The sequence below is a fragment of the Vicia villosa genome, linkage group LG1 (assembly GCF_029867415.1).
Source record: "Vicia villosa cultivar HV-30 ecotype Madison, WI linkage group LG1, Vvil1.0, whole genome shotgun sequence".
In the NCBI taxonomy this organism is placed as follows: domain Eukaryota; kingdom Viridiplantae; phylum Streptophyta; class Magnoliopsida; order Fabales; family Fabaceae; genus Vicia; species Vicia villosa.
In genome coordinates, this window is record NC_081180.1 from 161,165,135 (window position 1) to 161,237,223 (window position 72,089).

Here is a 72,089-nt window from a genome sequence, read left to right on the forward strand (position 1 = left end):
ATATATATATTCATGATTCACGAAACCAAGAAATTCTTATCAAGAAAATTTGAAATGAAAGATCTTGGTGACGTCTCTTTTGTATTAGGAATTTAGATACACCGAGACTGATCTCGAGGTATTGTAGGATTATCACATAGAAGTTGTGTAGATAAGGTACTTAAAAGGTTTGGCATGCAGAAGTGTAAACTAGGGGATACTCCAATTTATAAGGGACGCATATTTACTCTCAATCAATGTCCTAAGGGAAACTTAGAAATTCAAGAAATGCAAGAGATTTCTTACGCACCAGCTGTAGGGAGTCTGATGTAAGCCTAAGTTTGTACGTGTTCGGATATTGCATTCATAGTTGTGTTAGGAAAATATTTAAGCAATTTAGGAATGGATCATTGGAAAGCACTCAAAAAGGTTATGAGGTATTTAAAGCGAACAAAAGAGTATATGCTCACATATAGGAGGTCAGACTAGTTAGAGATCACTAGATACTCTAACTCAGATTTTACTGGATGCCCAGATGGTAAAAGATCCACTTTATGCTATTTCTACATGTTGGCTAGTGGTGTAGTTCCAAGTAAACACTTACGGCTTCATCCACCATGGCAGTGGAAATTATAACATGTTATGAGGCATCCAACCATGGAATTTGGTTGAAGGACCACGTAAGTAATACAATGACAATAAACCAATTGTCCTATATTTCAACGATAATAGGAGCTCGACCAAGTCAAAACATATTGACATCAATTTCCTATTTGTTAAGGAAAAGGTACAAAGTAGACAGATTTCGCTAGAACACTTAGTGACAAACTTTGTGGTAGGTCTTATATCCAAGGTCTTTCATGAGCACATTTCTCACATGGGTGTTTTGCGGTTAGAGGAATATATAGATTAGTGGAAGTTGGTTATTCATAAATTTTGTGTTCTATGTTTGGTATTATGTATGCATACTATAATTTTGGATATTTTTTAATTAATAAAGTTTGAAATTCAACTATTTACACTTTGTACAATAAGGTTATTGAATAATATTACTAAAGTAAAGTAGGACCAGTTGAAAATCGACATGTACATACCAACTTAATGTAATTTTCATGCTACACATCTCATGATGAATCTATGTCATTTAGTTATGTCACTATTAGTGATCATTGATGGATTTAGTTATGATTGATATAACGAAAAATCACTTTGATTTTGTATACTAAGATGACTAATGGACGGGATAATTTGAATATGCTTAAAGAATATAATGACAAATTTTGGGCTAATAGAGTCTAGCACATGTGTAAAGTTACGTATGTCGTGGGAGATTGTTAAAATTTTGGGTCACAAATGTAATATTACATGTGTTAGGGCCATTATTTAATTAGCATAATTATAATGGTTTAATTAATATTAAGTTTGTGGCTAAAAGCATAAATATCATGAAATGTGAGGTTATTGTGTAGATACTATAAGTCAATAACTAATATGATGAGAGGTCAAATTAGAATATTGAAAACTAAGAAATAACCATAAGGTTACTTATATGGGTTATGATCCCCATTTGTAGAGTGGTTGAAATATATGGTTTATCAGAATTCTCTCTTCACTTCCATCAGAAGAGATTCAAGAAACCAAAAGGAATACAAATCAGAAGATCACATACTCACAAACCTTCAACGATTTCAATGACAAACTCGAATACGCTTTCACTTTCATTTTCTGATTAAATTCTAACATGTGTTGAAGGGATGTGAGTCGATGACATATTTAACACGTATAATTAGTTTAGAATTCTATTCTTAATTTCTATATCGATAGAAATCATATAATTATGAACAAATTCAAAAAAAAAAAAAAAAACTAAAATATTGTTCGAATCCAAATTCATTTGAACGAACACGTATGAAGATTGAATTTCTAATAAGATGCACGTACTAATGAAGAAAAATGGTTCTTAGAGATTATTCATAAACTTTGGAGATCTAAATTATGCCACTCCTAACGAAGAGTATTCTATGACACTATTTGATATTTTAATCTACTCGACTTTTAGTAACTAAATATTGAGTTTAGTGTATGGATACTAGAATATAACAAAATTTTAGTTGTTGAAGAAGATACTCCTAAAAATGGATTAGATCCCCCCGACTCACTTGAAATTTTTAATGGACCATTATGTTAATTGAACTAAGAAATGCAAGATTCATTTATTAAAGGGCAGTGAATTTGAATTCCATAATATTTTTGGTAAGTTTAAGCATGTCTATATTGATGATGTGGTAGTTAAATACAAGTCAAAGAAAGATAACCTAACTCACTTAAGAAGTACCAGAGGTAATTAAAAATTAAGTGTGATATGATAGTGTAACTTCAAAGAATTTTCTAACTTTAAACATCTCAATCGATGGAGCAAGGCTGCAACATTATTAGAAAAGGGGCAGGTAGGTCTCCAAGACCTACTCAAAAGAATCGTCCCCTAAGTAAAGGTGTAGTAGTGGTCCTATACAGTTGAATAATTAAAATGGCGAATGCTTAAATTTCCAGCATTTATGTATTCAAATGGATGTATAACTAACTATAATGTATTTGGTGGAAGTATTTGATCTATAGTGCTAAATTATATAAAGAGCTGCAAATGCTGGCTCTTTTCTTTGAGTGCAGTGCAAGCCAAATGAGATACATAATTTGTAATTATGCTTCTGTTATACATTCATGGAAACGTGGATTATTCTGCAACCATTTTCACGGTTTTGCATTGCATACATAAATCATTATTATTATTAGTATTGGGCCTACATTCTTGTTTGGTTAGTTGAACAAGTGCTCCCCTTTCATGTTTTTGAACATTCCTGTCAAAAGAAATTGTTTAAATCTGCGTAGCAGGTTTAGCTTTTTAAAATGGAATCTTAAAATTAAAGGAACATAAATTAAATAAATAAAATTTTGATAGACGAATAATTTTTTGAAACTCTTTTTTTTTTATGTTAAGCATGAAAAATTAAAAACAAAAGAATTAGGTTCTAACAAAAGACACTCTAACATTGTCGACTAGCAAAATTGAAGAATACCACGGTAGATGCTCCTGATATGTAACTAAATATCTGTTTGATTCAAATTGAGAGGAGGGAGGGAGGGAGGGAGGGAGGGAGGGAGGGAGGGAGGGAGGGAGGGAGGGAGGGAGGGAGGGAGGGAGGGAGAGAGAGAGAGAGAGAGAGAGAGAGAGAGAGAGAGAGAGAGAGAGAGAGAGAGAGAGAGAGAGAGAGAGAGAGAGAGAGAGAGAGAGAGAGAGAGAGAGAGAGAGTCAAATCTCAACCGTTAATAAAATTGATCAAACATTTAGATCAAATAAAATTAAAAAAATTAAAGTATAGACTATATTTTTTAAATAATGTTACACAAGCATCAACTAGTATGAGAGTGATATTTTACATCAAATTATCTAGAAAAATAATGTTACACAAGCATCAACTAGTATGAGAGTGATAATTCCAATTGGAGGCTCCATAAAGGACCAATACACCGCATCATTACCCGCCTCATGTTTTGTTAGATAGTCAGCACAATCATTCTCTCCATAAGAGTATGAAATAGTTGAACTCGTCATTCTCTAGATAGGAGGTCTTTAATGTTGTGAAGAATCACATCATAGTGAGGCCAAACATTAACATGCTTTGAGATAAGATTAATAGCAGAGTTGAAGTTAGAATGACACATCAAGTCTTTGATGCCAAGTTCTCAGGCCATCCGCAATCCATGACATAACGCCATTAATTCAACATGAAGGATTTTAGAATAACTAATATTACCCGCAAAATAGTGAACCCAAGTATCATTAGCGTTTTGAATCAATCCACAAAAACCCGAGACGATGGGTTTATCAAGGCTATTGCCATCAACATTAAAAATCATATTACTATATTTGTGTTCATTCCACATAATCATTCTTGTTGGATGAAACAAATTATGCTTGGAAAGTATAGGAAGATAACACTTCATTCATAAGAAACAGTTTGTTCCTAGCGCGCCATAACCACCAACAAGCTGCCAAAAAGATAGAGCAACCATTGATGCCATGCCTAATCCAGTTATATAAATGATCCTCTTGGAAGAATAAGGGGTCCAAGAATCCAAAAGATTTTCAAAAGCGAGTAGAAAATTCACAATTTCTCATAAAGTGTAGAGTTGTCTCAGCGTCCTGATTGCATCTAGGGCAGAGATTCATCTGTTGCATATCATAATGACACAACGTCGATCTCATAGAAACAGAGTTATGTAAAGTCGTCCAAAAGAATAACTTCACCTTTTTAGGAGCAGGAATATGCCACACCCACTTCCAAAAGTTATTGTCTATTGTATTCTTAACAAATTCAAGTTTGTTGAGCCAATCATAACCACCCCGAGCAATATACATGGCTTATAGTTTTCCTTTCAATGTTAATCAATCAAGCACCAGAGAAATCAAACAACTGGAAAATGATTTCAGGCGGTTACAAACAACCGAAAGAATATTAGTATATAATGAATTGAAGTTATAATTCTCATCCAAGTAAACATATTTCACTCGTATTTTTAGGTCATGGATATCCATATAGAGAACTTTATCTGCTTATTTCTCGACCCCAAACCAATTTGAAAACTAGAAATATGAGATCCCATCCCTTAATCTAATTTCAAAGTCATCTTAAGGGGTATAGAGCATTCATAATTACTTTCTATATAACTGATCTCGATTTTTTTTAATATTAAGGAATATTTCCTCATTGATATATTTATGCTTTAAAACTTGGACCTATTGGGAATAACAATCCCGGTGGAGATTCCAAAACCAACTTACCCAACAGAGAAGTACAAGCATCTCTTGCTTTCCGGATCACGAGACCACCTAACTTTTTTGGCTTAGTGATTTTATTCCAGCCAACGAGATGCACACTAGAGTTAAAATTACATGTACACAAAACATTCTAGCCATCATAACAATAAATTTACAATTTGACTAAGGTAGCCATGCCGCTTGCACATAATAATTTGGGATGGAGTTCAGGATAGACCATACTAGAGTTAAACGACCAATTTTGCTTAACAATTTATATTTCCAAGATTCTAATCAAATATTTGGGTTGAAGACGATCATGTAACATAGGAAAAACCAAGTATTTCTCTAGAGTAAGAGTTCACTTGATGCCTGTAATGGAGACAATTAAATCTATTTTACTCCTCTTAGTGGTAGCGAAGAAGAACACCTTTGATTTAACAACATTCACTTTTAGGCCAAAAAAACATGGCAAAATGATTCAAGATATCAAAAATTACCACTGTCTGGGAGTTAGAAACCTTCGCAAAAAAAAGAACATCATCAGAAAAAAATAAATGTGATAGAGGTGGTACATTACAAGATAACTTGTCTTGTTTCTAATGTCCTTCATCGATTGTCATGATGATTGTCTGCGAAAAGATTTTCATGCAAATAATGAAGAAATAAGATGAAATGGGGTCACCTTGAGTCATAATCAACATACAATAGCTAGTTAGACAGTGCATGATCAACTATATAGTAATGACAGGAAAACAGTTTCGCTTAAAAAATTCCAATAAATCCCAATTAACATGATCATAGGCCTTTTCAAGATCTAATTTGAACCCCATGCCAACTTTTTTGTTTTTAGATTCACACAAAGAATAAATTTCTTATTGGTGGATATTGACATTATCAGTTGTCATTTTACCGGGAAAAAAAATACTCTAGAAGGGTCCAACTATCTGATTTAGATAAAAACACAATTTGTTAACCATAATATTCATAATACGCTTGTAAATAGTGTTTCCCAAACTAATGAGCTTGAATTCTTTAAAATTTTGAGGGCAATCCATCTTAGAAATTAATGTGATAAGAGTCATAGAAAAGAGAGGAGTGAGAGCTACCCGTCACAAAAATATATGATATAAGTTGGACAACATCATCTCCAACTATATGTCAAAGTTGTTTAAAGAAAATACCCTAGAATCCATCAAGCCTAAGCGCCTTGAAAGGGTGAATTTTATTCAATGCATAAGTAAGTTATTCACTTGAAACCTGTTGAATCAAAAAATGTTGGACTTCTTTAGTAAGGATCGGAATCATAGTTGAGTCACCCATACTAGCGGGGAGTATAGAAGATGTAGGGCAAAAAAGTCCTTTAAAAAAAGTAAGTGCTTCTTCCTTGAGAACAATATCATCATTGCACCAAACACAATTGAGATGATGAAGGCTGTGAATTTTATTTCTCGTCTGCCTAATTACCGTCTTGGTAAGAAAAAATTTGGTGTTACGATCTCCCAATTTAATCCAATTATCTCTAAACTTTTGATACCAATGAATCTCCTCTTGCGCAATAATCTCATCATACTCCATTTGAAACTCCTGTTGAAGATAAACTAGTCTTGTTGAATATATTCTCTCCAAAGAGCATTAGATACCCCAGAGTCTCTTCTCAATATTGTGATTTCATTTGCTGATATTGGCAAAAAAAAATCTTATTAAAAGGATAGGATCGTGTTGTCCATTTTGGAGACAAGTTACACTGTCATATGGGGATTTCCTCCCAGTAGTCTGTACTATATTGTAGTATTCCAATTGAGTGATCCAAGATACCTCTAACCTAAAAGAACGTGACACGTAGGCTTGGAGGGGAAGGCCACACCTAAGGAAAATAGGGTTGTGATTAGAATGAAATTTACACAATACCTCGACATATGAATTACGAAAAGCCATGTGACCAGCAACGTCAAACAAGACGCTATCCAACTTGTGATAGACCATTCAATTACTAGTATAAGGCATATTCCAAGTGAATTTCGCATCAGTCATGTATATGTTAACTAAATTATATCTATCAATGATATTCAACAAAACAATAGTCTTAAATAATTAAAAATTAACATCTAAATTAAATATAATAAAATAATAACTAAAACAACCAAATAAAACACATAAAAAATAATCATTATAATAAAAATAATAAAGATTCAATGAAAAGATAAAAGTAAAAATGATGTCAATTTAGAAGAAAAAAAAGTAAGAAATAATATTTGTAACATATGAGATTGACTTAAGCGATGATCAAATTTTTAACTGCAAAAGAAAAGAAAAAACTCCAACATGAAAAAAGAAGAAGAGAAATTTGATAGAAAACCTAAACTCTTAATATTTTCTTAAGTTAATATAATAAATTATATTTTAGCATCTCTTCTCTTCCCTCCATTCCCCTCCTAAAATATTAAACCAAACACTTTTTATTTAAAATATTATCTTTTCTCTCCCCCTCCTCGTACCTGAGTCCATACCCGTGTGGGTTCCAATGTTAATGCCCTATGGGTATCTCAGTACCCATACTCTTATCCATTTACCCATGTTTGTAGTAAAATTGAATTGATCAATTACAAAATATCATAAGATTTTAACAATGTTAAAATTATGGATGATATTGTTTAGTTAAGAAATAAATCAACACTTTTATTAAAATGCGTAATAATTTAATAGCGATATATATTTTTTAAATTGATAAATGTGCATTTTTATATAATATTATAAATAACATTATATAAATATGTAGTGCGGGTATCATGTGGAGTGAGTAGTAAGATACATGTACTCGCACTCATACCTACTTATTTTAATGAGTAATTATTCGTGTTCGAATCTGTTTGGGAGTTGTTTTTTTAGAAGAATGTTTTTAAAGATTGCATCTATATTTTAAAATGTGTTTAATATTTTTTAAAAGTTAAAAAAAAATAATCTAATACGTCATCATATAAAATCATATTGTTTTTTTTAACTTTTTTTAAATTATCAAACACATAATAAAATATAAACACAACTTTTAAATATTTTTTTCAAAATCCTCCAAAAACCAACTCAAAAACATACCTTGTGAGATATTGGATCGAACTCTAGTATGGTCAAAGGGTAGTTTCTTTGTTCGACAGGATTAAGCATGAAGTCGAAGGTTGTTCACATGCTTGTGTCGAAGATGCTAGGGTTGTTAGCATGTTAAATTAGGTTTTAGTGTTTAAACCATAATTTGTTAAGTTAGCTTGTTTATTAAGTTGGCTTGTGTAATGGGCCTTGTGGAAAAAGCCCATTAGTTAGTATATTAGGTTTTATTATAAATAGCATACTAGTCTCTCATCATTGCTAAGCTACGAATCCTAATTTAGGGTGAGTAAGGTTATTTGTTATTCTTGTAAACTTGTAATCTTGTTTTAAGAGAAAGTAAAAGAATAGCAGTTATAACCAATTCTTGTGTTCTTCTTATCTTCCCTAATTCCTATTATATTTTGTTCTTGACATCGTTTTTCACAACAAATTGGTGCGGTGAGCGTGGAGAAGATGCCTTCAACAAAGTATGAGATTGAAAAGTTCACCGGAGTGAATGATTTCGGTGTGTCGCGCTTGAAGATGAAAGCCCTACTGGTTCAGCAAGGTTGCTTGGAAGCATTGAAGGGAGAGGCAGCCATGAATGCAGATTTGACGGCAACAGAGAAGACGAATATGATCGAGAAAGCACACAGCGCAATTTTGTTGAGTCTTGGTGATAAGGTTCTCCAGCATGTATCAAAGGAGACGAAGACATCAGGGTTATGGGTGAAACTTCAAAGTTTGTACATGACCAAATCGCTGGTAAATCGACTCTACCTGAAGCAAGCTTTGTATTCATTTAAGATGATTGAAGATAAAGTGTTGGCTGAGCAGTTGGATATGTTCAACAAGCTGATTCTTGATCTTGAAAATATTGATGTGAAGATCGATGATGAAGATCAAGCGCTGTTACTATTGTGTTCTTTGCCTCGATCACATGCTCACTTCAAAGAAACTCTCTTGTATGGAAGGGAGTCCCTGACGTTTGAAGAAGTTCAATCAGCCTTGTATTCTAAGGACTTGAATGAACGAAAGGAGCATAAACCTTCGACTGTTGGTGAAGGTTTAGCCGTTAAAGGAAAATTCTTGCGAAAGGATGGTAAGTTCGACAAGAAGAAGGGCAAAAGCCAGTCGAAGTCTTACAGTGGCGAAGCATATGGTATTCGATGCTATCATTGTAAGAAGGAGGGTCACACGAGAAAGGTGTGCCCTAAATGCCTGAAAGATCATGGAGGTAAGGATAATGGCAATGCAGCCATTATTCAAGATGATTTTGAATCATCTGATGTTCTTGTGGTTTCAAGCAGTGACTCGAGAAGAGAGTGGATTATGGATTCAGGTTGCACTTGGCACATGACTCCAAACAAAGATTTGTTCGAGGAATTATGTGATCAAGATGGTGGATCAGTATTGCTGGGAAACAACAAGGCTTGCAAAATTACAGGTGTTGGATCTGTGAGATTCAAGCTTCATGATGAGTCAATAAGGTTGTTGACTGAAGTCAAGTATGTTCCTGATTTGAAAAGAAATCTACTTTCTCTTGGTGCATTCGAAAAGAAAGGATATGTTTTCCAAGGAGAGAAAAGTATCCTAAGAGTCATGAAGGGGTCGAAGGAAGTCTTGAGAGGCGTGAAGAAACAAGGCTTGTATACCCTTGAGGCTGAAGTGGTAAGTGGTTCGACAAATGTTGCATCCACGAAACCTTTATCGAAGACAGAAATCTGGCACATGAGATTGGGCCATGTCAGTGAAAGGGGTCTGGTCGAATTAGGGAAACAAAATCTGCTTGGTTGATTGCGACTTTACGTGTCTATTAATCTGATGACTGCAAGTGCATAGTCGTGTCGTGTAGTTTTAAAAGATATCGAATCCACAGGGACTATGAATCGATCTACCGTTATCTAAGGTTACTATGTAAAGCTAAGGCTACTAATAATTTGATTGTTCCTAAGGGAAAGTGATTGTGAATAATAAGAAATATAATAATAGACGGATATCAGTATGTATTTCGTTTAACTTTAGGTGATCCGAAGGTCCATTGGTTAATGCATAATTCGATTAAAAATCTTTATTAATTCAATTGATTAAAAGTCCTCCTCTCAAACTTTCGCTCTGTTGATTTAGACTACTATACTAACTCGTAATGTACGCTTTCGCCATCCCATTAGATTTTAGAAAAGCTTTTTGGAAACAACGTAATTAATAAAATGCTTGTTTTATAAAGTCGTTACCTATTTAAATCTCCTAATCTCAAACTTTCGCTCTGTTGACTCGGAACATGCTAATATCCCTAACGTACGCTTTCGCCATCCCGCTCGGGTGTAAAAACAATTTTTGAAAATAAGTAAGTTCTAATTAGTTTTAATACGATTTCGCCATCCTTAAAACTAATGTTCTATGTCTACTATCCAGTTAAAGATCTCAAACTTTCGCTCTATTGATTTTAACCGTTGACCGTCTTAACCCCTCAAACTTTCGCTCTATTGGTTTTAAGACTTACTAATTAAATTAGACATACAAACCAAAAACAAGTGATAATTAATAAAACATAATTAAGCCAATTTATTTCGGATCCCACAGTTAACTTACTTTACATACCGATATCTTAGTAAATTAGCCAGACATATTAATACGGTTAAGCATGCATAAATTAATTTGGTTTATAATAGAAGGCATGTTAAATGGCATATAATATATCATGCAATAATAATATAAATAAAGGCAGTAAATAATAAACTTGAATAAAATAAATTGCAATTGAATCTTGAAGTACCGAACTTCCACCACATGTTGGCTGGATCGTTCTTCGGAATTAAACGGACAGAAATTAAAAACAAGGAAAATAAAACGATAAATCTAACGTAAGGCTAGATTTATAAAAGATTCATAACAATTTCCGGTGTAGAAATTGTTATGAGAAAATAAGACTGTTTAAATGAAAGCAGGAATAAAATAATAAGCGCGGAACAATTTCGGCAGCACTTCGTTAGTAGGAAATCGGACTTTTTGAACTGAAGTAGCAGCCTCTATTTATAGGCGAGGGACTGCAGTTGGAATGCGTGAAAGTAGGAACTTCTCAGACTGGGCTTGGAGACGTGCGTCTCCACTTCTTCAGGGAGGGCCTTTGAACGACTTGAGACGTGCGTCTCAAGTGGAGAAAATATAGGAAGAGCTGGAGACGGGCGTCTCCACTTTGGTGACGTGGCATAGAGACGTTGGAGACGTGCGTCTCCACGTGCTGGAATGGTTTGGGCCACGCGCAATTGGCTTCTTCGTGGGCTGGTCTGTCTCTTTGGGCATTTGGGCCTTATTTGCACTTCCTTAACACTTCAGCACCCCTTTTTCATCTTTTAGGCATAAATATTGGTCATTTTAGCTCCATTTCTTTTCCTTTTCACAAATAGTCTCAATAAGAGAGTAAAACCTGAAACAAAGAAAATACTCGCATAATATCATAATAAATCAATATAATAAACGGAAACTGCTATAAATATCTATGGATTTCAAGCTAAATATACGATATAAAATCGTGTTATCATTGGTGGAGACAAAGTCGAAAAACTGAAGTTTTGTGAACCCTGTGTACTTGGAAAATCTTGCAGAGTGAAGTTAAACAAAGGCAAACAAAGAACACATGGATCTCTTGATTACATCCATGCTGATCTTTAGGGGCCTACAAGGTGTCCATCACATTCAGGAGCAAGGTATTTTCTATCCATAGTTGATGATTATTCCAGGAAGTTATGGGTATTCATTTAGAAGACTAAGGATGAAACTTTTGAGAATTTCAAAAGATGGAAGACTCTAGTAGAAAATCAGACTGGCAGGAAGGTCAAGAGGTTGAGAAGCGATAATGACCTTGAATTTTGCAATGAGACGTTTGACAATTTTTGTGCAGGCTCTGGTATTGCAAGGCACGGAACTAATGCAGGTACTCCACCGTAAAATGGTTTGGCTGAAAGGTTTAATCGAACTATTTTGGAGAGAGTCAGATGCATGTTGACTAGTGCAGGGTTAAAGAAGGTGTTCTGGGCTGAGGCTGTTTCGACAGCAACATATCTGATAAACAGATGTCCTTCGACAGTGTTAGATATGAAGACACCTGAAGAAGTTTGGTCAGGACATCCACCAGATCTCGACAAACTGAGAGTATTTGGCTCCTTAGCCTATGCTCACATTAGGCAAGACAAGGTCGAACCTAGAGCTCTGAAATGCATGTTCATAGGATACCCTGAAGGAGTCAAAGCTTATAGGCTATGGTTCCTAGAGCCAGGTCACAAGAGGTGTATCACCAGTCGAGATGTAGTTTTCAATGAAGTTGAAATGGCTTTCAAGAAAACTGATGATATTGATGGTTGAAGTGCAGAAGAGATGGAACATGTAGAGATTCCTGTTGAGGTGGAGCATGTTGATGCTGAATTGCATATCCCTGATGAAGTCAAAGAAGAAGTAGAAGATGCTGAGGGAATTGAGGAAACTGTCAATGACTACCTATTGTCAAGAGATAGGTTGAGAAGAGCCATCAAGCCACCTCAGAGACTTGGATATGCAGACCTTATGGCTTATGCCTTAATCTCTGCAAGTGAGGTTTAGACGAAGAACCTAGAGACTACAAGGAAGTTATGAGGAGTCGAAATAAGACTGAATGGCTGAAGGCCATGGATGATGAGATGAAATCTCTTCATGATAATCATACCTGGGAACTGATCAAGAAACCTGCTGGGGCAAGGTAAGTCAGCGGTAAATGGATTTTCAAAGTTAAGGAAGGAATTGAAGGAGCGACGTCGAAAAGATACAAGGCAAGGTTAGTTGCAAGGGGTTTCACTCAGAAAGAAGGTGTCGACTTCAATGATGTGTTTTCTCCTGTTGTGAAGCATAGGTCCATTCGAATGTTGCTTGCCATGGTGGCACAGTTCGATCTTGAACTGGAACAGATGGATGTGAAGACTGCGTTCTTGTATGGTGATCTAGATGAAACGATCCTGATGAGGCAACCTGAAGGGTATGTCGAAAAGGGGAAGGAAGATTATGTGTGCAAGCTAAAAATATCTTCTTATGGGCTGAAACAATCTCCTCGACAGTGGAATAGGAGATTTGACAAGTTCATGGCACGCATAAGTTTCATTAGAAGTCAGTTCGACCACTGCGTTTACTTCAGATTTCGACCTGGTAATTCATTTGTTATTTTATTGCTTTATGTGGATGATATTCTCATAGCAAGCAACAATGTCAAAGATGTGATGAGGGTGAAGGCTGAACTCAACAAGGAGTTCGACATGAAGGATCTGGGAGCTGCTTCCAGGATTCTTGGAATTGACATTCGAAGAGATAGAAATAAGTCGAAGTTATGCTTATCTCAAGAGGCATATCTACGAAAGATTCTCGAAAAGCTTGGTATGTCGAATTCGAAGCCAGTTGTGACTCCGACAAACCCTCAATTCAAGCTGAGTATTGATCAATGTCCCAGTACTGATGTCGAAAGAGCCTATATGAATAGCATCCCATATGCTAATATAGTTGGCTCTTTGATGTATGATATGGTCTGTACTAGACCCGACATAGCATATGCAGTAAGTCTTGTAAGCAAGTACATGGCGAATTCTGGAAAGGCTCACTGGCAAGCATTGAAGTGGATTTTAAGGTACATAAATTGGTCTCTGAGTAGAGTCCTAATTTATGGTGGAGCCTTGGGTGAAGATAGTAAAGCAGTAATTGAAGGATATGTCGACTCAGATTATGCAGGTTGTATGGATTCCAGAAGATCTATTTCTGGATATTTTTCACTATGTTTGGCACTGCAATTAGTTGGAAAGCAACACTTCATAAGGTTGTTGCTCTATCAACCACTGAAGCGGAGTATATTTCCCTAACTGAAGCTGTGAAAGAAGCATTGTGGCTTGAAGGTTTTGCGAAGGAGCTGAAACTTCAAGGTCGAGGTATCACGGTTAAATGTGATAGTCAAAGTGCAATACATCTATCGAAGAGTTCATCCTATCATGAGCGAACTACTAAGCACATTGATGTGAGGCTGCATTTCGTCAGAGAAGTAATCGAGCGTGGAGAAGTCCAAGTGCTGAAGGTTTCGACTGAAGATAATGGTGCTGATATGATCACCAAGTCATTGCCAAGTTGCAAGTTTTTCCACTGTATGCAGTTGATAAAGCTGCATGAAGAAAGCTAGTTTGTTCCCTTGATGTTGTAGAGTTAGGTCCAAGGTGGAGATTTGTGAGATATTGGATCGAACTCTAGAATGGTCGAAGGGTGGTTTCTTGGTTCAACAGGATTAAGCATGAAGTCGAAGGTTGTTCACATGCTTGTGTCGAAGATGCTAGGGTTGTTAGCATGTTAAATTAGGTTTTAGTGTTTAAACCCGAATTTGTTAAGTTAGCTTGTTTATTAAGTTGGCTTGTGTAATGGGCCTTGTGGAAAAAGCCCATTAGTTAGTATGTTAGGTTTTATTATAAATAGCATACTAGTCTCTCATCATTGTTAAGCTGCAAATCCTAATTTAGGGTGAGAGAGGTTATTTGTTATTCTTATAAACTTGTAATCTTGTTTTAAGAGAAAGTAAAAGAATAGCAGATATAACCAATTCTTGTGTTCTTCTTATCTTCCCTAATTCCTATTATATTTTGTTCTTGACATCGTTTTTCACAACATACCTTAAGAATAAATAACGTAGACTAATGTATATATTTAAAATTCAGCATGGTTAAATTGAGGTAGATAAAGTCTCAAAAAAATTATTTATCATAAATAAATTATAGAAAAATAAAATAAAATATTTATTTGATATTAAAATTCGGCATGGTTAAATTGAGGTAAATAAAGTCTCAAAATATATTTATTAAATATTTATTTGGTTTAATTATTTATCATAGATAAATTATAGAAAAATAAAATTCAATATTTATTTGATTTAGAGTTAAACCGTACCTAATCTATGTGTTACTTTAAAAATTTTAAAACGATCATAACAGAAGTATTGACCTCGTGATAAGTGTGAAGCTGGAAAAAAAATTCCAATCTATCTTGATATAACCTCTAACAATATCCAACATATTGATATAATAATGAATGTTATGTATTGAAGGATAGAAAAACACTTAGAAAGGGGGGGGTTTGAATAAGTGTAGCTTTAAAAACTTGACAGATAAAAATAAATTGCACAGTTATTTTTATCCTGGTTCGTTGTTAACTAAACTACTCCAGTCCACCCCCGCAGAGATGATTTACCTCAACTGAGGATTTAATCCACTAATCGCACGGATTACAATGGTTCTCCACTTAGTCAGCAACTAAGTCTTCCAGAGTCTTCTGATCACACACTGATCACTCCAGGAACAACTGCTTAGATACCCTCTAAGACTTTTCTAGAGTATACTGATCCACACGATCACTCTAGTTACAACCTGCTTAGATAACTTCTAAGACTTCCTAGAGTATTCTGATCCACACGATCACTCTAGTTCCTTACAACTTAATGTAATCAATTCTAAGAGTTTACAATTGCTTCTTAAAAGCGATAATCACAAACTGTGATATTTCTCTTAACGTTTAAGCTTAATCTCATTAATATATTACAAAAGCAATGTAGTGAGCTTTGATGAAGATGAAGATTCTGAGCTTTGAATTTGAACAGAGTTTCAGCAAGTTAATATGAGTTGTTTTGGTGCAGAATCGTTAACCTTGCTTCTCATCAGAACTTCATATTTATAGGCGTTGGAGAAGATGACCGTTGAGTGCATTTAATGCTTTGCGTGTTCCGTACAGCATCGCATTTAATGTTATATGCTTTTGTCAACTACCTCGAGCCTTGTTCACGCTGTGTCTACTGACGTAGCCTTTAGTAGCTTTTAACGTTCCTTTTGTCAGTCAGCGTAGCTTGCCACTTGTACTTTCTTCTGATCTGATGTTTGTGAATACAACGTTTGAATATCATCAGAGTCAAACAACTTGGTGCATAGCATCTTCTGATCTTCTGACCTTGAAGTGCTTCTGAGCGTGATACCATCAGAACTTCAGTGCTTCTGTTCTCTTGTTCTTCTGATGCTTCCATAGACCCATGTTCTTATTCTGCTTCGACCATCTTCTGATGTCTTGCCAGACCATGTTCTGATGTTGCATGCTGAACCCTTTGAGACAAAGCTTCTGAGCGCTGAATTATGCATACTCTTTATATATTTCCTGAAAAGGAAATTACATTGGATTAGAGTACCATATTATCTTAAGCAAAATTCATATTATTGTTATCATCAAAACTAAGATAATTGATCAGAACAAATCTTGTTCTAACAATCTCCCCCTTTTTGATGATGACAAAAACATATATAAATGATATGAATTTGCGATCAGAAAGAACAGACGGCAAAAGACAAATTACACAGCTATAGCATAAGCATATGAATATGTCTCCCCTTGAGATTAACAATCTCCCCCTGAGATAAATAATCTCCCCCTGAAATAAATACTCGAAGAACTTTAATAAAAGACTTCCCTGATTATTTCGGTAGAGACGATCATATAAGCTTCTGTCTTTAGAGAATTCATAGCTTCTGACTTCTGCTTCCATTGGACAGCTTCAGAACTAGAATTTCCTTAGATCCCTAGAACACTCACAGCTTCTGATTCCTGCTTCCATCTAGGACAGCTTCAGAACTTGAATTTCTTTGATCTTCTGAACATTCACAGCTTCTGATTTCTGCTTCCATTCAGGACAGCTTCAGAACTTGAATTTCTTTGATCTTCAGAACATTCACAGCTTCTGATTTCTGCTTCCATCTAGGACAGCTTCAGAACTTGAGTTTTCTGGATCTCTAGAACATTCACAGCTTCTGATTTCTGCTTCCCTCGGATAGCTTCAGAGCTTTGAATTTCTACCAACATCACTTCATGCTAGATTTGTATCAGAACATTGTTGAATGTACCAGAGCATCATCAGAGCATCTCTACATCCTGAAATGTTACAGAACAAAAACTAAACGACAAAAGTCAGCATGAACGAGTCAGAACATAAAATGTATATTCGAACACATTATATGTATCAGAGCCATATAGGCTAAAATAATGTATCAGAGCAAATAGAATTTTGTCAAAGTAAATAGACAAATATAGATCAAATTCTATTATCAGTGCTTCTGATCTCTGAAGCTTGATAGCACTCAGCTTGCTTCAGATTCCATGGTTTTGCTTCTTGTGTTTGCTTTGAAGATTCTCTTCACTTCTCTATACCTGCAAAACACTTAAACCATATAGAACTTGCAGTTCTTGTTAGTAAATGTGTGGGAGCTTTACCCAGCAACTGATAGATTAATCAAATCATTTATCATTTATCTTCTCCCCCTTTTTGTCATAACATCAAAAAGCAAAAAAGATTCAGAGACAAACAAAACGAAACACACGGAGAAAGAAGATGATTTCATTGAAGTTCAAACAGCAGGTACAGAAGTATATGAAGATAAGAAAGATCAGATGCACAAAGACAGATGCAACGAGAAGAAAGAAACAACACAGACTCAGTCTAAGATGGCCCTAGTCTTGACAAGATCTTGGTCAGCATCTCTTGAACCATATTGTTGTGTCCTTCTTGCCTCACCATGAAAGCACTATACTCAGCATTGAGTGAGCTTTGCTCATCCTGTCTCTTCTGAATTTCTTCTAGAGTCCTTGCAAGACGAGAAGATTCATCAGAAGAAGCTTCACCGCTTTCAACCACAGGAATAGCAACTTGATCTGTAGCTTCCATGGATAGATCATTTGCAGGGATTTCCTCAACAGGATCTGATTCAGCAACATGATCTTCAACATCTGCTTCTTGCATAGAAGCATCTCCATATTCTGCAGCAGGAATTTCCGAGTCTCCATTCTCAAGTGCCTGAAGAATGGCAGCTAGATTCCTGGGAGCAGAAGGACCTTCAACTACTGGTGGGTCAACAACTTCTGGAAGGACCAAGCTTGGGTCTTTCACAGACGGGTTTTCCCTCAGATAGTCAAAGAGAGTCTTGAAGTCTCCTAGCAGAACAGGATAATCAGGAATAAAGATAACAATATCCCTGCATGGATTTGCTTCCATTTCAGCAGCCAATCTTAATTGTTCCATCTCATCCAAGAAGGGCTTCTCTTCAGCAGCAACGCAATTTCTGAGAGGATGGTAGTATATACCATTATCTTCCTCCAGAAGGTAACCAGGGTAACCAGGGGCAGCAGCCACTAGTCTTTTCTGTACTCCCATTGCTTCTACTTGAAAATCCTTGCGAAATATTCTCCAGAGATTTCTTGTAGAAACATCATCCAGACCATTTAGAAATGCATCCTTCAGAAGGTCTAGACTGTTAATCACCTCATGTCTGAAAAGTTCCAGGTAGGTATAGGGTTCAGGTTCAGGCGGATTGAAGGTGAATTTGTAGTCAGGGTAGAGAAGACAGTAAGGTTTGGATTTTCTGGTAGGTAAGGGATGGGATATAGAAGGTGGAGGTGCGGTGGATGAGGAAGAAGGGATATCTGAGAGAATGATTGATGAGGATGGAATATCAGAAATGATAGATTGAGGCGAGGATGGAGTGTTTGTAAAGGAAATTGGTGAGAAGGATTTATCAGAAGGAGTTGGGGGAAGAATACTTAAAGGTGTGGGATTTAGAATGGGAGAGGAGGAGGTTGATGGAGAAAGATTTGGTAAGGTAAAGTTTATTTTTGGTTCAGATGGAGGTGATTAGAAAGATGGTTTAGGGACAGAAGGAGGTGGAGTAAAAACCTTTCTGGAGATTTGTACAGAAGAAGAAGAAGATCTGGTTCTGCGAAAGGAATCTCTGATCCTTTTATCTCTTCGTTTTTCAGAGTCCACCTTGTCAGGATCATAGGTGACCCTTAACTTCTTAGCTTTCTCAGCCTCATCTTCCTGGGCTTTTCTTTTTAGCCTAGCCTTTAGTTCCTTCTGATCCTTCTTCAGAAGATCAGCCTTGGACGGAAGTAATCTGCCACGGATCCAAGCAGGATCAATATCTGATTGCTTCCTAACACAATCTTCCAGGTAAGACTTGACAACCTGACGCAGTTCTTCTTGAAACAGGGAGGCAAAACCTTCAGCAACAACTCTTCTTGAGAGAATGTCAGGAAAACTTGGGCACACAGAAGGTACATTTTTAATGAGTTCTAATCTGAACAAATCCACACCATTAAAAATGGGACCTTGAACTACTCCAAGCAAATGGGAAGCATTGAGTTTTCTGATGGAGTCCAGCACTTTGCTTTCAGTAAGAATGTCTGAAATCATTCTTCCAAACGGAATAGTCGTTCTTGAAAGTTGAGGGTACTTCGCCCTTTCCTCTTCTCTTGACTCAAGGATTGAAGTCTTCAGATTCTCAAACAGAATGTGAGAGATGTTGATCTCAGTCTTTTTGCCAATGCAGAAAAGAGTGTGCTTGTGATCTTGACTGATGTAAGAAGAGGAGAGCATCCTTTTTCTGTGGTGAAGAGAACCCAGAATAATCTCAGCCCATACTCTATAAAATGGCCTCAAGGTGCCTGTGTTATTAGAGTCAATCCCAGAAGACTTAGAGATTTGTTTTTCAACTATTGACCAATCAACAGATGTATGTCGAAAACCAGACCAGCCTTCTTCATCATTCAGATTGTATAGCTTCCTGATCAGTTTTTTCAGAGATAACCACTTCATGCCCTAGCACGAATGAAATGATGGCCGTTGGGGTAACCGTTGCATGTACCCAGAAATCCTTCACAAGATCAGGATAAATTGGACCAACCAATCTATTGAGATACTTGGACCATCCTTGCTCAAGGATTCTTGCATCACACTTAAAGCCATTCGCTTTAAGATTGTTGAAATCCACAGCAGTTTCACATAAAACCTCCAAGTCCTTCGTGGGTATCAAGCAAGTTTTCAAAGGAGCATATTCATAATTTCGTAGAAGGATTTGTGAAGAAGTAAGTCTTTCTTTTGAGGAAGATGAGCAAGAGGAAGAGTTCATGATGATAATGCTTTGAGATCAAATCAGAAAACTAGGGTTTGAAGAGAAATGCAACGAAGTGAATGCACAAAATAGAGAGAAAGAGAGAAAAAGAGGAAATGAAGATGAAGCGGGTTATTTAAAAGATTTAAAAAGAAATCATTATGCATTTAATGAGAAATGACATTAGGAGAGAGAACACAGTAAATGACATGATTTAATACAGTTACCTAGGTCGGCGTCTTTTCAACTGCACTCTTTGTACTAACCGTACAGACACGTGTTCACCATAAGATAATAGATGACAGCTGTAAATTTCAGAATAGACTTTACGCCTTCAGATTCTGATCACTGCTTCTGATCTGATCAAGTTTCTCTTCTGGAAACACTCCTTCTGAAGTGTGCTGATATAAATCTGAATGATCTTCTGATCCATTACTTCTGATATACACAGCTTCTGGAGGTTCACTTCTTTGTTCTGCAGCTTCTGATAAGACAAAACTGTATCTGCAGAAATTCTTAAGCGCTTTGTTTCATTAGAAACAAGTTTATCATTAAATCAGATATTTATTGATTCATCCACAATCAATGTTTCAATATTGTATATTCTGTAGCATTAAGAGCATTTAGAATAATCAAGAACGAAACATCAATGCTTTAGAGACAAACAAAACAGATGGCTCCAAGATTAATAAACTTTCTTTTCTGATTTCCTACGAACATAGTTTCTTCAACAAATTTAGGTACCAGAACTTGGAAGACTATCCTTCTTCCCTTCAAGTGTTGAGACCAACTTGAGTCCAGGTGACATGTCATGTTGATTTTTATCTTCTTTGTCGCCAAGAGAATCTGCAAAAGAAATAGTCTTTTTCTTCGGTACCCACATTTTCTTGGGTCCTTTCTTGTTAGTTCTCTTCAAGTTCTGATTGAACTTAGGTTTAACATTGTAAACAGAAGGAGGAACAGCATGATAATTTTTAATGTGAGTTTCATGATATTTCCTAGGTTGTGTCACATGCTTTTTAGTATGTGTTATGTGAAAACTTTGAGCATGTGAAGTGTGCCTAATATCATGGGAGTGGCCATACTTGAACTGATCATACAATGGCTTGTATGTGAATTTCATTTCATCAACAGGTTCAAGTTTGTATGGCGTTTCACCCTCAAAACCAATGCCAACTCTTTTGTTTCCAGACACAGCATATATCATAGAAGCTAGCTGACTTCTGCCAATACTTCTAGATAAGAACTTCCTGAAACTTAAGTCATATTCTTTCAGAATATGGTTTAGACTAGGAGTGGATTTTTCTGAATCAGAAGGAGATCCAACATTATTGGATAATTTTAAAAGTTTTTCTTTTAATTCAGAATTCTCCAACTCAAGCTTCTTTGTTTCAAATTCAAATAGCTTTTTCAGCTTTTTGTATTTGAGACTAATCTGAGACTTGAGTTCCAGAAGTTCAGTTAGACCGGAAACTAACTCATCTCTAGTAAGTTCAGAAAATACCTCTTCAGAATCTGATTCTGATGTAGATTCTGATTCGTCATCTTCTGTCGCCATCAGCGCACAGTTGGCCTGCTCGTCTTCAGAGTCTGAATCATCTTCTGACTCATCCCAGGTTCCCATAAGACCTTTCTTCTTATGAAACTTCTTCTTGGGATTTTCCTTATGAAGATTTGGACATTCATTCTTGAAGTGTCCAGGCTCATTGCATTCATAGCACATGACCTTCTTCTTGTCAAATCTTCTGTCATCAGAAGATTCTCCACGTTCAAATTTCTTTGAACTTCTGAAGCCTCTGAACTTCCTTTGCTTGGTCTTCCAGAGTTGATTTAGCCTTCTGGAGATCAGGGACAGTTCATCTTCTTCTTCAGATTCTGATTCTTCAGGATCTTCTTCTCTAGCCTGAAAAGCGTTAGTGCATTTCTTGATATTGGATTTTAATGCAATAGACTTACCTTTCTTTTGAGGCTCATTTGCGTCCAGCTCTATTTCATGACTTCTCAAGGCACTGATAAGCTCTTCCAGAGAAACTTCATTCAGATTCTTTGCAATCTTGAATGCAGTCACCATAGGACCCCATCTTCTGGGTAAGCTTCTGATGATCTTCTTTACGTGATCAGCCTTGGTGTATCCCTTGTCAAGAACTCTCAATCCAGCAGTAAGAGTTTGAAATCTTGAAAACATCTTTTCAATGTCTTCATCATCCTCCATCTTGAAGGCTTCATACTTCTGGATTAAAGCTAGAGCTTTAGTCTCCTTGACTTGAGCATTTCCTTCATGAGTCATTTTCAAGGACTCATATATGTCATAGGCCGTTTCCCTGTTAGATATCTCCTCATACTCAGCATGAGAGATAGCATTCAGCAAAACAGTTCTGCATTTATGATGATTCCTGAAAAGCTTTTTCTGATCATCATTCATTTCTTGCCTTGTCAGCTTTACGCCTCTGGCATTTACTGGATGTTTGTAACCATCCATCAGAAGATCCCATAGATCACCATCTAGACCAAGAAAGTAACTTTCCAGTTTATCTTTCCAGTATTCAAAGTTTTCACCATCAAATACCGGCGGTCTAGTATAACCATTGTTACCGTTGTATTGCTCAGCAGAGCCAGATGTAGATGCAGGTGTAGACTTTTCACTTTCATCAACCATCTTTTACTGAAGCGTTTTTCTCTTCCTGAATCTTTTCTAAACACGGTTAAGTGCTTGCACCTTAGAACCGGCGCTCTGATGCCAATTGAAGGATAGAAAAACACTTAGAAAGGGGGGGGGTTTGAATAAGTGTAGCTTTAAAAACTTGACAAATAAAAATAAATTGCACAGTTATTTTTATCCTGGTTCGTTGTTAACTAAACTACTCCAGTCCACCCCCGCAGAGATGATTTACCTCAACTGAGGATTTAATCCACTAATCGCACGGATTACAATGGTTCTCCACTTAGTCAGCAACTAAGTCTTTCAGAGTCTTCTGATCACACACTGATCACTCCAGGAACAACTGCTTAGATACCCTCTAAGACTTTTCTAGAGTATACTGATCCACACGATCACTCTAGTTACAACCTGCTTAGATAACTTCTAAGACTTCCTAGAGTATTCTGATCCACACGATCACTCTAGTTCCTTACAACTTAATGTAATCAATTCTAAGAGTTTACAATTGCTTCTTAAAAGCGATAATCACAAACTGTGATATTTCTCTTAACGTTTAAGCTTAATCTCACTAATATATTACAAAAGCAATGTAGTGAGCTTTGATGAAGATGAAGATTCTGAGCTTTGAATTTGAACAGAGTTTCAGCAAGTTAATATGAGTTGTTTTGGTGCAGAATCGTTAACCTTGCTTCTCATCAGAACTTCATATTTATAGGCGTTGGAGAAGATGACCGTTGAGTGCATTTAATGCTTTGCGTGTTCCGTACAGCATCGCATTTAATGTTATATGCTTTTGTCAACTACCTCGAGCCTTGTTCACGCTGTGTCTACTGACGTAGCCTTTAGTAGCTTTTAACGTTCCTTTTGTCAGTCAGCGTAGCTTGCCACTTGTACTTTCTTCTGATCTGATGTTTGTGAATACAACGTTTGAATATCATCAGAGTCAAACAGCTTGGTGCATAGCATCTTCTGATCTTCTGACCTTGAAGTGCTTCTGAGCGTGATACCATCAGAACTTCAGTGCTTCTGCTCTCTTGTTCTTCTGATGCTTCCATAGACCCATGTTCTGATTCTGCTTCGACCATCTTCTGATGTCTTGCCAGACCATGTTCTGATGTTGCATGCTGAACCCTTTGAGACAAAGCTTCTGAGCGCTGAATTATGCATACTCTTTATATATTTCCTGAAAAGGAAATTGCATTGGATTAGAGTACCATATTATCTTAAGCAAAATTCATATTATTGTTATCATCAAAACTAAGATAATTGATCAGAACAAATCTTGTTCTAACATGTATGTCCATATATAGTTACTAACTCTCACGTGGAGAGTATTTAAATAGCAGACAATATTTCGAAAAACAGTTTTCCAACACAAATTGAAACTAACAAAGAGTGCATGGATCTCTGTATGATAATTTAAGACAATACATCCGAATCTTATTTTTCTTGGAGTATATAAAGGTTTTTTTTTTCTTCTTATTTTTAATGGGGAGTAGATAAAAGATTGTTCATCCACATTGAACGCTACTGTATCATGGTAACCGTTCTGCCATCGAATCTTGCAAAGAAGTTGGGTAGAAGAAAGAGACAAGTATGTCAAACCTTAAAGAGACGTCTGATTGAATTCATTATTGCAATTGCCGCGGTAATAGTGTTGATGTGATAGTCTCCGCAATTGTATTGAACTGTAATTGTAATTGCAGTGTGATTGAAATTATGTGTTCTTTTATATTAGAAACTGCATCCAACAACTTCACTACGGTTTCTTTAAATATTTTTGTCAAAATTTAAAATTTAAAAATCCAAAACTCAATTTACTTATGAAAAAACCTTAATGTTAATTGTTTTTAATTGTGTATTTCAATTTTTTTCTCAATTAAAATTTATGTTGCAACGTCGTAATGCGCATCGCAACATAATAATCACAATTGGATCATCCACAATTTTAACTCTATCCGCGATCAAAACTTCAATTTAAAACCATATTCTAGTTGATTGAGAGAGCAATAAAACCAACATCAAACACTTTGTCAATCAATCGTCGAGTGTTATCTAGACCAAAGTGATTTAATTTTCCTAAAACCACATGCAACCCACCACTTGCCCACAAATCACCAACACGAGGACGAAAGAACAGATGATGATGCTAAATGTATTCTTCTTCGTTCTCACTGAACTAACAAGTATGGGAGAAACTACACCCTCTATAAGGATGGGTTGCTTTCGTAGAAAGCGAGTATGATTCTATTTGCTGATAAATATATTTTGATGATGGTAAAGGAAATAAAATAAAAATCATAAACATCATCAAATAAAGAAGAAAACTTGACTCAAATAAAAAATTGAAAAGTTTATGATAATTAGCTCAAAAGAATCAAAAGTTAAAGAACATCACCAAGAAATAGTTTTGTTTCGTAGTGGAACCAGAAATGGAGTAAGGATCAAAGATCACAATAGATTTGAGCTTCCGATTATGTGGAGACGGGTTGACTTGAAATGTTAGCAATTCAATGCTCAAGCCAATATGTGTGGGAGAAGAGTGAATTGAAATTGAATACTTAAAACTGGTTTGTTTTCTATATGTAATGAAGGGGAAATAACAACCAACTATTTGTTAGGCATGAATCGCGGAGAGCCATTAAATGTATCTGGAATTTTGATCCTCTGTACTTATCTGTAGGATAGCTCTCGTGTGCTAAGATTCTGGAAGGGTTGGAGCTTCTTTGGAGCGGTCATTCGGAGATCAATATGGTCGACCCAAAATAGTATCCCCAAAGCCCTTGTTTCTGCGTGACAAAGTAAGGGTTTATTATATTAGCCTTGGTTGCCGACTGCTCTTTCATCTACCCTTGTTATCTTCATTATGACCCATGAAAACTAGAACACTTGAATGTTGCATGTGAGTGATTTGAAGTGTTGATAGAATATATTTTCCTTTGCATGCTAGCTTATGATTCTTGAAGTCACCTCTATTTTTCCAAGTTGATGTCACCTCTTACCCTTTTATGTTTCTCTTTCCCGTGTCTGAAAAAAATAGGGTTAAGTATGTTTTTGGTCCCTATAAATATCTCAATTTTCATTTTTAGTCCCTATTAAAATAATGACATATTTTGGTCCTTATAAAATTTTTATGTAAGCAGTTTTAGTCCCTGCTACTTTTAAAATTTTTGAAAACTATTTAATTACCCTTAAACTTTTAAATTTTTGAATAATTTTTTACATACGTGTTTAGAATACTATAAAATATTTTTTTACCAAATTATAGAATTTTTAAAAATGAGAAGAATTAAATATGAATTTTTTAAATTTCAAAAGATAATGATAAAAGTAATGTAAATCTTGATTTAGAAATCAATTTTGAGTTTTTTTTTTATGAATTTTTTATAACGTTCTAAACATGTCTGTAAAATAATCGTTTAAAATTACACATTGGTTTAACAGTAGGGACTAAAACTACGTGCATAATAATTTTGTGAGGACCAAAACATATCATTTTTTTAATAGGGACCAAAAATAAAATTTGATAATTTTATAGGGACCAAAAACATATTTAACTCGAAAAAATATTATACATCATGAGTCAAAAATCATAGAAGAATGCTCAATCTTCTTGGGTGGACTAAGCATATTCTTCAATTGTTTATGTCTTTTTCAAAGAGGGTAATTTTGATGGAGCTTTTCTTGATATTGGTTCATCTTCGGATTGGGGTGTCTTGACCCATAATTAAAATGATAAAATATGCAAAGAGTACGGTGATTGCGCCATTCATTTTTATGAATGTACCTTCTCGGTCCTTTCAATGCTTTTGAGATAGAAGTTCTTAAACATTTGACGGTGGCTCTATCACAACTTCATCCAGTGGGTCGGACGTATGTGAAAGTCTTTCGATAATAATGCAAATAATTGAAAGGATAGCCTCCTTTGACCCTTTTCTTTCATAACTTTAGAGTCCAATGTAGCACTGAAACTCAGATGAGCGGTCGAGGCTTAATTTCTCTCATGCCACCCCCATTCATGGCTTTGGGGATTTTTCTAAGAACTTGAGGAATTTGGGTCGCTCTTCCCGTCGAACGTAACTAGAGGGGGAAACTTGAAGTTAGTTGGAACTAGAGCATCCCGAATTTCAGCAAAGAGAGGTTTAAGGTCTTCAACCTCTATTCCCTTTTGGAATAAGTCATCTTGTCGTTATTATTGTGGGGTGATTTGGATAGTTGTTTGCAGACGTTGGTTATGACGACATAGTTCGTTCACAGCGTCCAACACTCTACTAAGGCATCATAATCACCAAAACTAAAAGCAATGTGTGTGACCACCATTGTGAAACAATGACTAGGTAAACAAGACTCTTGTAAAAGTGGAGCTCAAAAAGATTTTATTGGACCTTATGGTGAATGTCAATTATACTTACTATGAGTACAATAGAATAGACCCTTCTTGTGATATACCAAGCCAGTCATGTCTATGTGTGATTTGTTATATACCCTGCTTGAATACAATAATATAGATTTGATCATTAATACTATGTAGACCTAAGCTACAATATTCGTGAGAGTTTACAATCCACAAACACAAAAGTTTCAAGGACAAAATTGTTGAGAAGAAACACGACGATTCAAATTCTAACTTTGTACAAAAGATGGAACATGTTCTCCCATCTCTTTGTTCATTTGTTTTTTTTTTTTGTTTTTTTTTATAATATCTATTTTTCTCATTTTAAAATCAGTTTGAACAGTAGTATAATAATATTTGGTAAATTATTTTCACAGAACGAATCATAATAAGACAGAATATATTAAGAATGAGATTAAGGATAGTTGAGAAAGAAAAAGACAATTCAAAAATTCAAGAGCATCATGTGACACTTATATACAATTATAATAAATGTTAAAGAATCAAAGATGTACAAGCAGAATCATCTCTCCTTTGCATGCAAAATTCAAATTTTAAATTTAACACTATGGTTTCATATAGATACAATAAATGCTGCTAAAATTATGTGTCTGTATCACACAAAACACTCTCCCTCTGTAACTGCAGGCATATGACTCACAGAAGGAAACAAACCGCCCGAGACCACGGTTTTCTATATCAAGTACTGTAAAATAATTTAAGGTAAAATGACTAGTAATTTAAGATTTATATATTAGAGGTAATTCGAATTTGAAATATTTCAAATAATTGTTTTAAAGTAAAATTTATTAATCGTGATTTAGTAAGAATCAATTTCTTATCAACTAAGTCAATCAATAATTAATTAGAGATTTGTTTAAATCTATACGGATTCATATAAAAAGTACAAATCGATGAAAAAATTGAAACACAAAAAAATTTAAATAATTTTAAATGAATTTGGATTTTCTTTTGTAAAATTAATCATATTAAATTAATTCTTCAAAATTGATTAAAATTAAATCACATGTATAAATACATACTTTTTTTTAGTAGTATATATTACGTTAATTTAAATATTAATTATTAATTTAATTTATATATTTTTAATAATTAATTAATTTAATAAAATTAATTTAATTTTAAGTTTCAAAATATTATATTTATTTTAAAACTATTGTTTTATTTTAAAAAATCATTATTTGTAATTAAATGCCGATAAATGAATCTAAATTAAATTACAAAATGGAATTAAGTTTTTAACAAGTTATTCAAAATTAAACTGAATGGTAAATAATTATATCTTTGAATCAGATGAATTGCCGAATCACTAATACTTATATATGTTAATTTTTCATTATACTAATTGTTTACTTCATGAAACCAAAACATTTTAAAACCAATATATAATAAACCATTCGGTGGTTTAAAAGACATAAATAGTAAACAGTATATTTGTCACATGGTTAAGGAATTCATCCAAAAAATAAATAAAGTAATCTCTTGACATAAACATATAATTTAAGCATGTTTTGCTATATATATTATTTATTTTTCATCGGTGAACAGTCACACTCATAAAAAAAGGTCATATAGTTGAAAAACTTAAAAATGGCATGCTCTCTTCTCTTTTGACCTTTATAAATCATAGAAATTATTTATCAATCAAAAGTCATACAAACTTATATAAATATAATAAAATGAATTCAAATTTGCATTAAAAAAATATATGTAATGTGAAATTCCTTTGTATTACCCTCCAAAAATACTGAAATTAAATTTTAAAAAAATTACTGTTAATAAGTCCAAAGAAACAAAGGAACCGTACTTGGAGGTGGATACTTAATTATTTATAGATAAGAGACAATGACCTGAAACTTACCACCAAAATTCCATTCTCACCCCCTTATGTTTATTTTTGAATTAACACATTCAACAACAAATAAACCATAACCATCACACTTCCCATTATATTTTATTCTTATTTATTCAAAACTAACTTCTTCAAACTCTTTTCATTCTGATCTGATTCTGAATTTCAGAAAAATGGGTACTTTCTGTGATAAAACTGAAACTTCAGACCACAAATGCAGGTGTGTTTCTTTCTCTCTCTTTCTCTTTCTCTCTCATTGAACTATTGTGAAAAATTGAATCACATTAATGTTCAATTATTGATTTTTTTAGTAGCAAGAAAATGGAGGTAGATGAAGGTTTGAATTTGAACACTGTTGCATGTCTAAGAGGGAGGTTATTAGCAGAGAGACATGCTTCAAGAGTAGCTAAAGAACAAGCAGAAGCAATGGGCAAAAAGGTAAAAATTTACTTTTCTTTGACATTGCTTAGATCATCACCATATAGGAAAGAAGAAAATGACACTGGTTTTTTTTTTTTTGGATTTTTTTTTCTAATTAAAAATGAAAATCACGTTTTTTTTTTCTTTTTTTTTTTTGTTTTACAGTTGGTTGAGTTGGAGAAATTGGTTAAAGAAGAGATTAAATTAAGAGATAAATCTGAGAGAAAGCTGAAATTGTTAAGGAAAAAGCTTGAATCTTCTAGCAAATCCTCTAAAGCAAGCCAATTAGGGTGTTCTGAGTCTTCAAAAAAAAGTAAAAATTCTTGTGGTTCATCAACAATTAGTTCAAATTCGAAGAATTCAGAAGCAAATGAAACTCGAAATTGTGCGAAAGATTCGGCTTTGACAGAAAGTTTGGTGGCAAATCACAATGGTTCAAGGTCAGAGAATGGTTCATCCAGTACAAAAGATTGTGAATCTCAGATTACTGATAATAGTTCAAGTAGTAATTATTCAGAACATGGTTATTCTTTGAAGATTCTGAGCCTGGATTCAAATCAAAGTTTTGAGTATGAGAGTTTGAAGAATGATGAAATTTCTGAGGCTAAGGATTTGAAGAATGATGAAATCAGGTATTGTTAGATTTGATTTGAACATGTGATGTGAATGTTTGTTTTGTATATTAGATGAGAAAGTTTTAAATAACGGTCACAGTCTTGTAAAGACTTTTGTGATTTTGGTCGGTAATTGTGCTGTGATACTGATTGCAGTCGTCACAATGTGAATTAACCATAATTTCATTTTCATCATAAAAACGGTGAATAATGGTATTAGTATTGTTACTTTCCATTATAGTTTTGTAGTTGCAACTTTTTAAAACCTTCATGTGATGGTGAATTGTTTTTGTCTTTTAATTGTATTTTTTGTGCTTGTTACCAAGTTTGGAATATTGGGGATTGTGTTTCAGGCTTTCTAGTTTAAGCACAAAGTCATCAGTGACAGGGAATGAGAGTGATCATGCAGATTCCTTTGATAATTCTTTGGCATTAGTTCCTGTGACTGAGAATATGACAGCAACATCTCAAGCTTCTACTAATAACAAAAAAGTCAATGAAAGTGTGTTTGAAGCTCTGGATGCATTAAGGGTTGCCAAAGAAAAACTTCAAAGTTCATTGGGAACAAGGCAAATAGTTCAAGTTGGCCTAAATTGACCTCTTGCTATAAGAGATCCTAATAAATGCGTATTTGAATTGACGCTGAGTTTGATGAAATCACGATGACACTTTGATTTTGTTGAAGCCTCGAACCAATAGCAAAACATGATTCTGTCAAACTCATTGTAAATTCAAATATGTTTCAAGGCAATGTATTATTATAGGAAATGAGATTATTCAGTATAGGTGTAAAACAACAATAACCTTGAGTAATGGTAACGGTAGAAGATTGGTAAAGTTCTTGTGAATTGTGGTTTTTCACTTATCACATAAAACATGTGACATTGAAATGTGTTGTCAGATTAAGGATTAAAATCTTGTGTCTATGTCCTTTGTGCTGTTGTTTTTTCATTCACTTTTGGTGACTTTTATGTGGTTCATCACTTGATTCATGTGACTAACATCAACATTGTTGATTTTGGATATACTAAATCTTCTAATCTTTCTACACATAATATTAACCGGTTTTTGTATATTGTGTCGCATTTGGAAGGGATCACCATCACGCGCGCATTAGATGTAAGGATGTGTTACATATAAAAGCTTCATAGTCATTCTCTTCAAAACCGTCTAAAAACCAACTCGCAAACACAGTAAATTAAGAATTTAAGTTAGAACAACTAATATTTCATAATGCTAGTACAATGAAAAGAAATGGTAAAGAAGTTAACTTGAATTTTTTGGGTCAAATTTTATTTACCTACAATAGTACTATACAAACACAATTCAAGTAAGGTTAGCAAAAGTAGTAGAGCATCACATGTGATTTTGTTTTTTTTCTTTCCTGAATTATATACAAATAAAATCTAAATTTTGTGCATTGCAATTGCTATTTTTCGGTTTGAATTATCAATGTTTACCAACTACTACAAATATGGAAAATTCCTTTGGTCCCGGGTGTCCCGCTCATGGATTTCACTAAATGTCTTTGTCATTGTTAAATATGTAGAAGTATGGTGATTTTTTGTTGATGTTTTTACCCTTTACAAGTTCTATTTGATTAAGTTTTGACCCACATTATTATTTTGACAAAAGATGTCTCTAGACAACTCAAACAAAAATCTTAGCATAAATCGATCTTCTACCATGACAAAGACATTTGGACATCATATCCTCATTCAAAAATCTTAAAAACCTTATGTATATGGTTCCTCTCACGTATATATTTCTCTTATGGATTTTCAATTTCATTCAATCCATAAAATTCTTGTGAACATGCTAGCCATGCACGTGAATGAAGGTAACAGCCATTGTTAACTCAGCTGTGTGCATGAATGCATGTGAGAAGAAAGAAGAAGAAGTTAGAAAGAAAAGTAGTATTCAATCTCAGTTTGTTACATCAGTTACATGGTGTTTATATAGCTAGCATTATGTGGAGAAACTAACTAACTACCTTGGTTATGTAACTAACTTATTGAGTAACTAACTTGTGTGCATCTTCTTCTATACTATTACATGTATTATCATTCACAGCCCCCCCTCAAGCTGGAATGAATGTCAATCAATCCAAGCTTTGAGGACAAATGTGAGAAAGGACCAGGATGTAAGGACTTAGTGAAAATATCCGCGACTTGTTCTTGAGTGGTGACTGGCATAAGATGAACTATACCATTCAAAACTCTTTCACGAACCACATGACAATCAATTTCTATGTGCTTGGTCCTTTCGTGAAACACAGGGTTAGCAGCAATGTGCATTGCTGATTTGCTGTCACAATATAAGATGATGGGTAAGTCAATGGAAAGTTGGAAATCATGAAGAAGAGACAGCAGCCAAACACCCTCACAAGAAACATGAGCTAAGGCCCGATACTCAGCTTCAGAGTAAGATCTGGAAATCAAAGCTTGCTTCTTACTTTTCCAGCTGATTAAAGAGTCACCAAGAAAGAAGCATGAACCAGAAGTAGATCTTCGAGTGTCAGGGCAAGCACCCCAGTCTGATAAGAAAATCCAGTAAGTTTAAGTGAAGAGGTGGATTTGAAAAGAAGACCTTGACCAAGATTATTTTTGAGATATTTCTATACATGAATGCCAGCCAGCATATGTTTGTCTGTAGGAGCATCAAGGAATTGAGAGAGTTTGCTTACAGCATAAGCAATCTCAGGTCGAGTATGAGTGATGTAGAGTAAACGACCAATAAGTCTCCTATATGTTGTAGGTTCAGAAAGAGGATTGCCAAAGGATTTATGTAACTACAAGTGAGGTTTTATGGGAGTGAGACAAGGTTTGGCCCCAAGGAGTCCTGCATCATTGATCAAGTCAAGGGCATACTTTCTTTAACAAATGGAAATGCCATGACTGCTTCGAGCCACTTCAAATCCAAGAAAATATTTTAAAGCACCCAGGTCCTTAATGCTAAACTTGGCATCCAGAAGGGCTTTGATGTGTTGAATTTGATGAAGATCAGTGCCACCAAGTACAAGGTCATCCACATAAACCAGGATGATTGTAGAGCCATGAGTAGTGTGCTTAGTGAATAGAGAGTAATCTGACTTGGATTGCAAGAAACCAAAGTTTATAAGAGTATCAGACAACTTGGTATTCCATTGTCTACTAGCTTGTTTCAATCCATACAGAGACCTTTGTAATTTGTATACAAGGTTTGGGTGAGGCAAATTCAGACCTGGAGGAGGCTTCGTATAAACTTTTTCATGGAGATCACCATGAAGAAATGCTGTATTAACATCTAACTGAAACAAGGGCCAGTTATGAATGGCTGCAATAGCCAAAAGAACTCTGATAGTATTCATCTTAACTACTAGACTGAAAGTATCAGTGTAGTCCAAGCCTTCAGTTTGAGTAAATCCTTTGGCAACCAATCGTGCCTTATACCTTTCCATTGTACCATTAGCATGCAATTTCACCTTGAACACCCATTTGCATCCAATAGCTCTCTTTTGAGGAGGTAATGTCACAAGATCCCAAGTGTTGGTTTTAATCAAAGCATCTAACTCAGCTCTAATAGCCTTTTTCCAATTATCATCATAAATGGCCTGCTCATATGTGTTAGGTTCATGGATGGATGAAAGATGAAAAATGAAATGCTTATGATCAGAAGATAAGAAATCATAGGTGAGGACAGAGGATAAGGGATACTTACAGACTGAAGATGAAGTGGCATCAACTGAATTGGGGAATGTGTTTGTCATGAGATTACAATGATAATCTTTGAGATAAGAGGGAGGTTTTATGTGTCTAGAGGATTGTCTGGCTGGTCCAGAGGGATTAGAATGAGCAGGTGGTAAAGCTGAGCTATTGTCAAGAATAGGGCTAGTATTTGGTAAGGTAGGAGGATCAGGTATAAGACTTGAACTGGTGTGAGAAGTACTAGGAGAATTGGACTCAGACATGGATTCAGGTAAAATGGTAGTTTGAGATGTGTTAGGAAGATTGGGCTCAGTCATGAATAGATGATCAAAAGAATCATCAAAGGATTGGGTGGAATGAGAAGAGTTTGGCTGTGTGTTCATAGTAAAGGATTGGTTATGGCTATAGGGAAAATAATATAGGGAAATAATTTTCAAAGAATGTAACATCTCTAGAGATGAATAATGCATTGCAGTGCAATTCAAAAAGTATATGACCCTTGACACCTGGTTTGTATCCTAGGTAAATACATTTTCTGGATCTTGAGTCCAATTTCTTCCTATTGGATTGCAGTGTGCTAGCATAACACAAAGAGCCAAAGACCTTGATATGTGACATGTCAGGTAATGTGTTATGAAGAACCTGATGAGGTGATTTGTGTTTAAGGGAAAGTGTAGGGACTATTTATGATATGAACAGAATAACCAACAACATGAGCCCAAAAAATTGAAGGTAACTTGGCTTGGAAGAGGAGGGCTCTAGTGGTGCCAAGGATGTGTTGATGTTTCCTCTCAACAATGCCATTTTGTTGAGGGGTGGTGTTAGTTACCAATTTGTGTAAATATCTTAGGTAATTTTTGATAACTTTCAAGTCTTTTTGTGGATAATAGTAGTATTTTATTATCATTTGGTATATATTTATTCTTATATTTATATTATTGTTGAATAGTTCTTATCTTTGCAATCTATGTTGGATTTTGAAGTTTTTATAGATAATTGGAAGCTTGGACCATGGAAAAAGGACTTTGAAGATGTTCCAAGACCAAAGATTGCTGAAAAGAGGTAGCGCGCTAAGCGAGGTTGAGCCCGCTAAGCGCGGTTTTGAAGAAAAGATGGAAGTTCTGGCAGAGAGTTCCGCGCTAAGCGAGGTCTGGAGCCCGCTTAGCGCGGTTGGGCGGTTTAAGCAATTTTTGATGGCGCGCTTAGCGGGCTACACCGCGCTAAGCGCGGTCTGCGAAACTTTGTTTATTTGATTAGGGGCCAGATCACTTTGAAGATATAGAGAGATATTTTGAGAGAGAACCAAGAGCACAAAACACTGTAGCAAACTAAGAGTTGAAGATTCGAAGCCTTGATCGTCGATTAATCGCCTTTGATGCTTGTTGATCTTCATCCTTTACTTCTTGACCAAGCTACCATTCTCATGGATAGCTAAATCTCTTTTGTATCAAGATAAGATGTAATCTTCCTAGCTTTTTGTATGTATTTCTTGTGAATATATTGTGTATGAACATGTGATGATCAATATAAATGGTTTAGTTTGTTTATTAAAGCTTTTCTATGGTATAAATGTTTGAGACATCAATGTTTGTATCTAGACCTAACTCTATCATTTATCAAACTATAAGTTGCAGACATGGATTTAGCGTTTGATGTTTACTTAGTATCGGTTTTAAAACGTTATTTGTATTGTTTAAACGGTGGAGAAATCGTCGGTTAAACAATACGGTAAATCTAACTATATCGTTGCGGACACGGACGATATAGGCGTCGATACGTAATTATATTGATCGTTACTGAGTTCAAATACGTATATTTATAAGGAAACATACAAATTTAGGTCGATGAAATCGAATCTTGATAAATTTTCTTTAACTTAGAACTTTCATTATTTTACTCTTTGCTACTAAAAGTGTGAATGATCTTTTGCAAACCCAAACTTAAAGTAACATTAACTCAAGACAAAATAGGCTATAGAACGGCGGTAATATTGCAATAATCCCTGTGGATACGATATAAACGAAAAGTACACCACAATACTCTTTCAACAAAATGGCGCCGTTGCCGGGGATTATTGTTTAGATATTGCAAGCATTGCAATAGTTTGTTTTGAATTGAGTCTTATAATTAATATCTTGTTTCTAAATTTATTTTCCTTGTGTTTGTTAATTTGCTTGGTTAGTTTTTCAGATTACAGTTTATGCGAGGACGTATACCTGCAGATCAACTCCTTTTTGATCCTGAGATTGAGAGGACTGCGCGTAGAGAGAATAGCAAAACTCGTAGGAGGAGACAACTAGCTAGGGAAAGAAGACAACAACAAGAAGCATCTTCTTCTTCAACTCCGGTTGAAAACTTGGTTGAGGAAGAAATGGCTGCGGATCCTCCACCTCGAGGGCCTTGTGTTAATAGCCCTCGACTCAATGCACAATTTGCTCGTGATCAGGCCAATGGAAGAAACTCCGAAATGAAGATGGGGTTACTTCAATTGTTATACCAAAATCCGTTCACAGGGGCAGATCACGAGGATCCATTTACTCATCTGACAAAGTTCTATGAGATCGCCGGAACCATTGGTGCTCCGGAAGCCGAAGAAGAACAGGTGTTCAGGAGACTCTTTCCTCATTCCTTAATTGGAAAAGCTAAGGAATGGTACCTTGATCAACCAAATAATGTCATGACAAATTGGAACGAGTTAGAAGAGAAGTTCTTGGATCGGTTCTTTCCTCACAATAGGTTCATGGAAGCGAAAACTTCTATTGCGGTGTTCTCTCAAGGTTCGAATGAATCTCTCAATGAAGCATGGGAGAGGTTCAAGTCCATGGTTAGAAAATGTAAAGGTCATGGGTTTGATGAATTGTCTCAAATCCATATCTTTAGGAATGGACTCCAACCTCAACCAAAAACTCTTTTAGATGCTACCGCGAGTGGTTCGTTGATGTCAAAAACAGCTGGTGAAGCAATTGCTATCATTGATAGGATGGCTTTGAATGACCATCAAGGGCAACACAACCGTAGTGCATCGCAAAGAAAACCAGGAGTTCTTGAATTGAATACTAGTGATGCAATACTTGCTCAAAACAAGTTATTGACACAACAAGTAGAATTGCTCATTCAACAAATGTCAAAACTTCCTCAACAAATCAAAGAGATACATGGGATCCCTTCTAAAAATCAACAGGTGATGTGTTGTGAATTGTGTAGGGGTGACCATCAAACTGGTTTTTGTCCTCCACCGGGTGAAGAGGTGAATTATGTGTCTAATCCTAATCAAGGATATGGTGGGAGACAACAACAACAACCTTACAACAATAACCAAGGTTACCAACAAAGAGGTAATCAAGGTTATCAACAAGGATGGAGGCCGGATGCGGGTCCATCGAATCGTCAAAATCCCTATCAAGGTGGTTACAATCAACAACCTCAACAAACAAAGCTTTCAATCGAGGACACTCTTAGCCAATTCATGCAATTGCAAATTGCAAGCCAAAAGAGTACGGATGCCGCAATAAAGAACCTTGAAACTCAAGTCGGGCAATTGTCAAAGCAACTTGCCGATCAAAACAAAGGTCCTTTTCCGGCTACTACACAAGAAAATCCTCGTGAGCATTGTAAGTCAATTCTAACTCGTAGCGGTAGAAATATTGATATGGGTGTAGGAGAGATAGTTGAGGAGGAAATTGTTGAGAGTGAAAAAGATAGGGTGATCGAAGTAGAAAAAAATGTTGAGGGTGATTTAGTTGAAAATGAGGAAGAAAAAGAATTAGTGGAAAAAGAAAATCTTGAGAAAGTAGTAGAAAAAGAGAGAAAAAATTGAGTGTGAGTGAGAAGGGAAAGAAGAAGGATGATTCTATTCAAGTGAAGAAATTACCTTACCCTCCCGGTCCGTCAAAGAAAGAAGATGCAAAGCACTATGCTCGGTTCTTGGACATCTTTAGCAAGTTACAAATCAATGTTCCTTTTTCCGAGGCATTAGAGCAAATGCCGATGTATGCAAGATTCATCAAAGACATCATCACTAAGAAGAGAAGATTCTTGGATCCGGAGGTAGTAACGGTGAGCTCTTGTTGTAATGCGTTAATTCAACGCACTACTCCGATAAAATCAAATGATCCTGGGCGGGTAACCTTACCGGTGTCTATTGGAAATGTTCACATAGGCAAAGGTTTGGTAGATACCGGTTCTAGCATTAATTTGATCCCATTGTCTATGGTGAGAAGATTAGGAATCAACGATTTGAAGCCGACAAGAATGACGTTATCATTAGCGGATAAATCCACGGCTCATCCTCATGGAGTTGCGGAAGACTTGCTTGTCAAGGTTGACAAATTTTGGTATCCTGTTGATTTTATTGTCATAAACATGGAAGAAGATCCTGAGATTCCATTGATCTTAGGAAGGCCTTTTATGAAGACGGCCCGAATGATGATAGATATTGATGATGGCTTAATGAAATTAAGGTACCAAGATGAAGAATTATGTCTTGATCTCTTTGAAGCCATCAAGCATCCGAGTGATGATGATGATTGTTTTAGAATCGATGCTACCGAAAGGGCTATTATGAAAGTGGAGAATCAAATGCACTTGTCGAATCCTCTTGAGAAGACTTTAATGGAAGCTCTTGATGTTCTCACCAAAGATCAAGAGAAAGAAATTGAAGATTGCTTGAGAAATTTAGAGGCTTGTGATGAGATGAATCCATTTGAAACTCAAATTGAAGAGTTGAAGGATGAACCTAAAGTTGAAGAGCAAAAGGTGGAGTTGAATGTGTTACCGTCTCACTTGAAATACGTGTTTCTCGGTGACAATTCTACTAAGCCGGTTATCATTAATAACGGTTTGTCTAGCAAGGAAGAGCATCGATTGAAGGAAGTGTTGACAAAGAATCAAGAAGCAATAGGATGGGTTTTATCCGACTTGAAGGGTATTAGTCCGGCCTATTGTATGCATAAGATTATGTTAGAAGATGATTTTCGGCCCGTGGCACAACCTCAAAGGCGATTGAATCCAACCATGAAAGAAGTTGTTAGAAAAGAGGTTGTGAAGTTATTAGAGGCGGGGATGATTTATCCCATCTCCGATAGCGAATGGGTGAGCCCGGTGCATGTGGTTCCTAAGAAGGGTGGATTGACGGTTGTGAGAAATGAGAAGAACGAGTTGATTCCTTCGAGAGCGGTGACCGGGTGGTGTATGTGTATTGATTATAGGAGGTTGAACCAAGCAACAAGAAAAGATCATTTTCCATTACCTTTTATGGATCAAATGTTAGAGAGGTTAGCCGGAAGAAATTTCTATTGTTTCTTGGATGGTTATTCGGGATACAATCAAATATCAGTGAATCCGGCGGACCACGAGAAAACTGCCTTTACATGTCCTTTTGGCGTTTTTGCATACCGAAGAATGCCATTTGGACTATGTAATGCTCCCGCAACATTTCAAAGGTGCATGCAGGCTATCTTCTCAGATTTGATCGAGAAAAGCATCGAGGTGTTCATGGATGATTTTTCTGTGTACGGGTCGTCATTTGACTTGTGCTTAAAAAACCTTGATGTGGTGATGGAAAGATGTATTGAAACAAATTTGGTTCTCAACTGGGAGAAGTGCACTTTCATGGTAACGGATGGGATTGTTCTTGGCCACAAGGTATCTTCAAAGGGGCTTGAGGTCGATCCGGCAAAAATTGAAGTTATTGAAAAGCTTCCCCCTCCGGTGAATGTGAAAGGCATAAGGAGCTTTTTGGGACATGCTGGGTTCTATAGAAGATTCATCAAGGATTTCTCCAAGGTCGCAAAGCCTTTGAGTAATTTGCTCAACAAAGGTATGAAATTTAATTTTGATGAATCATGTCTAAAAGCTTTCCTAGAACTCAAAGCAAATTTGACCACCACACCCATAATTGTCGCTCCTAATTGGTCGCTTGAGTTTGAACTCATGTGCGATGCGAGTGACTATGCGGTTGGTGCGGTCTTAGGCCAAAGGAAGAACAAACAATTCCATGCTATACATTATGCGAGCAAAGTTTTAAATGAGGCACAGGTTAACTATGCCACTACCGAAAAAGAATTGCTCGCAATTGTATTTGCATTGGAAAAGTTTCGTTCTTACCTCATTGGTTCTAAAGTGGTGTGTTATACTGATCATGCCGCAATCAAATATCTTCTCACCAAGCCTGATTCAAAACAGAGGCTTATTCGGTGGATTCTTTTGCTTCAAGAATTTGATCTTGAAGTGAAAGATAAGAAAGGTACAGAAAATTTGATTGCGGATCATTTGTCTCGGTTAGTGAATACCGAGGTGACAAACAATGAAAAAGAAGTGAGGGAAGAATTCCCCGATGAAAAACTGTACATGATACAAGAAGTTAGACCCTGGTTCGCAGATATGGCTAATCACAAAGCATCTGGCTGGATACCGGAGGATCTAACTTGGAATCAAAGAAAAAAAGTTTTTAAACGATGCCAATTTTTATGTTTGGGATGAGCCTCACTTGTTTAAGTTGAGCAGTGACAATCTTTTGAGAAGATGTGTCGCGGATGAGGAAACTAAAAGCATTTTGTGGCATTGCCACAATTCGCCGTATGGTGGTCATTTTAATGGTTTGCGTACGGCCACAAAAGTCCTTCAATCGGGATTTTGGTGGCCTACTTTGTTCAAAGATGCTTACCACCATGTTGCCTCATGCGACAGTTGTCAACGAACTGGTGGAATAGGGAAAAGAGAGGAAATGCCCCTCCAAAGTATTGCAGAAGTAGAAGTATTTGATTGTTGGGGCATTGATTTTGTTGGACCCTTCCCTTCCTCTATGTCAAATGAATACATCTTGGTAGCTGTGGATTACGTGTCTAAGTGGGTGGAAGCGATTGCTTCACCCAAAGAGGATGGTAAGACCGTGATAAAATTTTTGAAGAAAAATATATTTTCGCGGTTTGGCACGCCAAGAGTGTTAATTAGTGATGGTGGATCTCATTTCTGTAATGCCCCGCTTGAAAAAGTGTTGGAGCAATATGGAGTAAAGCACAAGGTGGCTACTCCATATCATCCACAAACTAATGGGCAAGTTGAGAGGACCAATAGAGAAATTAAGAGAATTCTTGAGAAAACTGTGTCTAGCTCTAGGAAGGATTGGTCAATGAAGCTTGATGAAACCTTGTGGGCATATCGGACCGCTTTCAAAGCACCGATCGGTCTTACACCATTCCAAATGGTGTATGGTAAAAGTTGTCACCTTCCCGTAGAACTAGAGCATAAGGCATATTGGGCCTTGAAGCTTTTGAATTTTGACCACAAGTTGTGTGGAGAGAGAAGAAAAATCCAACTAAATGAGTTGGAAGAGATGAGATTGCATGCCTATAAGTCTAATTCAATTTACAAGGAAAAGACCAAATTCTATCATGATAGTAAGATTCGAATTAAGGACTTTAAGGTAGGGCAATTAGTTTTACTCTTCAATTCCCGGTTAAGACTTTTTCCGGGAAATTTGAAGTCGAAATGCTCCGGACCGTTTTTGGTCAAAGAGGTTAGAGGCCATGGGGCTATTGTGATAGAGGACCAAAAATCAAAGCAAGAATGAGTGGTTAATGGTCAGAGGTTGAAGGTTTATCGAGGAAGCGATTTTAATCGTGAAACTTGTGTTTTATCGTTTGGTGATCCTTGATTGCCTTTGACCGTCGAGCTGACCGACGTTAAACAAAGCGCTTATTGGGAGGCACCCCAATTTGTAAATATTCAGCTTGTTTTATGTGTTTTTTACCGTTTATGTTTTTTGCTTTCTGGTCGAGCCAAAATCAGCCTACCGGTAAAGTTACACTTGCTGGTAGAAGAAAATTTTTTCTGTGTTCTGTCAAGGGCGCTTAGCGCGCTCTAGCCCGCTTAGCGCGCTCTAGCCCGCTTAGCGCGCTCTAGCCCGCTTAGCGCGCTTTTGAAATTTTGGAACCCTTAGTTCCAGAGAGATGCGCGCTTAGCGCGCTTCAGACCCCGCTTAGCGCGGGTGGGTTTTCAGAAGAAAAAAAATTATTTTTGAAGGTTGGGCCTTTGTTTCTGACCCGGCCCAGCGCGTTTTCTGAATGGAAAATAGGGTTTTGAGGTCTTTGTGCCTCATTTTCCCCATTTTTGCTCTCCTAAGCTTGTTTTCTCTCTTTGCTTCTCCATTTTAGTCTTTGCTCTTTCTTCATCTCCTTCAATTTCTCAAGGTAAGCATCTTCTTCTTCTCCATTTTAGTTTTATTCTCCCTATTGTATAGTTTTTATTTTTGATTTTAGGAATATATGATGTGGTTAGGGTTTTGTATATTGAAAACATAGTATAGAACATGTTTCCTTTGCTTTATTTTGTGTTAAAAATCTGATTTTGGGTGTTTTGAAGTATGGAGGAAACCCTGGTTCGCAGGGAATTTTTTCTGCAAATCGCAGAGCCCGCTTAGCGCGGTAGGCGCGCTTAGCGCGGTCTGGGGATTTCAGAAAAATTCCCTCTTCTGCCTGTTTTTGTTTGATGCAGGGGAAGTGATCTTTTGCAGTTGTGAGTTAATTTAGCAGTTTATTTTTGTATGTTGTGTTAACATGTTGGTTTTGTGGTGCCGTTTTCTTAATTATTTCAGATGGGACCAAAATTCTTAGGCTCTAAGAAGCGAAAGTCCGGAACCGAAGGTGGCAGTTCTTCTCAAGCACCTAGGGCTATTCCGTTTAATCAGAACCGATTTAAGAGTCATGTCCAAGAGGAGAGGTATAAGAAGCTGGAGGTTAGGACATGGTGGCCAGAGCGAATTGTGAGGATCAATCCTGAGGGAACCTATGGGTGGTGTCATAACACCATTGAGGAGTATGGTTGGCTTAAACTTTGTGAGCCTGCACCTAAGTTTCATTTGGAGATTGTAAGAGAGTTCTATGCTAATGCCGTGCCAAATGAGGAATTTCCGGTTGAAGGTGTTCCCTATGAGTTCAAAACTTGGGTGCGTGGTAAGGAAATTGACTTTTCTCGTCAGGCAATCCGTGAATTTCTTGGAACTCCATTGCCTTTTGAGGATGGTGAGCTTTGTGGGTATCATGTGCAATTGGCACGGGGAAATTTTGATTGGGAGCATCTGAGGGAGGTTTTGTGTATGAGTGGGCATTCTTATGATCTTAATCCTTCACAGCAGCCCCAGAAGTTCTCTAGAAAAGTGTTGACTACTAATGCTCAGGTTCTTATGTCGGTGGTCCTTCATAATTTAAGGCCTAGGAGTCACACTTCCTCTTTGCCTGCTGAGTCTGCTGCACTGGTTGCTCGTATGATTGAGCATGAGCCGATTGATATTACTCGCATTATTGCGAATGAGCTGAAGAGGGTTGCTTTGAGTGGAACTCGGCATGGTGATCGTGCTCCCTGCAAGCTGATTTTTCCTGGTTTGATCATGAATCTGTGCAAGAAAGCAAGAGTGCAGATTCCTTCTGAGGGTCTTGTGTCTATTGACACTTTTATTGATGACATTTTTATTGAGCGTTATTGTTTATCCAGGTTGACTGCTGTTCCTGTTGCTGCTGCTCGCCCTGCTCGCCGCTGTAGTGATCCTGATAGAGAGGAGAACTTGGCATTTCATATGGCGCATCAGAGAGCATTCATGTTTATGCATGATGCTATGTCTCAGCTGAGGTTGCAGATGATGGAGCCTCATGTGGCTCATCCGTGGAGTTCTCGCCAAGACTTGGTGGATTATGCTAATTGGCCTGAGGTCAGTCCATTTCCTGAGGAGGAGGAAGGTGGCGAGGATGAGAATGTGGAAGAAGATCTCCAGGATGAGGATGAGTAGTTCTTTTTGGTTGATGCTTAGTATTTTCATTAGTATTTTTAGTGCTAGTTGTTATTTTATTTTATTTTGACTTAAGTATTGTTATGTTTTGTTCCATCCTTCTAAAGGATGAGGTATTTTGGATCTTAGGCATTGCTATGCCTTTTGGATATTTTGACACCTTTTGGTGTTTGTTTTTAATTTATTAAAGTTTTTAGTTTAATTGCTTTATATTTCTATATACTTTTGCAATTGTGTTTTAAATTTTTGTTTGTTGTTCTTGTGAAAGTGCTTCCTGGATGAAGCAAGCTTTTACACCCAATTGGGGCGGTGATGATATAATGTGAAATTAGTACGTACAAGGTACATTTTTATCGTTTCTTTAATATACCATGAATTAGATACTTGTAATTGTACAAATTAGATGTCATATTTTCTTTAGCAAATATAGTTCAATAATGAATCATTTTAGCTTTAAAACTAGTGTGAGGAGCCCTTCCATTGTACATATATATATATATATATATATATATATATATATATATATATATATATATATATATATATATATATATATATATTATTTTGTGGTTACCAACAATGTGCGTTTAACTCGTGTTTATTATGTTTAATCTTGCGTTTTTATTTAATTGTGTAAAGCATGAAAGTGATCAAAGCATTTTGTTTCGCATTACGAGTATAACTTCTCTTCCAAATATAACCTACCCGGTGAGTGTGTGAGTATTTGCTAACCACTTTGAGCCATTTAGCCAAGATTCAATCGGTATCATGTCATGCCTTATAATTGCCGATTTTTGATTTGAATCTTGATGACTTTCTTTTAACCTTGAAAAGCACCATGAAACGTGGTGAGGATTGATTCCTTTTCGCCTTAGAATAGGGAGCATTCGTGATTATGTGGTGGTAATATTCAAGTTGGGGAGAATATAAAAAAATTATCTTGGTTGTATTGGTATGGAGAAGAAAATAAATAATTGCTCAAGAGAGAAAAAGAAAAAATAAAATAAAAAAAAGAGAAAAAGAAAAAGAAAAAAAGCTTTGTTCATAGCTAGTGTCTTTTAAATTTTTATTGATGAACTCTTGAGCAATAAAATTGTGTGATCGGTTGATAAGGATGTGTGGATATAATCTTGATTTGAATGCTCTCTTAGGAATTGAACCCTTTTGTTTCAATGGCCTTGAGAAATGACATTTCCTTGTTAACCAACCCAAGTTTCAACCCTTAAGTCTTTGTGATTCTTGCTTTTACGCTTTTGATATAAATGTTGTGTAGATGAACGCATAATTGATTCTGGATGTTGGCGACATTGTTGTGTGAGTGTTAGGATCCTCAATTTTGTCTCTTACTAGAGAAGTGTGTAGGTTGTGATTCAATTTTGAACTTATTTTGTTTTAGGAAATGTTTGAGACATCAGATATGTATTTAATATTAGTATCTACATCATGGTGTTATTTTAGTAAAGGTAAGATGTTACTTGTGTGCTTATGGAATTTGAACCACCCAATTGTTTTTGTCTTAGCTTGTGATTTCTTGGTTGTATTTGTTTTGTTTGAGGACAAACAAAGGTTTAAGTTGGGGAGAGTTGTTAGTTACCAATTTGTGTAAATATCTTAGGTAATTTTTGGTAACTTTCAAGTCTTTTTGTGGATAATAGTAGTATTTTATTATCATTTGGTATATATTTATTCTTATATTTATATTATTGTTGAATAGTTCTTATCTTTGCAATCTATGTTGGATTTTGTAGTTTTTATAGATAATTGGAAGCTTGGACCATGGAAAAAGGACTTTGAAGATGTTCCAAGACCAAAGCCAAAGATTGCTGAAAAGAGGTAGCGCGCTAAGCGAGGTTGAGCCCGCTAAGCGCGGTTTTGAAGAAAAGATGGAAGTTCTGGCAGAGAGTTCCGCGCTAAGCGAGGTCTGGAGCCCGCTTAGCGCGGTTGGGCGGTTTAAGCAATTTTTGATGGCGCGCTTAGCGGGCTACACCCTGCTAAGCGCGGTCTGTGAAACTTTGTTTATTTGATTAGGGGCCAGATCACTTTGAAGATATAGAGAGATATTTTGAGAGAGAACCAAGAGCACAAAACACTGTAGCAAACTAAGAGTTGAAGATTCGAAGCCTTGATCGTCGATTAATCGCCTTTGATGCTTGTTGATCTTCATCCTTTACTTCTTAACCAAGCTACCATTCTCATGGATAGCTAAATCTCTTTTGTATCAAGATAAGATGTAATCTTCCTAGCTTTTTGTATGTATTTCTTGTGAATATATTGTGTATGAACATGTGATGATCAATATAAATGGTTTAGTTTGTTTATTAAAGCTTTTCTATGGTATAAATGTTTGAGACATCAATGTTTGTATCTATACCTAACTCTATCATTTATCAAACTATAAGTTGCAGACATGGATTTAGCGTTTGATGTTTACTTAGTATCGGTTTTAAAACGTTATTTGTATTGTTTAAACGGTGGAGAAATCGTCGGTTAAACAATACGGTAAATCTAACTATATCGTTGCGGACACGGACGATATAGGCGTCGATACGTAATTATATTGATCGTTACTGAGTTCAAATATGTATATTTATAAGGAAACATACAAATTTAGGTCGATGAAATCGAATCTTGATACATTTTCTTTAACTTAGAACTTTCATTACTTTACTCTTTGCTACTAAAAGTGTGAATGATCTTTTGCAAACCCAAACTTAAAGTAACATTAACTCAAGACAAAATAGGCTATAGAACGGCGGTAATATCGCAATAATCCCTGTGGATACGATATAAACGAAAAGTACACCACAATACTCTTTCAACAGGTGGCAACACAGGAAGTTTGATGGAAAATTCCAAGTTTATGATAAAAGGCAGTTAATTTGAACTCATGTCCATTGTCAGATCTAATAATTTTAACTTGACTATTGAATTGAGTTCTAATCATGGTCACAAAAGATTGTACTAAGGAAGATGTTTCAGATTTTTGCTTCATGAGATAAATCCATGTAAATCTGCTTTTATCATCAACCATTGTAAGAAAATACATAAAACCTAACATGGAGGGAATGGCTAGGGCCTAGGGGTTCCCAAATATCCATGTGTTATAGGTCAAAAACAGATTGAGATACATGATTACTTGAATAAAAAGGTAATCTTTTCTGTTTGGCATAAAAACATATATCACATGGTAAACTAGAGCTGACATGTTTAATGAAAGGAAAACTTTTATTTAGTTCAAGGATCTTGGCATTTGAAGCATGACCAAGCCTAAGATGCCAAATGTTACAATTAGAAACTACAGGAGTATGTACATTGGAATTGACAAATCGTGGTAAAGAATTGTGAGGCAGTGAGACTGAAGGACTCTTGAGAAGATACGAACCACCATGTAATTAAGTTGTGCCAATCATCTTCTTGGATAACAAGTCATGTATGACACAATCAGAATTAGTAAACATTAATTGACAATTGAGAGTGTTGGTAAGCTTAGGGGCAGATATGAGATTAAATGCAAAATTTGGCATATAAAGCACATTGGTAATGTAAAATGATTCAAAGAATTTGATGGTGCCTGACAGGTTTGTAGAAATAAGATTGCCATTAGGAAGTTTGATGGTGATAAGCTGAATAGGATTGAGACTTTGAAAGTAACTTTTGGTGAAACAAACATGATCAGTAGCACCTGTATCTAATATGAATGTTTCAGGATGAAAAGAGTTAGGGAATGCACATACAATACCTGATCCAAGAACATAGTTAGAGGTGAGGTGGTTAACATTATGAGCCTGATATTGTGATGTATCATGTAATAAGGCCAGTAGAGCTTTGTGTTGCTCAGGAGTAAAAGCCAAACCTTGAGATATTTGAGCATTACCTTCAGAATTGTCACTGGGTTGATCATCAGATTTGTCAGGGACTGTAGCATAATGGTTGATGGATCCGTTAAATTTCCAGTTAGGAGGATATCCATGTTTTTTTAAAACATGAATCAATGGTATGATTTGTCATTCCACAGTGAGTGCAAATGCAATTTCCTCTACCTCTGCCACCATATGATCTGCCACCTCTAGTGCTGCCTCTTCCATGATTGTTGGAAGTTTTCTTAGATTGAGAATCACGATTTCCGTAGTTCTGGTGACCAAGGCTACGTGTGGCAAGAACTTTAGACTCATCAATGGGAAGACTGGTTTGTCTTTCTTGTTGCACAAGCAAAGAGTAAACCTTGCAAATATTAGGCATGGGATCCATTAACATAATGTGAGAGCGAATTGCTGCATATTGATCATTCAGCCCTTTGAGGAACCTAATGACTTGATCACTGTCTTTGTAAGCATGAATCTTAGTAATGACAGAACAAGAAGCCTCACAATTGCAAATAGGAATTGGGCGAAAATTATTAAGTTCTTGCCATAGAATCTTCAACTTAGTATAATAAGATGAAATAGATGTATCACCTTGTTTCAAAGAACAAATTTCATCATGAAGATCTGAAATATGAAATACATCACCTTGATAGAATCGCTCCTTCAATTCATTCCACATATCTACTGCATTATCCATCCATAGTATGCTTTGAGCAATTTCCAAGTCTACAGAATTCTTGATCCGTGACATGATCATGGTGTTGCACCTGTCCCAATCGATGGAATTGAAGTCATGATCAGGAGGACGAGGCAACACGCCATTGATGAAGTGGAGTTTGTTCTTGGATCGTATAGCCATGGTCATGGATCTTGACTAAGAGTGGTAATTGCTGCTTGAAAGGATTGGAGTGACGAGAATCAATGCTGGATTCTCATTAGGATGCATGAAATAAGGGTTCAAGGTATCATTTTGATAGCCTTTGGGATTTTTGCGAGCAGTGGAATCACCATGATCACTGGTGTCCGATGTAGGAGACGACATGGTGATGAATCAAGAATCAAATAAATGGAAGAAAACAAAGAATCAGAGGGAAATTGAACTCTAGCTATGCTCAGCGGAAGGAATTGGATCACAAGGACGATGATACCATGTGAACATGCTAGCCATGCACGTGAATGAAGGTAACAGCCATTGTTAACTCAGTTGTGTGCATGAATGCATGTGAGAAGAAAGAAGAAGAAGAAGAAGCTAGAAAGAAGAGTAGTATTCAATCTCAGTTTGTTACAACAGTTACATGGTGTTTATATAGCTAGCATTTTGTGGAGAAACTAACTAACTACCTTGATTATGTAACTAACTTATTGAGTAACTAACTTGTGTGCATCTTCTTCTTTACTATTACATGTATTATCATTCACAATTCTCTTACATTAGTGTTTTTATTGCCATGACTTACCCATCTCCCTCCATGAATAGTTTGAAGAAACTAACAAGACTTTTTAAACTATGCTGGCTTAATTACAATCTCATACTTATCCCTTTGGTTTTTTTCCCACCCCCATCAGAACATCAACCACTCACTAACACTTTCATTAAGATCTACATTCTGCAATTCAATGGTAGTGACCCATTGGGTTGGATCTTTACGATCACACGATTTTTTATATATTTTCATTTCTCTCTTGAAGATTAGAATTTATGCATTGCATCCTTCTATTTTGAAGGTGAACGCGTCATAAAACTTCATTGGATGAATGCTAATGGTTAACTCGAGTTGTGGGCTTTCGTCCTCCATGAGTTGGAGATATGTTTCGTACCATCCATGTGCGAGGACCCCAACGGGCATGCTACTCAAACTTTCTCAAACAACCACCATTAAAAACTATCAAACAAAATTTGAGATGTTAGTCAGTATGATTATCGCTTACAATCATTGTTTTACCTTCATATCTTCATTTCCAGTCTCAAACTTAAGATATGACACGATGTGCTGTCATTTTAACTTATCTCCCTTGCTCAAGTTATCAAACTTGCTACAAAGAGAAGCTACTAATTTGATCTTTCTTTAACCCTAAACAAGCCACCCTTACCCAACCAACAACTCATCCATCAAACTCAAAGACCACCTTTTGCATCACTATTAAGAAGTATCAACCAATGATTGGGTAACTTTCATAGCTCGACGCCAAATTTGACAAATTTAGTGGGATTTCACGGTCAGCCCCACTATAAATTTACAATCACCTCTCACGACTACACTTGGCGCATGCACCTACAGGTTGGAAATAACCTCAGTAGTATGGTTCGACAATTAGTGTGTATGTTTGATAAGTACTAAAATATGTAAAATACATAAGCATTTTTTTACTTTATTCGCAAGTAATTAATGGAACCCCCTAATTTATCAAGAAAATGAGATAAACCGTCGGTATGAAGATTTTAACTGTGTATTAACTAAGAACATGTAAAAAAGAAAAAAAACAACATTTCAAAGATCTTGTCAAATCATCTTTGAACAATTAATGATCGCTAAGCCAAGAACAGAGTGTCGCTAAGCGAGAAATGACGATAAAAAATGACTTCATAGCCAAGTTACTTCAAGTTTAAGCAAATAAACTCGCTAAGTATCGTGACAACCTCGCTAAGAGAGTTGTGGCGATTCAAGTTTCTTGGCTATGTTGCTTTGGAGACAAGTAAGGATTTGCTCGCTAAGTGAGAATGAACAGCAGCGCGTTAAGTGAGTTATGGCGACAAAGACCACTTGTAGATAAGCTAGCATGACTTAGGAGAAAAGAAAAGCAAAGCTCGCTAAGGGAGCTATATGCCTCGTTTAACAAAAAGGCCACGTCATAACCCTATAAATATGGGTTCCAGTTTAGTGGACATAACTTTTGGTGGATTCTTGGTAGTTCTGATAGATTTGAGGTGAAAACATCATTCATACCAAATCACAACAAGAGAGAAAAAGAGAGGAATATTGAGGGTGAAATCGTTGTATGAGGAATCGATACATATGCTTTTCAACGTCTTTCTTCAAATCATCATGTAAAGCTACAATTAGTAAGTGTAGCTCATTTCTCTGTTTTGGGGTAAGATGTAGTCATCCAAATGTTCATATATCAATTATGTTATGTGTGTTCTATGTAATTCTTCTTATGCTTTAGTATTGATGAATTCTTCATGTTTAATGCTTGTTTCGATTAGCTACCTAATATATATTTTCATGGTTTTAATTCGATATTCGAAATATACTTATCAATTTCAGATCCAAACTTTTCATCTACTAGATGCTAAACTATAGAGATAGATTTAAGTTTAGTATCTATTATGAACTGACCAAGGCTCAATACATCTCAAGCTACTCAAACCAGTTTTGGTTAATCTTGATTTTTATATTTTTTTTACCTAATTTTCTTTTTGGTAAAAAAATGGAAGGTTTTGCCTTTAATGTTGATATAAAATATGATATGCTCCCATTATTTTGCAATCTTATCAAATAATTTATCGCTTTTTGAATAATTTTCGTAAAAAAAATAATAGAGAAGAAAATTTGGCTTGGAAAGATACTAGACAAAAAATTATTGTTAAATATATTTAAGAGAGAAGACCCATTTTGGTCCCTCACAAAAGTTAAACAATTTAAATTAATCTCTAACAAAAAAAGATTCGATTTAATTTCTTAAAAAATTTAAATGGACCATATTATTCATTCTATTAATATTTTTTTCAAACTGGTTTTTTTTTCTACTTTTAAATCGTGACTGGTCTGCCACGTTAATTTTATTTTTTATTTTTCATTTTTTAAATACTATTTTTTTTATTAATATCAAAAAAGTCAAAATTATTTTTTATAAAGAATCGAACTCAAAACATTTTAAGTCTTTACAGCTAGGCCAATATTCATGACAAATAATTTTCATGATTTCTAGTAATGCTAAAGAATTCTGAATTTAAAACAAAAATTATAAGAGTTGTACCAATGGGGTCTCGAACTTAAATCCGTTAAAGGATAATCACTATACAACTAGACAAATTAATTTTTATTTTTAATATTCTTAATGATGAATATTTAACTTAATAATTTCAAACAAACATTTACTTATTTCAAATAACATACGAATATATATTTACTAATTTCAAATAATGCACAAATTTAAAAATAAAATTATATATTTAATTAATTAGAAATAAATTATATTATATTTAACTAAAATTAAATAAAACATAAATAAATATTTATTTATTTCAAACTAATTCAAATTAATAGTAGTTATTTAATTTAATAGTAATTCAATTAATTGTTAAACTATTTAATCAATTTAAAATAAATAATCAATTAATTTTTAAAATTATTAAGTTAATTGAAACTAAATAGTGATCAATTAGTTTAATAGTAATTTAATTAAATATTAATTTATTTATTTCTATTTGATTAAATGTATTTAAGATTTAATATTACTAGAAATCATGAAATTTATTTGTGTGACTAAGGAATTCCATTATTGATTAGAAGATATTTATTCATGACAATTAATTGAATTACTCCTAAATATAATTAATCGAATAGAAATAAAAAAATTAAATAAAGAAATTAATATTTAATTAAATTATTATTAAAATAATTAATCACTATTTAGTTTGAATTAACTAAATAATTTTAAAAATTAATTGATTATTTAATTTAAATTGATTAAATATTTTAACAATTAATAGAATTACTATTAAATTAATTAAATATTATTTAATTTAACTTATTTTGAAATAAGTAAATTTTTATTTATGTGTTATTTAATTTCAATTAAATATAATATAATTTATTTCTATTTGATTAAATATATATTTTTTTATTTTTAAATTTGTGTATTATTTGAAATTAATAAATATTTATTTGTATGTTATTTGAAATAAATAAATGTTTGTTCTAAATTATTAAGTTAAGTATTCATTATTAAGAATATTAACAATAAAAATTGATCATTTATCTAGTTGTATAGTGATTATCATTTAACGGTCTTAGGTTCAAGACCCCATTGGTACAAATTTTATAATTTTTGCTTTAAATTCAGAATTATTTAGTATTACTAGAAATCCTGGAAATTATTTGTCATGAATGAATATTGGCCTAGTGGTAAAGACTTAAGATGTTGTTTAAAAGTCTTGGGTTCGATTTTTTATAAGCAACAATTTTGGTTTTTTTGATATTATTTAAATTAAAATTGTTTAAAAATGAAATTGAAATAAAAAATTGATTTAGTATTTAAAAAATAAAAAATAAAAAATAAAATTCGACGTGGCAGTCCAATCACAGTTTAAAAGTAGGAAGAAATTGGTTTGGAAAAATATTAATAGAATGACTAATATGATCCAGTTAAATTTTATTAGGGATTAAATCGAGTTTTTTTTTTTTGTGAGGGGGCAAAATACATCTTCACTTTATATTTTAAGAAAATCACTTCAAAATCTCTAGAGTTTGTGGCAAAGGATACATAACAAGACCCACTTAGGACTCTGATCAGTGCATTTTGATGCACATTCCTTTATGTTTGTACTTAGGCATTTCTATGGTTTGGTTTGTTTATTTTTCTATTTTATTATGTTTTTATAATTTAGTTTATTTTTGCCTTTATTTGATTTTCGCACTTAATTTTCAGCATTAGCAGTCTGCACTAAAATAAGCATAAGTGGAGCTCCGGGAATCCGATTGAGGCGTTCTAATAATCGCCGGAAAGCTAAGAGAAAGAGCTACAACTTTCGTGTTGGAGTCAAAGTCAGATTTGGGGCGCATATTTTCCAGAATTTTGTTTGAAGCTGCATCATTAGTTTTATTTAGTTTTGGATCATTAGTTTATGGGCTTGGGTTATGTTTTTGACCCAGTTTGAGTTAGTAGAGAAGAAAACCTTATTTTGTTTTATAAGGGTTGGCAGCCGCTAGAATACGAGAGACCTTTTTTGCCACAAATTTCACTTTTGGTTTCATGATTAGAATGAAGAACTAATTCCCGAAGGCAAATCCTGCTGCTTATGGGTTCCATTGCTTTGAGGTTATTCTAATACTAATTTAAATTCGATTTCTATTCAATTCTTTTCTATGAAATCATTTGCTTAATTTGATTACAATTGTTTGCTTAATTCGATTGTTGTTCATAGGATAGAATTGATTAAATTTGATTGTATGCATGTTCCTAAATTTAATTGCGTGTTATCGTTTGCTTAATTCGTTAACTCGTCATATTCTAAACCGTTTGCTTAATTCGGTAAACAGGAACATAACTCGTATGATTTTGATAAGCGCTTGTCTGATTAATCTCATAATCGAATAGGATCGAAGCCGTTTAGGGATTGGTGTTATTATAACCGATGATAAGTCGGAACCCGAATCAGTAGGATTAGCCGTTTAGCTTATTTTGATAATCACTTATTTTACTCTGCTTTATAAATTTATTCTAAAACCATAAACCCCCAATTTCATTTATATTAGTTAGTAACGACACAAGAATCCTTGAGACGATATTCGAGTCACTTGTCGCTATCTACAGTTTTATTCAAAATAACTCGTTTTGATCCGTGCGCGACAGCGGATCAAAATTGGCGCCGTTGCCGGGGATTCTTGTCGTTATTAACTAATTTTAGAGTCATAGGTTTAGTGTTTGTGCGTTTTGGCCATAGGTTCCTCGCGGTTTCGGCCATAACGCCTTTTTGAGTCGAAAAATCGGTTTTTTTGGAAAATTGAGTCTGATCGATAATCTGTTTTTTTCCTACTGGAAGCAGAAAAATTGTGCGATCAATACTCCCTTACTCTAGAAGAGTAAGGGTATTCGACTCCAAATCGCCAAATTCATCGTTTTTCTATTTTTAATGAATTTTTTACTGTTTTCATAGAGTCGAAAAAATTCAAAAAAATTCCTAAAATTCTTATTTGTCTTAATTAGATTAAATTTAGTGTTTTTATATTTTTATGAATTTATTTTAATCGTTTTTCTTCTTTCTATTTGTTTCTGCCTGTTTGGGATATAGTTGGTATTTCTGTATTTGTTGATAACATGGTTGAACAAAGAACCTTAAGGCAGTTGGCTGCCCCTGATGCGAACTTATGCATTGAGTATCCTGATGTTGATGTATCTTTTGAATCAAAATCTGGTTTAATACATCTATTGCCTAGGTTTAATGGTTTTGCAGGTGAGGATCCGCATAAGCATCTATATGAATTTGAGGTTATGTGTTGTGCACCTTCCGAACCTTCACTAGAGGATATTGTCAAAGAAATGGCTGCAAATAATCTTCAGTATCAACAACAAATAGATTCTACTCTTCAGACTTTGCAAACACAAATTGGACAACTTGCCAATTTGGTGAATGTCATGCAGCAAGCTCAAGGATCAAACCAACAATCCTTGGAAGAGCATTCTATTTTTCAAATAGAGTTGCCTTCTGAAACTGTTGATAATACTTTTACTGATTTGTTTGCAGATGATTTTCCATCATTGTCTGGTTTTGATGATGTTTACTCTTGTGATGTTTGTACTGACACTAATATTTGCTCTGTTTGTGCTGAAATTGAGCTTGCCTTGCAAAATGATATTCTTACTGCAGATGAGGTTGCAAATGAAGTTGTTCATGTAGATGAAGCTCTCGACACCCCGGCTGCCCGGAACAAACCATCCATTGAACAACCACCTTCCCAAGAGCTGAAACCAATTCCTGAAAATCTTAAATATGCTTATTTAGAGATGAATGAAAAACTTCCGGTTATAATTTCTTCTAAACTTTATTTTGATCAAGAAATTAAGTTTTTGCAGGTTTTGAAGAAGCATAACAAAGGAATTGGATGGACCTTGGATGACATTTATGATATTAGTTTGTCCATGTGTGTGCATAGGATCTCACTTGAAGATGCAACAAAAGTAGTGAGGCAGCCCCATAACCTTTGGTTCCTTGATGTTGTGAAAGATGAGAGCATCTTCACGTGCCCATTTGACACTTTTACTTTTAGAAGAACATTCTTTGATCCTGGAATAAAAGGCAAAGGAGCTAAACCACTTTTTAAGGATGATGAGCATTACCGAAAGCTACTCCATGAGAGCTCCAATTTAGAAGAAGAGAATATAGAAGACCTCTCTTTGGGAAAGGGAGCTTATGTGATCACTTATCCTCCTTGACTACTCGGGTGTGTTCTTTCCTTTCTCTCACTCTTATTTTATATTAATGTTCTTTCATTGAGGACAATGTATGTCTTAAGTGTGGGGGAGAGAATCATTTATTTGTTTTGTTTTCTTTCATTTTTTTTGTTTTTGTTTTAATTTCAACCAATAAAAAAATGCATCTTCTTGAAAGCTTTAGGCTATAGACTGATTTGAGTCGAGTTTGCGGAGACGTGGGAAAAATTCACAAGATCGGTATCGTTCTAACACCGTAAGTCTCCTGCATATGGAAATCGATTTGAATTTTTTATTATGTTTTAGCCTTAAATTCTCATTCTCTGACAGCTCTTGAGTAGTTTATTTCAGCAGTCGGCACCATCTCTCACACACTTTACGCAGGAAGCCGATGAATATAAGTGAATGTTCCGAAGAGAAAAGAAAAAGATAATACACCTTCTAAGTTTGGTGACCCTCACCCGGTCACTTAACCCAACGGTTGTGGAACCTTAAAAAAAAAAGATTTCAAAACTCTTTGTTAGTTGGTTCAGCGGTTTCTGGTGCTGAACTTGGTAGGGAGGATTACGGTCTGATCCCCCGCAACTACATCTGAGTAAGCAAAGGGTTATGCCACGTAAGTACCGGAACCCCGTGCAAAAGGATCAGAGTCACTAACCGGTCGTCCTGCTATAAGTGTGTGGAGATAACGGGCTTAATGTGATTGCACCTGAATGAAAAAGAGCAAAAAGGATGAGTAAGTTAGGCTATTGTATAATAATATGATTTGAATTGGTTTGTGTATTTAGGAGGCTTATGTCTGCATATCTGTGGTTAATGTTCTTACGATGTCCTTAGTGTGCAAGATTAGTACCTGTCGATGCAAACTTACACGAAGAAGATTTGTAGCCTAGGATGAGTAACTGTTGATGTATTTGTGCTTTCTTTGTTTTGTTTTTCATTTTGCTCGGAGTGCAAAAGTTCAAGTGTGGGGGAATTTGATCAGTGCATTTTGATGCACATTCCTTTATGTTTGTACTTAGGCATTTCTATGGTTTGGTTTGTTTATTTTTCTATTTTATTATGTTTTTATAATTTAGTTTATTTTTGCCTTTATTTGATTTTCGCACTTAATTTTCAGCATTAGCAGTCCGCACTAAAATAAGCATAAGTGGAGCTCCGGGAATCCGATTGAGGCGTTCTAATAATCGCCGGAAAGCTAAGAGAAAGAGATACAACTTTCGTGTTGGAGTCAAAGTCAGATTTGGGGCGCATATTTTCCAGAATTTTGTTTGAAGCTGCAGCATTAGTTTTATTTAGTTTTGGATCATTAGTTTATGGGCTTGGGTTATGTTTTTGACCCAGTTTGAGTTAGTAGAGAAGAAAACCTTATTTTGTTTTATAAGGGTTGGCAGCCGCTAGAATACGAGAGACCTTTTTTGCCACAAATTTCACTTTTGGTTTCATGATTAGAATGAAGAACTAATTCCCGAAGGCAAATCCTGCTGCTTATGGGTTCCATTGCTTTGAGGTTATTCTAATACTAATTTAAATTCGATTTCTATTCAATTCTTTTCTATGAAATCATTTGCTTAATTTGATTACAATTGTTTGCTTAATTCGATTGTTGTTCATAGGATAGAATTGATTAAATTCGATTGTATGCATGTTCCTAAATTTAATTGCGTGTTATCGTTTGCTTAATTCGTTAACTCGTCATATTCTAAACCGTTTGCTTAATTCGGTAAACAGGAACATAACTCGTATGATTTTGATAAGCGCTTGTCTGATTAATCTCATAATCGAATAGGATCGAAGCCGTTTAGGGATTGGTGTTATTATAACCGATGATAAGTCGGAACCCGAATCAGTAGGATTAGCCGTTTAGCTTATTTTGATAATCACTTATTTTACTCTGCTTTATAAATTTATTCTAAAACCATAAACCCCCAATTTCATTTATATTAGTGAGTAACGACACAAGAATCCTTGAGACGATATTCGAGTCACTTGTCGCTATCTACAGTTTTATTCAAAATAACTCGTTTTGATCCGTGCGCGACAGCGGATCAGACTCCAATTAATAATGATAGACATGTTTTTTGTTGGGCTTTAGCAAGTTGCCCCAATATGAGTTTGGTATATATTGCATTTTTATTTTGTAATGGTATAGAGTAGAATCATTCACTGCAACTATTTTTATCGAGTAAAAGTTAGTTACAGTTTCTCTCTTTTCTCCCTCTCTTCCATCATCATCTTTTTCATCTCCATCTTCAACTTTGTACTCCAACAATTGATATCTAGAGCTCTGATTCGGATCCACGGAAATGGAAACACGAGTATACATGAGGTGTTAAATTATTTTGATTTTAAATTCACTTGATTCCCAATAAATTGAATATCATAATTGTATCAGAACCACATTTCTTAATCGGAATCAAACAAAGCTCTCGATACCCCCTGCATCATGAAGAGTCAAGTGATCAATACCACTTACATCAAAGAAGAGTAAGAGTAACTATATAAATATTGAACAATAAACCATAACTAAAAACTTTAATTTATTTTATACGCGAGTCTTTTCATTTGTGTGTTGCTCAATATCTACATTTTCATCCAATATAAGACCTTTAATCACAATTGATATACAAACAAATAGTTGAAATTACACATTAGCGGCCCTATTTATTTCTGTATTTAAAAAATGAAACATATAAGAAAAACAGCTTGATCCATTTTTGTCGCTGAATTGTACAAGAAGAAAGCGATTGAGAGGCTTAGTCACTTTCTTTTGAAAGGGAGGCATAGACAAGTGAGATTTGGGAGAAACTATGGGGACCAAACAATACTTAAACCACAAGCTTTTCTTCATTAACAAACTTCATATTATCAGTACTAAAATGATTAATCAAATATCTAACTTTGTACTATTTTATAGGGGTGATACAAACGTCACACCAACTTAGTTTGAAACGGGGATTCTCTCAATTGTTATATATATATATATATATATATATATATATATATATATATATATATATATATATATATATATATATATATATATATATATATATATATATATATATATACACACACACACTAGTTCTAAGCACGTTTTAGATTTGTTGATGTATTAGAAGAGTTTATAACATGGTTTTGACTATACGGAAGGAAAGTTTATTGAAATAAATACTTTACTTATTTTGATATTTTTACTCCTCGGTTACAAAATGACTAATCTAAGTACAAAATAATTTTTGGGCAAAGAATTACCGAAATAATTGGATAAAAAAATTTTAATAACCAGGTTTTAAAAAAAAATCAAACAAACCAATATTTTAAAAAAATTACCCCACTAAGACTATCTCTTATGGTAGTTTTTTCTATTGAGTTTTCCATCTGTACCATTAATTTAATAATTAAATATTTAAAAAATTTGCCATGTCATAATAGAGTTGCATTGCAATGCAACAACTAAAAGATTGTAGTACCCAATCAAATCAAGTTATGAGGTAAAGTTGTGGGACCCATATCAGATTTTTATTAAAGTTAAAATTAAATAAATTCTTTTAATATGATGTGGCTTAGTGGGTCCCATAAAGAACTCAAATGTAAGTTGCACCATTGGAGATGCTCTAACCATGTTTGAGTTTTTTTTCCACGTAGGCGCCATGTGGGATGTCGCCTCCTATTTTTTAAAATTTTTTTCAATTACCTGCGGATTTGGTGTTACCTGCGGATTAGAGAGAATAGGGTATGTCTCTACAACACGTTGAAAAATACATGTTCTTCTTACACACTGTAACAATTAAAAAAATAACCATTAAACTCTCAAAATTATAACAACCGAAATAAAGCCTATCATAAAAATAAGATCAGAAAATTATTCCTCTAAGATGATACAATCTCTCTCCTTACCCTATCATGTTCTAATTGATAATTTGAAGCCACTATAGGTGACCTCTCACTTGAACTACAAGTAGGAGCATCATCATCCTCATCATCTTTGGTCATGCTAGTTGGAACCTCCACCTCAATCTTTGAAGCATTCTTTCAACAGAAAGTTTTGAAGCATTCTTTCCTTGGACATAACTCTTTTTTGTCTCAAAAATCATCACCATTAGGGCACAAACACTCTCATAACAGTCCTTGTTAAATGATACTTTTAAATAGAATAACCTTTGTTCCCCCTTCAAGACTATCTTTCTTGAAGTGAGTGCTTTTATAACAAGTGAAACATTTTAACTTCGAATTATCAAAACCCTTGGACCTAGATTTTGACATGGATTTTTTTTATTCTTTTGGTTGGAGGTTAGCCGAGTTGGTCTTGAGTCGTTGTCGCTCTAATACGTAGCACTCCGGAGGACAAACGCGTTAATTTACTTGCTTTTGATTTATTGTGTTTTGGCAAATACTTGAGTCGTCTTTTGGAGATTGTCACTTTAATTGTGTTAATTGTTGAATTATGATGTTATGAACCTTTGAACTAATTGTTGAGTTTTCGTTTCACTTCTATGGAAGTTGTTTTATGTTAAAGACTATTATTTGATGTTGTCGGTTCTTCCGTACTTTGTGAATGCTATGTATCCGCTTTATGCGACGGGGTGATTTGTCTTTGAGAATGAATATGTGATACCTCAATTGTTTTGTTTGTGAATGTTTATACTCTGATTTTATTTAAATTCCACGGGTAGATTTGGGGTGTTACATTAGTGGTATCAGAGCAGGTCGGTCTTGTCCGACCAAGTGTCGAGTCGTAGTGTAGTCTAACAATCGTGAATTGTTGATTGTGCTGATTGTTTTTATGTTGTAGTGACGCTATGGCTGGGAGGAATGATGTTGCGATAGTTGCTTCTTTGGAAGCGATGGCTCAGGCTATGCAGAACCAACCGAATGCTGACGAGAATACTGGATCTCGTAGTTTGGCGACTTTTAAAAGAGAGAATTTGTCGGTGTTCAAGGGCATGCATGGCGTTGATGGTGCTCTTGATTGGTTGAAGGAGATCGAGTGAATCTTTCGTGTTATGGATTGCACTCCTGCACAGAAGGTTAGATATGGCACTCATATGCTGGCTAAGGAAGTTGATTATTGGTCGTTGGAGACGCTTGCTAGGTTGGAGGCTTCAGGTGAGGAAGTCACTTGGAATGTGTTTCGCAGGGAATTTTTGAGAAAGTACTATCCTGAAGATGTTCGGGGTAAGAAAGGGATAGAATTCCTAGAGTTGACGCAAGGGAACAAGTCCGTGACTGAGTATGCTGCCAAGTTCACTGAGTTGATTAAGTTCTATCCTCACTTTGATGGCGAAGGTGCTGAATTTTATAAGTGCATAAAGTTTCAGAATGGTTTGCGCTCGGAGATCAAGAAAGTTGTTGGGTACCAAAAGATTCGTGTGTTTTCTGACTTGGTTGACAGTTGTAGGATCTTTGAGGAGGATAGTAATGCTCATCACAAGATGGTTAGTGATAGAAGGGGCAAGAATCAACAAAGTCGTGGGAAACCATAGGATGCTGGTAAAGGGAAGCAAAGAGTTACTCATGGTCATAAGACTAGTGGGGGAGACGCTCCTGCTAGGATTGTATGCTTCAAGTATGGTCAACCTGATCATAAGAGCAATGTTTGTACTGCTGATATGAATAGGTGTTACCGTTGTGGTAAGACGGGACACATGTCTTCTGATTGTAAGCATAAGGATGTTGTTTGCTTTAACTGTGGTGCGAAGGGGCATATTGATAGCCAGTGTCAGAAACCAAAGAAGGCGGTTGTAGGTGGTAAGGTGTTCGCTTTGTCAGGAAATCAGACATCTAGCAAGGACGGTCTTGTTAAAGGTACTTGTTTCATTAATTGTATTCCTTTAATTCCTATTATTGATACCGGTGCCACTCATTGTTTTATTGCTGCTGATTGTGTGAAAATATTGGGTCTTATTTTGTCTTCTATGAATGGAGAAATGGTTGTCGAACTTCCCGCTACGGAAATGGTGACTACTTCTCTAGTGTGTTTGAATTGTCCTTTGTCAATCTTTGATAAAGACTTTATTGTTGACTTTGTGTATTTATCGCTTCTTGGCATGGATGTGGTTTTGGATATGAATTGGTTGAAACGCAACTATGTTCATATTAACTGTTTTAACAACACGGTGAGATTTTCTTCTCTCTTGAAGAAGAAGTTGGTTTGTTGGCTGGTAAGCAATTTAGGCGATTGATGCAAGACGAAGCACAAATGTTCTCATTGATGGCGTCCTTGTCTTTTGAGAATCAAGTCTGAATTGATGAGTTAAAGGTGGTGCGAGAAGTTCCTGAAGTGTTTCCCGATGAGGTTCCTGATGTACCTACAGAAAGAGAAGTTGAGTTTGTGATCGATCTTGTACTTGGTACTAGACCTATTTCTATGGCACCGTACAGGATGTCGGCATCTGAGTTATCTGAATTGAAGAAGTAATTATAAGAATTGCTTGAGAAAAAGTTTGTAAGACCAAGTGTATCGCCATGGGGAGCACCCGTGTTGCTAGTGAAGACGAAAGATGGAAGTATGAGACTTTGTGTCGATTATCGGCAGTTGAATAAAGTGACGATAAAGAACATGTATCCGCTTCCAAGAATTGATGACTTGATGGATCAGTTGGTGGGTGCTAGTGTGTTTTCTAAAATTGATTTGAGGCTCGGATATCACTAGATTAGAGTAAAAGAAGATGATATTCAGAAGACCACGTTCAAGACTCGGTATGGACACTACGAGTATTCAGTGATGCCCTTCGGTGTTACTAATGTGCTGGGAGTATTCATGGAGTACATGAATCGTATTTTTTATACATACTTGGATCGGTTTGTGGTGGTATTCATTGATGACATTTTGATTTACTCTAAATCTGAAGAAGAACATGAAGAGCATCTGAGAATTGTGTTGCAAGTTCTGAAAGAGAAGCAGTTGTATGCCAAGTTGTTTAAGTGTGAATTCTGGTTGCATGAAGTTAGTTTCCTTGGCCATGTCATTTCTGGTAGTGGCATTGTCGTGGATCCTTCTAAAGTTGATGATGTGTTACAATGGGAGACCCCGAAGTCATCTACTGAGATTAGAAGCTTTTTTATGTTTAGCCGGTTGCTATAGACGGTTTATCGAAGGATTTTCTAAGTTGGAACTTCCGTTGACAAGGTTAAATTGCAAAGGGAAGGCTTTTGTAAGGGATGTTCAATGTGAATAAAGTTTCAATGAGTTAAAGAATAGGTTGACGTCGGATCCGGTTTTGACTTTGCCTAATTTAGGAGAGCCTTTTGTTGTGTATTGTGATGCTTGCTTGATGGGGTTAGGTGGTGTGCTTATTCATAATGGTAAAGTGGTTGCTTATGCGTCTAGAAAGTTGAGGACTCATGAAAAGAATTATCCTACGCATGATCTAGAGTTGGCTGCAGTGGTTTTTGTGTTGAAAATTTGGAGACATTATCTTTATGGTTCTAGATTTGAAGTGTTTAGCGACCATAAGAGTTTGAAGTACCTTTTTGATCAAAAAGAGTTGAATATGAGGCAGCGAAGGTGGCTTGAGTTGTTGAAGGATTATGATTTCGGTTTGAATTATCATCCCGGAAAAGCTAATGTTGTGGCCGATGCTTTAAGCTAAAAGACTTTGCATATGTCAACTATGATAGTTAAAGAGTTAGAGTTGATTGAGCAATTTTGAGACTTGAGTTTGGTTTGCGAAGTGACACCGCATTGTATTATGTTGGAAATGTTAAAGATTAACAATGACTTTCTTGACAACATTAGAGAAGCTCAGAAGCTAGATGTGAAGTTGGTGGATTTGATGATAGGAACCGATCGACTTGAGAATGATGATTTCAAGTTAGATGCACGTGGTGTGTTGAAATTCCGAGATCGTATTTGCATTCCTGATGATGAAGAGATTAAGAAAGTGATTCTTGAAGAGAATCATTGAAGCAATTTGAGTATTCATCCTGGAGCTACAAAGATGTATCAAGACTTGAAGGGTTTGTTTTGGTGGCCTGGTATGAAACATGATGTGGCGCAGTTTGTGTATGCCTGTTTGACTTGTCAGAAGTCAAAGATCGAACATTAGAAGCATGCAGGATTGATGCAACCGTTAGAAGTTCCAGAATGGAAATGGGATAGCATTTCGATGGACTTTGTAACGGGATTACCTAATACCTTGAGAGGATTCGATTCGATTTGGATGATTGTTGATAGGCTTACGAAGTCGGCACACTTATACCTATTAACATCACATTTCTGATTGCAAAGTTAGCAGAGATATATGTCAGGGTGATCATGAAGTTGCATGGTGTACCTTTGTGTATTGTGTCGGATAGAGATCTGAGGTTTACTTCCGATTCCTGGAAGGGTTTGCAAGAGGCGTTGGGTTCCAAGTTGAGATTGAGTACGGCGTATCATCCACAAACAGATGGTCAGACGGAGAGGACTATTCAGTCATTAGAGGATTTGTTGAGAGCATGTGTTCTTGAGCAGGGAGGTTCGTGGGATACTTATCTTCCGTTGATTGAGTTCACCTACAATAACAGTTACCATTCTAGTATTTGGATGGCTCCTTTTTAGGCGTTGTATGGTCGGAGGTGTAGGACTCTGTTATGTTGGCATGAGTCGAGTGAGAGTGTGGTACTTGGACCCGAGATTGTTAAGGAGACTACGGAGAAAGTGAAGCTTATTTGAGATAAGATGAAAGCTTCTCAAAGTAGGCAGAAAAGTTACCATGACAAAAGAAGGAAAGATTTGGAGTTCCAAGCAAGTGATCATGTGTTTTTGAGGGTCACACCAGGGATTGGTGTTGGGCGAGCTCTGAAGTCTAAGAAGCTCACTCCTCACTTTATTGGTCTGTATTAGATATCAAACCGAATTGGGAAGGTTGCTAATCGTGTGGCATCACCGCCAAATCTTGCTAATTTGCACGATGTGTTTCACGTGTCACAACTCCGGAAGTATGTTTCAGATCCGTCCCATGTGATTCAGATGGACGATGTGCAAGTGCGTGATAATCTCACACTAGAGACGATGCCTGTGCGAATTATGGATTGCGAGATGAAGGTTCTAAGAGGCAAAGAGATTGCATTGGTGAAAGTTGTCTGGTTGGGAGCTGCTGGTGAAAGCTTGACCTGGGAAATGGAGAGCAAGATGCGAGATTCCTATCCCGAGTTATTCGAATCAAGTAAATTTCTATTTTTGAGGACGAAAATGTTCTTGTGAGGGAGAGTTGTAACGCCCGGAAAAATAATTATTCGCTTTATTTAGACATTTCTGATGTTTATTGAATTTTCGCATTTTGAGACGATTTATTCGGTATTAGTTCGAGATAGCGGATCGATATTTAATCGGAAATTTTAATATTTTTAGTATTAGAAATATTAATGAGCTAATATCTAGTGTTTTGGGAATTTTCCGAGTAATTGAGATTAGACCGGAAATATGAGACATTGAGTATTAAGTCGGTATATTAAAATAATCGGAATTTTGTTTTAATAGAATAAAAGTGGAATATCGTTAGAAATAGTATTTTTAATTTATTTGGAGTTAGTGAGCTTATTGGGCCTATTTTTATTAAATGAAGAATATAAATGTGGTGTTATTTATTAAGCCCAATTTTATAACAAAAATAGGTTTTTAGTGTAGAAAGGGGTTTAAGGAAGTGTAGAGAAACCAGAAAATAGAAACCATTTTGGAAGAGTGGAGGCTAGGTCTTGAAGAGGAGAAGCAAACTTAGAGAGATCCCAACCCAAGTGCTAGGATTTGTAGAGTTTTCTTCAATCCAAACAAGGTAAGGGCGGGGTTCTCTTCCTATAATGGGGCTTATGAGCAATTGTATGTTTGGGATTAGGGATTTAGGTTTTGCTTTTGCTGTATTAATTGTTACCGAAACTTGAAATCCTGTGTTTTCTATCGTTGCTATTTGTTGCTGTTTGTGTTAATATGTGAATGATTCTGGGCGGCACCATTAGGCTACACTATCCATTTCGTTTTGGATGAAATTTTCAATGTGTGTGGTATATGTCTTCTTATTGTTCCATTCATGAGCTTGTTATTCTGTTTTTCATGTGCTTGCCACTGTTACTTAAGAATACATGTATATATAATGAGAATTTTCACGTGCTTTCTATTTCATCCATTTCGTTTTTCATGTGCTTCCGGAATTGTTACTTAAGTGTAGTAATTAATAGGAAATATAAGCAAACAATAGCAGTTATAATAAAATGCAAAATAGTCCCCTTTGATCGAAATAGCCGAATTAAGCGGTATAACTAGTTGTCTGGAATTTAATGAAAATTGACGTGGTAGTTAAGTTTAATTAGTATATTAACGTGGTGGTGTTATTTTGTCGAAATTGTGATATTAATCGGTCGATTAAATTAATAGTTGAATTAATTTTTAGCAAGCCTATTTGATTGGAATAAACTTGAACTTAGATTAACTATTCGGTTTATCAGTAAATTACGATATCTTGTGAATTTGACCGTAATTGTGATTGTTGTGAATATCTTTGTGATTATTTTGCTAATGGTATTGACCGTTGATTTGATGAATTATCGGAATTGTTCCGTTGTTATATGAAGTTGTTGTATTATGTGTGAAGTGTTTTTATCTTTAATAATTGATAATAATTGTGATATGGGCGTGTGCCTTGTGACGAATATTTTGTGAGGTAAATGATGATGATGATGATGATGATAATGATGTGTGATGTTCGGTTCATTGAGTCGCATACATTTGCATATATATTGTGACGACCTGGATTAGCAAATTAGTGACAAAGGCTTATGCCTTGTGCCTCTGAATCGACAATTGGTGACGGGGGCTGAAGCTCCAATTGATACCACATGCATATACATGAGTCTTGTCCATGTGTCTTATGTGATTCATAGTTGTGACATTCTGTGACTTTATGATGACTGTATTTTTGTGACTTTCTAAATGATGTAATTATGTGAAGATGTGAATTTGTGATTTAATGAATAGAATGATGATATCAATACTTGTGGACGCGATTAACTGAATATGTCTAATTTATGATATATGATTTATCATGCGCTCAATTATATGAATTGATATCTCACCCTTTCTTTGTTTCTCTGTTGCCTTTATATTGGTAACGTGCAGGTGATTCGCATTGAGACAAGGTTAGCCGAGTTGGTCTTGAGTCGTTGTCGCTCTAATACGTAGCACTCGGAGGAACGAACGCGTTAATTTACTTGCTTTTGATTTATTATGTTTTGGCAAATACTTGAGTCGTCTTTTGGAGATTGCCACTTTAATTGTGTTAATTGTTGAATTATGATGCTATGAACCTTTGAACTAATTATTGAGTTTCCGTTGCACTTCTATGGAAGTTGTTTTATGTTAAAGACTATCATTTGATGTTGTCGGTTCTTCCGCACTTTGTGAATGCTATGTATCCACTTTATGCGATGAGGTGATTTGTCTTTGAGAATGAATATGTGATACCTCAATTGTTTCATTTGTGAATTTTTATACTCTGATTTTATTTAAATTCCGCGGGTAGATTTGGGGTGTTACACCTTCAACATGCACCTTAACCTCTCTAAAATGGTACTATTTAGGTGTTCAGCTAGGCCATTTTGTTGAGATGATCCAACAATTTTTTATGTCTCTATATATCTTTTCCTACAAAAAAATCATTAAAATACTCTGAAACAAACTCCAAGACATTGTCACTCCCCAACACATTTAGTTTAGTTCCTAACTGATTACCTTAAAGAGTATGTAATTCCTTAAAAATTTTAAAGGTAATTCTTTTATTTTCAAAATCTAGACCCATACTCTTCAAGAAAAATCACAGATAATAACGAGGAAATAGAAACCACTCCCATGAGTTACCACCCTTGTTTGAATCCAAATATATGAGTGAACAGACTCAAATGGTGTATTATAATTATGCAAGTTGCTCCTAAACTTCACCTTGGGTTGTTTTCCTAACATGCAATGGTCACAAAATTCTAGTTAATTCTATTTATCACTCCCTATAAAAACTTATTTAGCTATCTCAACCAACCTCTTTCATTGACGTGTCCTAATGACAAAGGAACCATTTAAAAAATACAACCCCCTATTTTAGACGCTTTAGCAATAATTAATACACTATGCAAAACTTTCAACACCTCATGTTCCACTCTAGTGGTATGCCATATATCATCAAACATACTTATGGAAGAAAAATTTCTCCTAAGTTAGGGAACATGCCTTATATTATGTAGAAGGAACTCACGGTAATCAAATATTTTAAGTTTAATTGTACCAATACTATGAACTTTGGAAGTCTCGTTGTTATTAAGTCGATGTATCCACTTTATTTCAACAGAAAGTTTTGAAGCATTCTTTCCTTGGACATAACTCTTTTTTGTCTCAAAACTCATCATCATTAGAGCACAAACACTCTCATAACTGTCCTTATTAAAGGATACTTTTAAATAGAATAACCTCTGTTCCCCCTTTCAAGACTATCTTTCTTGAAGTGAGTGCTTTTATAACAAGTGAAACATTTTAACTTCGAATTATCAAAACCCTTGGACCTAGATTTTTACATGGATTTATTTTTTATTTTGGTTTCCTCCTATCACTATTTCCTCTTGAAACACTTAAGCTTTCACCAATATCATCAACCTTAAAATATTTCATCTTTGATATCTCCTTCAACCTTATAGCCAATTGGACTTCATCTAAGGTGATAATACCTTTCGTACCAAAAAGAAAAGCATATCTAAAGTGCTCCAAGTATCTAGGTAATAAGCTTAAAAATATTAGAGCCTTGTCCTCATAATTAATCTTCACCTTAACATTTTGCAAGTCATTAATGATCTTAGGAAATTCTATCAGTTCCTTAATAATGGATTGGTTATCCACCATTACAATTTAGTATAGTTGTTGTTTCACACATAATCTCTTAGTAAAGGAATTTATCATATACAATGAATCAAGATTGACCCACATTTCAGTCGATCTTTACCATGGACCCTTCCTTAAGAATTTATCTCTAAGGTACAGAATAATGGAACTCTTGGCCTAATCCCTTATCTCAATATTCTATGTTTGTGTTAGGCTTCAAGTCATCTATCTATGACCCTTCAATGCTTCGATACACTTTCCTTAATTAATATGGCTTACATTTTCACTTTCCATAACTCAAATTTGTTAGAACATATGGTTCTCCCTTGTTAAATTAACCCCTTTGTCCCACTTTAGGAGTCATTTTTTTGTAAAATTAAAAGGATCAACCACACCAAGACCTTTGATGTGTGGTACAAAGAACAAAAAAAAACAAAATAAGTGGCCTCAAACAAAATGTATATGTCAAATATTGTTGTTTTCCCTTTGCTAATAAGCGATGTAAACTTATCCTCCTTGAACTTTAAATCATCTTCCGTCTTGAATAAACTCCTTAAACAGATCTGGATAATCCTAACAGACTTGGTCAAGATATCAAGCTTTAGGATTAAGAGTCACCTTGCAAAACATAGATTGTAATCACTTCTTCATTTTTTTAAGACATAAGATCAGAAGATAATCACCTCCTACTTCTTCATGGTTGACAAATCATAATGACATAAATCTTCATTAAAAAATATTTATATGAAGCCCATCTTCCAGTCAAACCAGAACTACATTGGGAACCATAATTAGGAAACATTTCCTAATTAAGCCAAGATAAATAAAACCTACGTAGTTGTCTCTAAGATAAGCAGAACATTCTTCTCCACACCGATCCAAGGTCTCCATACTCAAATGAATACTTTGACATTGATAGATCTTTACTCCAATTCTAGCTTTCTCTTTCAGCATTATAGACTTGCTGAAGTCAATACAAATGTTTTTGAAATTTGGCCTAGACAGTCTGTCCAATCACCTCAACACGTGATTAGATCACCTTCTAAGGAACACAATAGTATTAAGAAACCCTTCATTAGAGACCAAGACACAAACTTCTTCTGAGTTGTAAACAAAAACCCTGCTCTTGTTTCCAATAGTTATAACTTTCACGTCAAATATCATGAATTAAGACATGAGAATCTTCTTCTAGATCAGTCTTTCTTCTGATCACTTCGTACCCAACATACTAGGACGTGCCTTTATGAGTGGACTTGAGAATTTCCCAAGTATCTTTGGTCACAAAACAAGTGATAATGAGTTTGACAAAGAAACATACCAACCCCATAGAACATGGTATTGATGACTTCGAGGTTACATAGAACCAACTCATACGCTTTCCTTCAATGTCTTCAGAACTAGGAATCTCATATATTATTCTTCAAGATCTGCCATCCAATAATTCTGTCATTCCAGTCTTCATAAAAAACAAAAGCACCGGAAAAATACTCCATGGAGCTCACCAAATGGACCAGGGTTCCTGCTCTGATACCAATTGAAAATTTTTCTAGTACAGACAATGCATGTTCATATTGATATCTTAATAACAAAACTAATGTCGAGACAAATGTTGCGACATCTGTTATGACACCCTAAACAGAATTTTAAAACTGTGTGATTATGCAGAAAATAAATATGCAGAAACAAAAAAACACACATAATTGTTTACCCAATTCAGTGCAACATCACCTACTCTGAGAGCTACCAAGTCAAGAAGGAAGTCAACTATAGTATTGATTTAAAGCCTAAACAAGTCTCATGCTTACAACTTTCCATCCTAATCACTACCCTATGCAACTTCTACCTAAGAACCTCCTAGATATGAGAAATCCCATCCCACTTCCAATCATCGCAGCGATGTCTAACAGTCCCATTTCCAGTTACTATATCGATGACCTTTCACCTAACTGAAGATAACACTTCAAATACAAAGAAAACATCTTAATCAACACACCCTTTGATTAAGAATAAAATACTTAGTTAAGAAAATCCTTAACCAAGAACAAATACTTGATCTTGCTTAAAAGCTTCAATCAAGAACAATACTCAAATCATTTCCTAAAGGCTTCTGAGTAAGAACAACAATGTCTATCATAAGTATCAAAAGATATAAGGGTGACGTACACTTCAAGTTACACGAAAGACTCTCAAAACCCTTAAACCCTAAATCCTAATTTATAAACTATGAAAAGATAAAAAGATACCAAATACTAGGACTAGGGTTGTCTATATATAAGGCTTTAGAAGTATTTTGGCTTTGAATTCTTTATTCATAAATGCTTGATCCACACGCTTGTAGTTGTTCCAATCTTGTAATAAACTCTCCTTAAATCTTGCAACAAATCTTCAAATTTCAATATATAAATATTAATTCTGTTGGAGATTTGATTTCCTTGTTCCATATAAAATCATCTTGACCTGCAAAATATACTAAGATATATCTGGAATAAATCTCACAGGTTCCAACTAAATCTGACAAGATTTAAAATAGCTCTGCACTGATGTTCATGGTTATGATGTTGCGATATCTGTTAGAACATCTGTAAGGTCAAAGAAGCCCAAACTCTGTTGTACCAAATCAGTTCTGCTTGAAGTCCATTATGATGTATCAGTTAGGATGTTATGACATTCTGTCTAACAACTTCCCCAGAGGCATGTTTTAGAAAAATTAATGCCAACCAACCTTAAAGCCTATGGAGCTAACACAATTTTCCTTCTTAATCCATATTTGATTTATGAAATTTTTTTTGTTGAATACTAGTAATCGGTTGGAACAAAGCATATCCCCTGTGTCCGATTATTAGGGGATCGAGAGGATGTGCATCCAATTGTCCTTTTTAATTCAAGTTTAATTATGCATTTTTGGCAGAAGACGGACAATCGGTTGGAACAAAGTGTATACTTTGCGTCCGATTACTCAGGGATCAAAGGGATGTACATCCAATTGTCTTTTTTAATTATGAAAATGTTTGGCAGGAGACGAATAATCGGTTGGAACAAAGTGTACACTTTGCATCTGATTACTTGGGGATCAAAAGGATGTACTCTTGCAGCCCAATTTTTGACCACTGAGATCCCCCCATAGCTTAAATATTAGGATCATCATTGTCATCATAATTATCATGCATTTATCATTTGTTAACCCAAAATACAAAAAAATGTTGTCTGTTACTTGTGTCCCAAGACAGGAGACTGATCAAGAAGAAGTTGAGCAAATTAGGATTTTGAGACCCACAATGAAATTCAACATCCTTCTATGATTCAAAGTATCCTCTAATCAATATCAAGGTACAAAGATGGGTCATTGCAAGATCAACCACCTTCAAGTTCATCAGAAGCTCCAATTAGGTTTTTTTTTTACCTAATTTCACTAGAGGGTTGACTTTTAATCAGGACATGGTTCCAAGACTCAACTATGATTCAAGGGCATAAAAATTAAAATTATAGTCCATTCATATCATTCATTTGAAGAGGAGAGCTTGATTCATGTGGAAGTCACAAAACTGCAGTTCATTTGGAAAAGTCAACTGTACAAGTCAACCTTTGACTTTTGAGAAAAATGGTCAACTATGAACTTTTAAGGATCCAAATCATCATCATATGGATATTGAAGACATTTGATCAAAGAAAATTCAAATAATTCATCAAGAATCAAAAAGTCAACAAAAGTCAAAATTAGAGTTTTAAGTGAATTTGGACCTAATTTTAGAACTTAAATTTTGCCTACAAACTCAAAAATGTCCAAAAATGAAAGTTGTAGTTCTTGGAAAAACAAACAACTTACCACAATGCAACTTTTGACTAAAAGTGATTATTTTGAGAGATTTTGGATTAAGAAGGTTTATGTTCAAAAAACTTAGAAAATTTCTAAGTGTTTTCACCTAGTTTTTTCTTAACTTTATGGCCTTTTTTCTCCATGATCAA

General features: G+C 35.3%; 3 protein-coding genes across 4 annotated transcripts; 2 read left to right on the top strand and 1 right to left on the bottom strand.

Annotated features, from left to right (window-relative positions):
• Window positions 1-28,788: 28,788 nt before the first annotated feature.
• LOC131619767 (uncharacterized) lies at window positions 28,789-30,780 on the top strand. Of its 2 annotated transcripts, none has more exons than XM_058890834.1 (4): window positions 28,789-28,990; window positions 29,082-29,208; window positions 29,356-29,822; window positions 30,158-30,780. In XM_058890834.1, the coding sequence occupies exons 1-4, from the start codon at window positions 28,944-28,946 to the stop codon at window positions 30,399-30,401; spliced, it is 885 nt and encodes a 294-aa protein (XP_058746817.1). In that variant the 5' UTR covers window positions 28,789-28,943; the 3' UTR covers window positions 30,402-30,780. The 2 variants fall into 2 exon arrangements, with proteins under 2 accessions (XP_058746817.1, XP_058746822.1); XM_058890839.1 differs by having other exon boundaries at window positions 29,085-29,208.
• Window positions 30,781-46,663: 15,883 nt separating this feature from the next.
• On the bottom strand, window positions 46,664-47,993 carry LOC131658455 (uncharacterized). Its single transcript, XM_058927749.1, has 2 exons — window positions 47,312-47,993; window positions 46,664-47,187 (listed from the first exon to the last, which is right to left on the bottom strand). Exons 1-2 carry the CDS (start codon window positions 47,991-47,993, stop codon window positions 46,664-46,666), a joined length of 1,206 nt encoding a protein of 401 aa, XP_058783732.1.
• Window positions 47,994-60,294: 12,301 nt separating this feature from the next.
• LOC131658462 (uncharacterized) lies at window positions 60,295-63,198 on the top strand. Its single transcript, XM_058927755.1, has 5 exons — window positions 60,295-60,726; window positions 60,775-61,452; window positions 61,551-61,641; window positions 62,576-62,679; window positions 63,001-63,198. Exons 1-5 carry the CDS (start codon window positions 60,295-60,297, stop codon window positions 63,196-63,198), a joined length of 1,503 nt encoding a protein of 500 aa, XP_058783738.1.
• Window positions 63,199-72,089: the final 8,891 nt, after the last annotated feature.

Coding starts and splice junctions, on each gene's coding strand:
- LOC131619767 (XM_058890834.1), top strand. CDS start 28,944: ATGGGTACTTTCTGTGATAAAACTGAAACTTCAGACCACAAATGCAG. Junction 28,991..29,081: donor ACTTCAGACCACAAATGCAG/GTGTGTTTCTTT, acceptor TGATTTTTTTAG/TAGCAAGAAAATGGAGGTAG. Junction 29,209..29,355: donor CAGAAGCAATGGGCAAAAAG/GTAAAAATTTAC, acceptor TTTGTTTTACAG/TTGGTTGAGTTGGAGAAATT.
- LOC131658455 (XM_058927749.1), bottom strand. CDS start 47,993: ATGGCTATACGATCCAAGAACAAACTCCACTTCATCAATGGCGTGTTG. Junction 47,188..47,311: donor CAGATCATATGGTGGCAGAG/GTAGAGGAAATT, acceptor ATTATGCTACAG/TCCCTGACAAATCTGATGAT.
- LOC131658462 (XM_058927755.1), top strand. CDS start 60,295: ATGGATTGCACTCCTGCACAGAAGGTTAGATATGGCACTCATATGCTG. Junction 61,453..61,550: donor AGAAGTTGGTTTGTTGGCTG/GTAAGCAATTTA, acceptor GATGAGTTAAAG/GTGGTGCGAGAAGTTCCTGA. Junction 62,680..63,000: donor ATCTAGAGTTGGCTGCAGTG/GTTTTTGTGTTG, acceptor GAAATGTTAAAG/ATTAACAATGACTTTCTTGA.